Source organism: Ovis canadensis, chromosome 3 (assembly GCF_042477335.2).
Source record: "Ovis canadensis isolate MfBH-ARS-UI-01 breed Bighorn chromosome 3, ARS-UI_OviCan_v2, whole genome shotgun sequence".
NCBI lineage: Eukaryota > Metazoa > Chordata > Mammalia > Artiodactyla > Bovidae > Ovis > Ovis canadensis.
In genome coordinates, this window is record NC_091247.1 from 117,522,204 (window position 1) to 117,594,292 (window position 72,089).

At 43.1% G+C, this 72,089-nt stretch overlaps 1 long non-coding RNA gene across 1 annotated transcript; it reads right to left on the reverse strand.

Annotated features, from left to right (window-relative positions):
* Window positions 1–9,170: 9,170 nt before the first annotated feature.
* On the reverse strand, window positions 9,171–54,309 carry LOC138437201 (uncharacterized). The gene is made up of 4 exons (XR_011255811.1): window positions 53,619–54,309; window positions 45,409–45,516; window positions 25,688–25,829; window positions 9,171–11,419 (listed from the first exon to the last, which is right to left on the reverse strand). It is a non-coding gene; the product is annotated as an uncharacterized lncRNA (long non-coding RNA).
* Between the last annotated feature and the right edge of the window lie 17,780 nt (window positions 54,310–72,089).

The following is a 72,089-nucleotide window of genomic DNA, read 5'->3' on the forward strand; positions in this document are numbered from 1 at the left end:
TGAAGATTTTTGTACAGTTCTTCTGTGTATTCTTGCCACCTCTTCTTAATATCTTCTGCTTCTGTTAGGTCCATACCACTTCTGTCCTTTATCGACCCCATCTTTGCATGAAATGTTCCCTTGGTATCTCTAATTTTCTTGAGGAAATGGCAAGTCTTTCCCATTCTGTTGTTTTCCTCTATTTCTTTGCATTGATCGCTGAAGAAGGCTTTCTTATCTCTCCTTGCTATTCTTTGAAACTCTGCATTCAGATGCTTACATCTTTCCTTTTCTCTTTTGCTTTTCGCTTCTCTTCTTTTCACAGCTATTTGTAAGGCCTCCTCAGACAGCCTTTTTGCTTTTTTTGCATTCTTTTCCATGGGGATGGTCTTGATCCCTGTCTCCTCTAAAATGTCACAAACCTCCGTCCATAGATCATCAGGCACTCTATCAGATATAGTCCTTTAAATCTATTTCTCACTTCTACTGTATAATCATAAGGGATTTGATTTAGGTCATACCTGAATGATCTAGTGGTTTTCTCCACTTTCTTCAATTTAATTCTGAATTTGGCAATAAGGAGTTCATGATCTGAGCTACAGTCAGCTCCTGGTCTTGTTTTTGCTGACTATATAGAGCTTCTCCATCTTTGGCTTCAAAGAATATAATCAATCTGATTTCCATGTTGACCATCTGGTGATGTCCATATGTAGAGTCTTCTTTTGTGTTGTTGGAAGGTGTTTGCTATGACCAGTGCATTCTCTTGGCAAAAGTCTATTAGCCTTTGCCCTGCTTCTTTCCATACTCCAAGGCCAGATTTTCCTGTTACTCCAGGTGTTTCTTGACTTCCTACTTTTGCATTCCAGTTCCCTATAATGAAAAGGACATCTTTTGGGGGTGTTAGTCCTAAAAGGCCTTGTAGGCCTTCACAGAACCATGCGATTTCAGCTTCTTCAGCATTACTGGTTGGAGCATAGGCTTGGATTACCATGATATTGAATGGTTTGCCTTGGAAACGAACAGAGATCATTCTGTCATTTTTGAGATTGCATCCAAGTACTGCATTTTGGACTCTTGTTGACCATGATGGCTACTCCATTTCTTCTAAGGGATTCCTGCCCGCAGTAGTAGATAAAAAGGTCATCTGAGTTAAATTCACCCATTCCAGTCCATTTTAGTTTGCTGATTCCTAGAATGTCGACATTCACTCTTGCCATCTCTTGTTTGACCACTTCCAATTTGCCTTGATTCATGGACCTAACATTCCAGGTTCCTATGCAATATTGCTTTTTACAGCATTGGACCTTGCTTCTATCACCAGTCACATCCACAGCTGGGTACTGTTTTTGCTTTGGCTCCATCCCTTCATTCTTTCTGGAGTGATTTCTCCACTGATCTCCAGTAGCATATTGGGCACCTACTGACCTGGGGAGTTCTTCTTTCAGTGTCCTATCATTTTGCCTTTTCATACTGTTCATGGGGTTCTCAAGGCAAGAATACTGAAGTGGTTTGCCATTCCCTTCTCCAGTGGACCACATTCTGTCAGACCTCTCCGCCATGACCTGTCCATCTTGCGTGGCCCCACAAGGCATGGCTTAATTTCATTGAGTTAGACAAGGCTGTGGTCTGTGTGATCAGATTGGTAGTTTTCTGTGATTATGGTTTCAGTGTATCTGCCTTCTGATGTCCTCTCGCAACACCTACCATCTTACTTGGGTTTCTCTTACCTTGGACATGGGGTATTTCTTCACGGCTGCTCCAGCAAAGCGCAGCCACTGTTCCTTACCTTGGACGAGGGGTATCTCCTCACAGCTGCCCCTCCTGACCTTGAAAGGAGCAACCCCACGTCCAAGGAGCGGTGGCTGCTCAGGCACAGGAGGGCCGAGAGGAGCTACTCCACATTCAAGGTCAGGAGGGGCAGCTGTGAGGAGATACCCCTCATTCATTATTAGAGAAATGCAAATCAAAACTACAATGAGGTATCACCTCACAGCGGTCAGAATGGCCAGCGTCAAAACAATCTACAACAGTAAATGCTGGAGAGGGTGTGGAGAAAAGGGAACCCTCCTATACTGTTGCTAGGAATGTAACATGGTACAGCCACTATGGAAAACACTGTGGCGGTTCCTTAAAAAAAAACTGAAAATAGAGCTAGGATATGACCCAGCAATTCCCTCCTGGGCATGTATCCAGAGAAAACCATAATTCAAAAGGATGCAAGCACCCCAGTGTTCATGGCATCACTATTTACAGTAGCCTGGACATGAAAGCAACCTAAACACCCGTCTACAGAGGAGTGGATAAAGAAGATGTGGTGTGGACACACACACACACACAATGTAATATTCCTCTGCCATAAAAAGGAGTGAAATAGTGCCATTCGCACAGATATGAATGGACCTAGAGATTGTCACACAGAGTGAAATAAGTGAGAAAGAGAAAAGCAGATATTGTATAATATCGCTACATGTGGAATCTAGACAGATGGTACAGATGAACTTATCCGCAAAGCAGAAATAGAATCACAGATATGGAGAACAACTTTCTGATTTGTAAAATGTGAGATTGATCCCTGGGAGCCAAGTGGTGGGGTGGTCGCCAGGTGCACCTCCCCCAGCCCTAAGTGGGCTAGTGCTCAGGGCAGGGATAGATGTCTACTTGGGGAGGAAAGAAAGGCAGCATCTACTAACTGGCTTTAGCAAAACAATTTCAAAAAATTTTTTTGCTCTATATAGGAAATAGGAAATGAATCTCATCTTATGCTACATTTTATGTCTTAGTTGTGTTTGAACATATTTTTATTTTTGGAGATACATCGAAATAAATGTAAAAACAAGGAGGGGATGGGAGACGGAAGTGGGATGAATTGGGAGATTGGGATCGACATATATACACAGCTGATACTGTGTATAGAACAGATAGGGCTTCCCAGGTAGCACAGCAGTAAAGAATCTGCCTGCTAATGCAGGAAGCACAAGAGACATGGGTTCAATTCCTGGATTGGGGTCTGATTACCTGAAGTAGGAAATGTCAACCCTACTCAATGATCTGAAGTGGCCTAAATGGGAAGGAAATCTAAAACAGAGTGGATATACGTATATGTATAACTGATTCACTTTGCTATACAGCAGAAACTAACACATATTATAAAGTAACTATACTCCAATAAAAATTTATTTGGAGGTATCTCCAAAAATCAAAATGTTTTCAAACACAACTAATATATAAAATACAGCATAAAATGAGATTCATACCTCTTTCCTACATAAAGCAAAAATTTTTTTTGAAATTGTTTTGCTAAAATCAATTAATAGATGCTATTTTTCTCTCCTCCCCAAGTAGGCACCTACCCCTGCCCTGAGCACTAGCTCACTCAGGTACAATCAAAAGGTGGGCCAAAGAACTAAATAGACATTTCTCCAAAGAAGGCATACAGGTGGCTAATAAACACATGAAAAGATGCTCAACATTGCTCATTATTAGAGGAAGGCAAATCAAAACCACAATGAAGTATCACCTCACACTGGTCAGAAAGACCACCATCAAAAAGTCTACAAACAATAAATGCTGGAGAGGGTGTGGAGAAAAGGGAACCTTCTTATACTGCTGATGGGAATGCAACCTGGTACAGCCGCTATGGAGATCAGTGTGGAGATTCCTTAAACACTGGAAATAGAACTGCCATATGACCCAGCAATCCCACTGCTGGGCATACACACCGAGGAAACCAGAATAGAAAGAGACACGTGTACCCCAATGTTCATTGCAACACCTTTACAATAGTTATGACACGGAAGCCACCTAGATTCCATCAGCAGATGAGTGGATAAGAAACCTGTGGTACACATACACAATGGAGTATTACTCAACTATTAAAAAAGAACACATTTGAGGTATTTCTAATGAGGTGGATGAAACTGGAGCCTATTACATAGAATGAAGTTAAGTCAAAAAGAGAAACACCAATACAGTATATTAACACTATATATATGGAATTTAGAAAGACAGTAACTACGATCCTATATGCAAGGCAGCAAAAGAGACACAGGTGTAAACAACAGACTTTTGGACTGTGTGGGAGAAGGCGAGAGTGGGATGATACGGCAGAATTTACATATTACCATATGTAAAATAGATGACCAGTGCAAGTTTGATGCATGAAGCAGGGTACTCAAAGCCAGTGCTCTGGGACATCCCAGAGGGATGGGGTGGGGAGGGAGGTGGGAAGGGGGTTCAGGATTGGTGGACACACGTGCACCCATGCTGATTCATGTCAGTGTATGGCAAAAACCACCACAATATGGTCAAGTAATTATCCTCCAATTAAAATAAATGAATTTTTAAAGTGTCTCTTATTTTAAATATGATACTGTAGAATTCAAAGGCAGATTTGTAAAATCCATTCTTTATTTAGCACACCCCACATACCCGACATTCTGCAAAGCACAGGCCTTTATTTAATTATCCAGCCATCCCACCAGGCAGATATTAAGACACTTTGCAAACAAGGTATGCCTGTGCTCAACTGTGTCTGACTCTCTGCAACCCCATGGACTGTAGCCCACCAGGCTCCTCTTCCATAGGATTTCCCAGGCAAGAATACTGAAGTGGGTTGCCATTCCCTTTTCCACAGGGTCTTCCTGACCCAGGGGGATCCAGCTCGAGTCTCCTGCATTGCAGGAAAATTCTTTACCACTTGTGCCACCTGGAAGCCTTTACAGACAAAGCAATGATTCATGTTGATGTTTGGCAGAAACCAACACAATTCTGTAAAGCAAGTATCCTTCAGTTAAAAATAAAAGAATTTAAAAGAAAAAAAAGTTAAAGTTCTTCTCTCCACATCAAAAAAAGAAACAAAAACATTTCTCTACCTCCAAAGTCTGCCCCCCTGCATAACACTGGTTTGCCTCATCAAGATAAAGCCTCCAGTTTCAATCCTTCTATTCTCTGGCCATGTAGGGTCAGAAAAGTCATTAAACCTGAGCCTCTCGCTTATTCATTCACACTGTAAAGGGAACTCCATGATCTCCAAGATCTCCTTTAAAACTTCAGTTCAGGGCCATGGTTCTACAAGGTGATATGAGAAACACAGCAATACTTCAGGCTTGCGATGGGAAGATCGTTAACCTCTGAAGAGCTACAGATTATTAATAATCACCCACAGGTAATATGGAGTTTGTCACGTATGATGATTCAGTGAATGGAGGGAGTCTGCGTGCCCAGCAAATCCCTACCTGGTCTGCAATAAAATGTACACCCCACAGGCAAAGCGAAATCGCCTGATCTATGAACTGCCAGAAATGGCATTCCTCTCATGTTTTTATAGAGGGCCCTGGTGTTATAATTAAGGAACCCAGTGGGTAGCCTGTGTTCACTGCTCACTAAATGAATTCTGATGTGCTTCAATCAGGAAAAACGTGACTCTGTGATATTTCTGACTTTTACTGTTCCTACTCCTCCCTTGATATTTCAAATCAACTATGGCTTCCCTCAGCTCAGCTTTGATTATCTAATTTGACACTAATTGCTGAGCTCTCTGTAAGAAACCATACAACTGCTCTGCGTACAATTCTCCGTGTCTAGGAAATCAGCTTTCATATGCATCTCTCTCTTTGTACTTCTGAAAACTGAGTAAGATGCTTACTCAGTTTGTAAGTAAGTTTACAAGTAAAGAATCTGCCTGCAGTGCAGAAGACCTGGGCTTGATCCCTGGGTCAGGAAGATCCCCTGGAGAAGGGAATGGCAACCCACTTCAGTATTCTTGCCAAGAGAATTCCATGGACAGATCACGGGGTCGCAAAGAGTCAGACACGACTGAGCAGCTAACACATTACACTCCTTATAGTTCATACATAAGGGGTTTGAGACTGACCCAAGAAAAATACCTGATAGTAGGGATTACAATTAGTCATGGCAACAGTTAGAACTTTTGAAACTTTCTTCTTTAAACTCTGAATAATTTCCCAGGGTGGTCTAAGTGTATTGGGAAGAACATTGGGTTTAGAGTCAAAGAGATCTGAAACCACATTTGAGCTCCACAATTTATTAGGTTTTCACCTTGGACATCACACTGAATTTCATTTCCTTACCTGTCAAGTGTCATCATTAATAGTCATTTCACAGAACTGTTGTGAAGATGCAGTGAGCTTACGTGTGTTAAACCTCTGAATGATTCTGGTATGTTGTTCTGAATTAACATAACATCCACCATTTATTAAATTCCTGCTATATGCCAGGCTCTGGACCAAGACCTTCATGCAAATCAACTACAGAGGTCACAACAACCCAGGTGAGTCCTGTGTTATTAACTGTGTCCAACTGAAGGCATATACAGGCAAAGCAATCGATCCAAGGTCCTCTTGCCGGGTAAGCAGCAACTTGGGATGACCACGCATCTTTTTATTTTCACATGCATCAGAATAGACAGGAATCAAAAATGCGTAATTTGAGGGGCTTCCCTGGTGGTCCAGTGGTTAAGAATCCACACTACAAATTGGGGGATTCAGTCACTGGTCGGAGAACTAAAGATCCCACGTGCCGCTGAGGAACTGAGTCTGTGCACTACAGCTACTGAGCCCACGTGCCGCAGCTAACAGCTGCAAGGAAACATCCCGCATGATGCAACTAAACTCCCTGCAACCAAATAAATACATTTTTTTTTTAATGTGTAATTTGAAATCTTCACTCCTCTGGAAAATGGAGAACTCAATTCAGAGAAGTCTCATCAATGAAGAAAACGTTTCTATTGATACACTTGAGGGAAGGAAGGTGTAGAGCTCCTCCTCATACACTCAATATTGTGACCCGTCCAAACGGGTCCAAGGGTTACTTTGGCAGATGGCTTGATAGGGAGCTGGTTAAAGGGATGGAAAGATGTACAATCATGTGACACAGGGATTCCACAGGGAATTCAGATGAATTCAGCTAAACAGGGTTTCAGCTGGAGTTCTGTGGCTGCCCACATATCCCTGAACCAATGCTTTCTACATGGGCCTTATCACAGACCAAGTGGACTGTCCTTGCTTTTTGGGAGCTACAACACACAGGACAATCTCTAAAGACAGCTTAATCATCAGGAAGGAAGAATACTTAATAGCACACTAATATTTGAAATGGAATGCTGTTACACTCCCCTGAGTTGAAAGAGGTGTTAAGCAGGCAGGTTCAACATTAGTTTCAACACTAAAGCAACCTCACATCACAATTCCCTTTAGAAATTTGAGGTCAACCATGCCTTACTCCCCCTACACTTTCAATCACTGTTTCAAAGATACATCCCTCCAGTCAACTATCCTGCCTTTAACCCTTAACATTAGACTAATTTTTGGATCAGGGAAAACCAAATGCCCTGATCCAAATGTTAAAACCTAATAAATTGTGGAGCTCAAATGTGGTTTCAGATCTCTTTGACTCTAAACCCAATGTTCTTCCCAATACACTTAGATCACCCTGGAAAATTATTCAGAATTTAAAGAAGAAAGTTTCAGAAAGTTCTAATTGTTGCCATGACTAATCATCTCCTATTCACTCCCAGATCTTCCTGCTTTCCCTATAGAATCTCATTTCCCGATCATCAAATCCAGTGTATTTTTCATCCTCCAAAAGAGAATCTTCCACTAGGCCTTTGCTGAACTCGAGCCTGGTCTTCTCCCAGGTACTCTTCCGTCTGCAGCTGTCTCTAAGGATGCCTTTTAGTCTCGCAAGCCTCACTTGACACGAGGCTTGGAGGTGGGCCAGCACCCTCTGCAGGCTTGTGTCTTCTAGTTATTCAATCCTAAACGCCTTTTCCTTCATGATCGTCAACCAACCCCCTCACATTCGTCCCCAAGCATGAACAGCGGCTGATTCACACTCTCCTCTCCACCCTAGCCTTACAGTCACTGGCGTGGTTTCATAATCTCTGTGCAAGCCCATAAAATGCCTTTGCCCGCAGTTCCTAGCCTTTCCCAATCTCATAACCTTCGATTCTACTCTAATTCTGTCACCGGCATATATAACCACACCCAGAAACTTGTCCCAGAGAATTGCCTCACTGATGAAAACTTAATCACCAATATCCCACAACCTGACCACACAACCTACTTAAACTTCCTGTTCTGTCAACTCTTTTAAACTTGTTTTTCAACTTCATAAAAAAAAAGAATACTAGTCTTTTGACCCATTTCCCCAGGAACCCATTTTCCCTGATCAATCAGTTCCCTTCTGCCCTCATTTCCCTTCCTCTTCTAGCCTTAATTAAGCTCTTCAAATATTCTCTTATCAGTAACTTTGACTTTCTCATTCCATTGTGCTTCCTCTAAAATCCTGAGCTTGAACCTGTACTCAGGCATCCAGGCAAAGAAGAAAAAAGTACCGTACAACATACTTCTGTGACTCCACGTCTTCTTCCTTAGCTATGCCTCGATATTTTTCTGTGCAGTTCTCTCTCATTGTCATTTCCCACAAAGATTGCTTCAGCTCTTTACCACACTCAGTTACCTATGTTCTTACACCCAGGAGACGCCCTTACCTCTGTCTTCACCAAAGACACAAAGTGATCAGGTAGGAATTACCTCACCTTCTAATTCCTCTCCTCTCTCCACTCACACAACCATCTTATCAGCCGCTTCCCTTACCTCCTTTTTGCCCATTCCAGAGACAGTATCTCAAAGTCTTATCTCAAATTAATCCTCTAGATCACACCCTCTTATCCTTTAACAATCCATGCATTAAAGAAACTGAAAAAGGAACTATAAAATATATTGAACTAAAGAAAAAGTAAACAGAACGTATCAACATTTGTGGAGTTATACTAAAGTATTAGTTGGGGGAAATGTACAGCATTAATCTTGTGCATTATAAAAGAAGATCTCAAATCGATGACCTAACTTTAACCTTAAGAAACTAGATACGTTAAGTGAAAAATATACCCAAATTAAGCAGAAGAAAGGAAATAATAAAGACCAGAAATGAAATCAATGAAATGGAAAACAGAAAATCGGTGAAAAAAAAAATCAGTTCCTGAGAACGATGAAATTGAAAAACCTCTACACAGACTGAAGGAGAAGAAGAAGACCAACAATACCAGCAACATCAACAACAAAGAGGGAGAAGATATCAGTTACCAAACTCAGGAATAAGAGATATAATATCATTACAGATTCTGATATTTTAAAGGAGTTAATATGTATCAAGAACTTTATAAAAATAAGTTTGACAACTTAAATGAAAAAATTTATTGAAGATAATACCTACCAAAGCTCATTTAAAGAAATAGATAACCTGTATAGCCATATATCTACTAAAGAAATTCAACCTGTTTTTCAAAATCTTCCTGCAAAGAAAGCCCCACGCCCAGACGGCTTCACTGGTGACGTCTTCCAATCATGTAAGAAAGAAATATCAATTCATACGAACTCTTCCAGAAAATGAAAAGAAAAGAATACTTCCCAATTTGTTCTTTGAAGCCAGAATTACCACAATGCCAAAGATGTTACAAGAAAGGAACGCTGCAGAGCAATGTTTTCCATGAACACAGTTTTTGTTTCGAAAGCAAAATTTTTTTTGTTTGTTTTAGCTACCAATGTTTAACTTGCTGCCATTCGTACTCTCAGGTCAACTGGACTAATACCACACATTTTCTACACATAGATACAATATTTTATGATTTCTGTAGTTCTGACAATTTTACAAGTTACCCAACTCAACCTGGCTGTATATGATTTTTGCTAAGTACCAAACTTAAAAGGAAAAGGGAAAACCAGAGAAATAGAATTAACTTCCCTAAATCCTCACACCTTAATTCTTATTCTCCTAAATAAAAATACAAAAAAGTTTATAAAAGTTCATCCTGTGTTATGAAATGATAACTATGGATTGTATGCAGATTCTTTGATTATGCTCCTGGCTTTAGCAAATACCATAACTATTATATGCAGAGCAAAATGTTCCTTTATTGATAGTTAGGAAGTTTGGGATGGGCATGCACACACTGCTATATTTAAAAGAGATAACCAACAACTACCTACTGTCTAGCACGGGAAACTCTGCTCAGTGCTATGTGGCACTCTGGATGGGAGGAGGGTTTGGAAGAGAAGGGATACATATACAAATATGACTGAGTCCCTTTACTGTTCACCTGAAACTATTACAACATTGCTTGTTAACCGTCTATTCCCCAACACAAAAAAATTTTTTTAAATGCTCCTTTATTAAAAAAAAAACAAAAAAAAACAAAGACATGATCTTTCTTTAGAACATTTAAGTAATCTTTGAATTGATTCATGAGATTTTGCTATTCCTTGGTACACTTAAATCTCTTCATTCAAAATATCAGTAAAAGCTGTCATTAATTTCAACGATTATTAAGTAATTTAAGCATTTTAGTTGTTCTTATAACAACCATATGAGAAGTTTTTATTTTCATTTTTATAGAAGAGGAAACTGAAGTTTAAAGAAATCAAATAACTTTCCAATGTCACAGTTAGTAAGTGGTAGTACTGAACCTGAACTGAAGTCTATGCAGTTTCAGAGCTGAAATTTGAGTTTTTAATAACAATGGATATTTTGCCTCCTCAAACGGACCTCTTACACACAAGTGAGTTTTTATACACATACCATCTTGCTGCTGCTAAATGGAGGGGTGTAAAATAGTCTTTCTGCTATCACAAGGCAATGAACTTAAGATACTTTTCCAATGTGCAAAAAATAAGCTAAATTCTAAAATAAATCTCAAATCACAAAGTTCAAGTATTTTAACTCAATAAGAGAGATATCTCTTTCCCAATTTGTAAACTATTTTCCATTATCTCTGTTTCTATTCCCTTTAGTCACTTGTATAACTTAATTTCAGCATGTGGAGCACACAAATATCTTTGAATAAGCAAAAACAATGATTATTCATTGGAAATTGAGAGAATTTCATGTCATGACAGTAATCCAAATCAAAATAGAATTTCATTAAGCTTCACACCTAAAAGTATCATACATTCTATAAGTTCACTGCTAACTTGTGATATGGCATACAGTACAATGAGAGGCATTTTTCTGCTATTCTAGAAGCTAACAAATTGCACACTAATTGCCAAAATACCTAATTCCTTTGCAAACCAACCTGTATTGCCTCTGCTGCAGATTTAGTTTGATTAACAGTATTGAAAATTATGTAAGTAAAAATAACAACAAATGATATTTGGAGAAGGAAATGGCAACCCACTCCAGTATTTTTGCCTTGAAAAATCCCATGGACAGAGGAGACTGGTGAGCTACAGTCCATAAGGTTGCAAAAGAGTCAGACATCACTTAGCAACTAAATAGCAACAATATTAAAATTTAAAATACCAGCAAAGTATGTATTGATTAAAAATGTAGTTGCTTTGTAGGACAAACATATTTCTTAACCATGTTCATGTATGCATATCCAATTTTTCATATTTCAGGTCAAAGGTATCTTCAGATAAGTCTAGGAAATGAAAAAGAAGAACAATTCAATTAGGGGCCTGAGAGAGGGTTAAACATGCCTTTCTATCAATGTACAGTTCAGTCATAGAGTTTGCGGCTGTTCCTCAGGTGCTCTCTCTTTTGGCCCCACTGATGCTAAACACCACTGCTATTGCCAGCCCAGCATTTACTCTCTCAGGAGGAGAACTGTGATAGAGCTGGCACGCCAACTTAGCCTGCGGATTTTCTAAATTCCAGCTGAGCCATGCTCTGTAGACTGGGCTTTAGAGATGTGAACTGTTATCAAGTAGGAAGTAAGATAAAACACTGGGCTAAGTTCACTTTGGGCCACTGACTTATCTGAACCGCTATTCCCAGAAAAGGCAGCACAAGGCAATTCCACTCTTCATTTTTCTCAGGATTCTTACTTGACTTTGTCATTTTATCCCTCTTTGGCTACTAAGCAACATGAAATCAGTAAAATTCCCTGAAGTTTCTTCTACAGCACATACAGACATCTTCAGTGCCTAGATATCTGCTTTACTGAGGCAATTTGAGAAAAAAAAGAAAGAAATGAGATGATAAATATGTCAATATGATTGACAAGAAACTTCATTTTGTAAAGGTCTGCTGCTGCTAAGTCGCTTAAGTCGTGTCCGACTCTGTGCGACCCCAGAGACGGCAGCCCACCAGGCTCCCCTGTCCCTGGGATTCTCCAGGCAAGAACACTGGAGTGGGTTGCCATTTCCTTCTCCAATGCATGAAAGTGAAAAGTGAAAGGGAAGTCGTTCAGTCGTGTCTGACTCTTAGGGACCCCATGGACTGCAGCCTACCAGGCTCTTCCATCCATGGGATTTTCCAGGCAAGAGTACTGGAGTGGGGTGCCATTGCCTTCTCCGTTGTAAAGGTCTAGGGACCTTCAAAAGAGAACTGCCTGGAGAAAGCATTCAGCCTGTGGATCAACGTTACTCCTAAGGATGAAGCCATCTTTAAAGAAACCTAAACCTGAGTTAGGGTTCTCCATGACTCCCAAGTCTTTTCATGTTGCAATTAAACATGTCATTGTCCACGGTGGATGAACAGAATTTAGCAGGGGTTAACCAGATGCCAAAGGTTAGGGGGGAAAACTACGCTGAGATTAACCCTCGCAGATACATCAGAAACTGCTGATGGGCAGAACAGCAGTTTCTGGACAGGAAATTAGAAAACTTACCTTTCAGTATCGCCTGATGTGAGCAACAGAAGGAAGAGCAAGGGTGGTGGTAGGAAGAGGTCAGTAACGTGTTTCTTTCAAGCTTTTATAGATAAAATTTCAAGATTATTCTCCCTAGCATTATCTAGAATTGGCGCTCAAATGTGTGCCCTGATAGGCACATCTCTAGAACCAACATCTAAAGAATACGAGAGTATCTGTTTTAGTTTCCTGTCCTGTGTGAAGTCAACATAAAATGAAAAGGCTTTTTCCTGAATGCAAAGGTAAGTAATAACAGTCACCATTGTTTACCACTTGCTAGACACAGATCGAAGCACTTTATCTACATTAACAACCAGATGCGGTAGTTACTTGTGTCACCGCCAGTTCACAGATGAGAGGCTGGGGCTCAGAGGGAGTAGCCAACTTGTCCTCACTATCAGTGACTGATTCGAGAATCTTCTCTTAGAAACCTTCTGTCCATGGCCTTGCCCCCTCCAGGCTTCCTGGATCACTCCCTCCTGAAGCCCCGGCACATTCCCCCTCTACAGTACCCATCACACACCGTCCTATGATTATCTGTCTGCACATCTGTATCCCCAGCAAGACTGTGCCCCTAGAGGGTGGCAACACTGTCGTGGGCTTTTGTATTCCCAGTATCTGTTATGCTGGTTGATATACATCATAGGGACCCAAAAAATGCTTATGAGCAAATGATTAAATGAATAGATGGAGCAAATCATTTTAAAATTAAACATCATTGGAAAAGGACCTATCAATGAAGGAATACCAGAAAAATGAAACAGAGCAGGACCCTATGGGGTTCCTGGGCATGGACCTTTCAGACAGTTGCTAATCAGGGAAGGGAGGGGACATAGAGACAAGGGAGGGTCACCCAAGGGACAACAGTGCAGCCTGGGGATAGGGCCCTGGTTCCACCTCAAGGGATACACGTAACCATGTCTGTGAGATCTTTATAGAACTAAACCCCCCAACAGATGGAAGATATTAGCATTCTTCATTACAGAGAAGACATCTGAGGGCAGATTACAGGAACCACAGAAGCTCATCAGAGTACCTGAGGTCAGACGAAAGGAGTGGAGGGCCTACACCTCTACTTCCAACACCAGAGAAGACTCTACACATGGACATCACCTGATGGTCAACACCGAAATCAGATTGATTATATTCTTTGCAGCCAAAGATGGAAAAGCGCTATACAGTCAGCAAAAAACAAGACCAGGAGCTCACTATGGCTCAGATCATGAACTCCTTGCTGCCAAATTCAGACTTAAATTGAAGAAAGTAGGGGAAACCACTAGACCATTCAAGTATGACCTAAATCCAATCCCTTATGATTATACAGTGGAAGTGAGAAATAGATTCAAGGGGTTAGATCTGATAGACAGAGTGCCTGAAGAACTATGGACAGAGGTCCGTGACATTGTATAGGAGACAATGATCAAGACCATGCCCAAGAAAAAGAGATGGGAAAAGGCCATATGTTTGCTTGAGGAGGACTTACAAATAGCTGAGAAAAGAAGAGAAGGGAAAGGCAAAGGAGAAAGGAAAGATATACCCATCTGAATGCAGAGTTTCAAAGGATAGTAAGGAGAAGTAAGAAAGCCTTCCTCAGTGATCAATGCAAAGAAATAGAGGAAAACAACAGAATGGGAAAGACTAGAGATCTCTTCAAGAAAATCAGAGATACCAAGGGAACATTTCATGCAAAGATGGGCACAATAAAGGACAGAAATGGTATGGACCTAACAGAAGCAAAAGATATTAAGAAGTGGCAAGAATACACAGAAGAACTATGCAAAAAAGATCTTCATGACCCAGATAATCACGATGATATGATCACTCACCTAGAACCAGACATCCTGGAATGTGAAGTCAAGTGGGCCTTAGGAAGCATCACTATAAACAAAGCTAGTGGAGGTGATGGAATTCCAGTTGAGCTATTTCAAATCCTAAAAGATGATGCTGCGAAAGTGCTGCACTCAACTTGCCAACAAATTTGGAAAACTCAGCAGTGGCTACAGGATTGGGAAAGGTCAGTTTTAATTTCAATCCCAAAGGAAGGCAATGCCAAAGAATGTTCAAACTACCACATGATTGCACTGATCCCATACACCAGTAAAGTAACGCTCAAAATTCTCCAAGCCAGGCTTGAACAGTATATGAACCGTGAACTTCCAGATGTTCAAGCTGGATTTAGAAAAGGCAGAGGAACCAAAGATCAAATTACCAACATATTTTGGATGATTGAGAAAGCAAGAGAGTTCCAGAAAAACATCTACTTCTGCTTTACTGATTATGCCAAAGCCTTTGACTGTGTAGATAACAACAAACTGTGGAAAAGTCTTCAAGAGATAGGAATACCAGACCACCTGACCTGCCTCCTGAGAAATCTGTATGCAGGTCAAGAAGCAACAGTTAGAACTGGACATGGAACAACAGACTGGTTCCAAATAGGAAAAGGAGTAGGTCGAGGCTGTATATTGTCACCCTGCTTATTTAACTTATAAGGAGAATACATCATGAGAAATGCCAGGCTGGATGAAGCACAAGCTGGAATCAAGATTGCCGGGAGAAATATCAATAACCTCAGATATGCAGATGACACCACCTTTATGGCAGAAAGTGAAAAACTAAAGAGCCTCTTGATGAAAGTGAAAGAGGAGAGTGAAAAAGTTGGCTTAAAGGTCAACATTCAGAAAACAAAGATCGTGGCATCCGGTCCCATCACTTCATGGCAAATAAATAGGGAAACAATGGAAACAGTGGCTGACTCTATTTTCTGGACTCCAAAATCACTGCAGATGGTGACTGCAGCCATGAAATGAAAAGACGCTTACTCCTTGAAAGGAAAGCTATGACCAACCTAGACAGCATATTGAAAAGCAGAGACATTACTTTGCTGACAAAGTCTGGCTAGTCAAAGCTATGGTTTTTCCAGTAGCTATGTAATGTTGTGACAGTTGAACTGTGAAGAAAGCTGAGCGCTGAAGAATTGATACTTTTGAACTGTGGTGTTGGAGAAGACTCTTGAGAGTCCCTTGGACTGTAAGGATATCCAACCAGTCCATCCTAAAGGAAATGAGTCCTGAATGTTCATTGGAAGGACTGATGCTGAAGCTAAAACTCCAGTACTTTGGCCACCTGATGCGAAGAACTGACTCCTTGGAAAAGACCCTGATGCTGGGAAAGATTGAGGACAGGAGGAGAAGGGACGACAGAGGATGAGATGGTTGGATGGCATCACTGACTCGATGGACATGGGTTTGTGTGAACTCCGGGAGTTGGTGATGGACAGGGAGGCCTGGCCTGCTGCAGTTCATGGGGTCGCAGAGTCAGACACGACTGAGCACCTGAACTGAACTGAATGTGAGGAAACACATCCAAGAGTTATTCCAACACTTCAGAGCTGATATTCTCATAGTGCCCTCTCCTCATTCTCCTATCTGTTGAAAGAGTCAGTGAGTAACATGCTTCTCAAACAGAATGGCACAGGCTGAAAGGCAAGGTGGGAAGAGTGCCAGATTTAGAGACCAACTTGCGTTTGAGACCTGACTCTACTGAGCTTGGTCAAATCAACCATCTAAGTTGCCTTTTTTCATCTGTGAGATAGGATCACCCCCACCCATGCACCTATCTCACAGTCCATGTAGTGGTTCAGAGAGATCATACTATATATGCGAATGAATTCAGTAGGTGAAAAGAATAGCACAAAAGTTAATGACAATAATAGACAGACATTATGGTCTGGCTAACTTCTACTCCTGCAGCATGGGAACACAGATGGGAACTAGTTTCTAAAGAGCAACCACTCAAGCTAGGCACTGTGAAAGCGGTTTAGGCACATAATCTCACTTAAGCCCCCACCAGCCCTGGGGAGTATAGATGCCAACATGTGAACTTCACAAATGAGAAAAATCATGAGTGTTAGGTGGCTGAGTGAATTATCCAAAGCTATCTGTACAGGGCCAAGCTGGGAACTGGTGTCATATCTCATTGATTTTGAAGCATATTGTTTCATCAACATTCTGCTGCCTTCATGGAGTATCAGTTGTCACTATACAAAATTACCTGAAAATTTGAGCTTATAGTTAAAAGTCCTATTTGTCAGGATGCAGAAAAACTTTGAATATTTGTTCAAACCTATTGGCACCTTTCAAGCTGGAGTCTTTTGAGACTGAAGCAGCCCTTTTATCTAGAGTTTAAGAGGGGTGATCAATGACAGCACTCTGCCCTGCACAAGCTCGAACGCACAGAGCGACGGACATAGGCCTGAGATGGACAGGGATCGGGATACACTTACTGACACCTGGGCCAGAAGGATGCGTCTGGCTCCTTACGTCCGACCCCATTAAGCAGCCTTCTCCTCCCCGGCCACTGGCATCATTCAACATCCACAAGCCAGGCCAAGCAGACAGCTCACCTTGTGGCAGAGAGCAGGTGAGACCACACCTTTTAGTGGACAGACAGACGAAATAAGAGAGACACGGAGGAGCTAACTGAGCTCTGTTTGTTCTTCCTTTCAAATCGGCTAAGCGCTGCTGCGATGAGGGGGAGTGAAGAGAGAGAGCCTGGAAGAAACCCACCCACGGTCTGCCTTCCAAAACCTCGAGTGAATTTCCTGTCTCTCCATGGAAATATGATGAGTAGGGAATGGAATCACTTTGGGATTTGGGGGTTTTCTATTTTGAAAATCGGAGGGGTCTCCTCTGGAAATGTAGGCCAGTAAGGACTAATTTTCCGGAGAAGGCAATGGCGACCCACTCCAGTACCCTTGCCTGGAGAATCCCATGGGTGGAGGAGCCTGGTAGGCTGCAGTCCATGGGGTAGCTAAGAGTCGGACACGACTGAGTGACTTCACTTTCACGCTTTGCAGAAGGACATGACAACCCACTCCAGTGTTCTTGCCTGGAGAATCCCAGGGACGGAGGAGCCTGGTGGGCTGCCGTCTATGGGGTCGCACAGAGCTGGACACGACTGAAGCGACGACTTAGCATCTGTACCAGTAGCAAGGACTAATTTACTCTTTTAGCTATACCAATTGGAAATAATGAAAAGACAGCTCTTAGGGCATAATATACAGAAGCTTCAAGACTCTGCTCAATGTGACAGTCCTATTTAGGAGCTGACTCTTGCCCTCAAACATCAAAGGCAAATTTTCTTAAAGGATAACTAAGGTTCAGACAAATTGTTTCCCTGTCTACACCCACAAATGAATAAACTTTTTCTGAACATTCCTTGTGCTACTCCCCTTTAGCCAGCCAGGCCTGTAGTCAGAATGTGGCTGTATCTCACTGTGTTATAGAATGTTGGCTAGGCAATGCATATGTATTTATTAAACACCTACTATTTGCCGAGCAGTGAGAAAACAGACAGGGGCTATCCAGGAGCCTCCATTCTTGTAAGGGAGAGATGGACTATAAGCGTGTAAACAAATAAGATATTTTATGATACCTATAAGCACCGTGAGGAAGAAAAATAGGATAGTATGATAAAGAGGAGCCTTATTTGTGATATGCACCATGAGAAGTTGGCAGCAGTATGAGGATCTGGGGAAGAGCAGTCAGGAAGAAATAGTAGGCCTTGAAATGCGCATGAGCTTAATGTCTTTTCAAGGGGTGAGGGGAAAAAGGCCAAAATCGCCAAAAAGGCAGGAATGAGAGAGAAAACAGGATGATAAGGCCAGACAGGGAAGTCACACACTGGACTCTGTAGACCTGTGGACAGTGTGAAAGAGTTTCAGTTTTATTCCTGGAATAACGGAGAAGCTACTGGAGGGTCTGACCAGGGAATGGCTGGGTCTGACGTGCACACGATCACTCGATGCCGTGAAAGGACCGACTGCAGGCGGGCAGGGTGGACAGGATCGACTGAGACCCACGGGCAGGTTGAGCCAGAGCTTGGAGCTGATGGAAAGTGATGTGACCCAGGATACATTAATATTTAAGAGGTGGCATTGATGGGAGATGCTGACACAGATTTAATGTGAGTGCGAGAAAAAGAGGGGAAGGACAGATGAATCCTTAGTGTGGGAATTAACAGTAAACAGTAACAAACAATGGGATTATGGACCACCATGGCGAAGACCTAAGGGATGTGGGCTGGGGGGGTGCGGGGAGGAAATCACTCAGTTTGGGGCCACATGAAATTTGAGATGACCGTCAAACACCTAAGAAGAGATGTCAGGAGAAAAAGGAACATATGAGCCAGACTTAAGGAAAAATTCTGGGCTGGAAGCGTATCTGAGAGAGTCACTGGGATCTGGTAAAAGTCAGTTCAAGAGAGAAGATAGCAGAGAATCAGCTCTGGGAAACTGCAGTGTTTACAGACTTGTGAAGAAGAGCCTGCGAGACAAACAAATGGAAAAGTATCTCTGAGTTTGGTGATAAGGAGCCCTAGGTCAGATTGTGTTCCGAGGACAACGCAGTCAACGGTGTCAAGCACTTCAGTACCGAGGAGGGCAGATGACCGGATGCACAGATCTGCTAACCCTGATGGGGACTGTTGCAGTAGTCTTTCGGGACACAGGCCATTGGGCTTCTAAAGTCTTTTCCCATCTTCAGGGTCTGTGATTTTGATGACGTGCCCCAGCCTATCAATATTTCCTCCTTCATTTCTCCCTGAAGTTTTCTTTGGCGGCTCTTTCAGTTGTCCTCACTTTCCCAGCTAACTCAAAATGGCCAGTAATTTTACCTGAAAGAAAGTTAAGTAAAATGAAACAGTGCAATCCACGAAACTTATGCCTAGGTTTTCCAAAAAGTCAGCAACAATTCTCCTTGGCGCCATAGGAGTGCCTCGCTGGAACCAAGCATTTGTGTTGCTTTCTCAGATTGTACTCCATGAATTACTTCACTCCACAGAAGGCCTTGCAGGTCTGGTCTAACAACTTATCTTCAGCTCCAATTATAATCTGCCAGATCACTCCTGGTTTCACATTGCTCTTGGAGATGAATCAGCTTTTTAAGTGGAAGGGAGGGAGCATCATTTTATTAAGAGTTATTGTTAACATTCCGCTTATGCAAAGTTTGCTATGTGTCAGGGATTATTAGTATCATGCCTGGGAAAAAGGAAGAAGGGTATGTGTATGTGTGTGCCTGTGTGCACATAGGTGCATATAAACTCTCACACACCTGTAACTCTATATGGATCAGTGTGACTCTGATGTAGCGGTTCTCAGTGAGAGAGGAGGGCAATTCTGTACCCCAGGGGAATTTGGCAACAACAGGAGCCATCTTTGGTCGTCATATTGGAGGATGCAACTGGCATCTAGTAAGTGGAGGCCGAGGATGTTGTTAAACGCTCTATAATGCATAGGGCAGTCTCCTCAACAATAGAGAATTGATTGACCCCAAATGTCAGGACTGCTGGGACTGACATCATGCTGGAAGGGCAGAGAGCCCTAATCTGAATGGAATATTCCATAGTCAGTGCGCATGGTACAGCAACTTCATTGACCTGGCCAGACACATCAATATAACTGATCTATAATGCAACCACTGGTCTGCTACGAACTGTGGGTCTGAGACACCGGCAATGATATACTTCACTAATTTACACAGTTACCTGTGTTAGCTAATGTCTACAGAAAATCATTTTCTAAATTTAAAATGTCAATTTAATACATCTCATTCTAGCCTCAGTTCAATTCAGTTCAGTTGCTCAGTCGTGTCCAACTCTTTGCGACCCCATGAATCGCAGCACGTCAGGCCTCTCTGTCCATCACCAACTCCTGGAGTTCACTCAGACTCACGTCCATCAAGTCCATGATGCCATCCAGCCATCTCATCCTCAGTCGTCCCCTTCTCCTCCTGCCCCCAATCCCTCCCAGCATCAGTCTTTTCCAAGGAGTCAGTTATTCGCATGAGGTGGCCAAAGTACTGGAGTTTCAGCTTCAGCATCATTCCCTCCAAAGAAATCTCAGGGCTGATCTCCTTCAGAATGGACTGGTTGGATCTCCTTGCAGTCCAAGGGACTCTCAAGAGTCGTCTCCAACACCACAGTTCAAAAGCATCAATTCTTCGGCGCTCAGCCTTCTTCCCAGTCCAACTCTCACATCCATACATGACTACTGGAAAAACCATAGCCTTGACTAGACGGACCTTAGTCAGCAAAGTAATGTCTCTGCTTTTCAATACGCTATCTAGGTTGGTCATAACTTTTCTTCCAAGGAGTAAGCGTCTTTTAATTTCATGGTTGCAGTCACCATCTCCAGTGATTTTGGAGCCCCAAAAAATAAAGTCTGACACTGTTTCCACTGTTTCCCCATCTACTTCCCATGAAGTGATGGGACCAGATGCCATGATCTTCGTTTTCTGAATGTTGAGCTTTAAGCCAACTTTTTCACTCTCCTCTTTCACTTTCATCAAGAGGCCTTTTAGTTCCTCTTCACTTTCTGCCATAAGGGTGGTGTCATCTGCATATCTGAGGTTACTGATATTTCTCCTGGCAATCTTGATTCCAGCTTGTGCTTCTTCCAGCCCAGCGTTTCTCATGATGTATTCTAGCTTGCCTCAAACCTCAGGAAATGGAGCGACCAGCCCTGCTCTGGACTCGGTTTGCTCTTCTCTAATTCAGACGATTTTCTGTTATTACCTGCATGCTCTGGGGCTGGGTTTTTTCTGGACTGCTGAATCACCAGCAAAACACCACCCCCTCCACCCCTCTCTGCAGGCCTCTAAGGAGTCTTCTGTCCTCCCCATGCCCGACAGAGGAGAGACTAAACATAACAGTGCCAGATGAGAGCAAGTGACCAGAGTAAACAGGTAATCAATCTAACACACAGAAGGCCTAGCATGAGATTACCTTCTTTCCAGAACCTATCAGTGACAGTATTTGGCAACATCCACAAACGTTTTCTTTATTTTAATGCCTCTTGAGACTCAAATCCCAGTCAAAAATCAAACTGACCTAAATTTAGTAGAGTCAATTCTCTAATCTTAAGGTCACCTGAATATCCAGCCTTCCTTCTACAGTATGACCAAGCCTTTTATCCTCTACTTGGTGGGGAAGAACTTATTTAAACAATATTTATATTATATTCTTAAAATAGACCTGAGCCTAGAGGAGAGAAATATAACTCAACCTCCATAGCAAGACACTGCAGAGCTGCTGGCTGGAGGAGCTTACCACAATCAGAGAAACGTCTTGGGTTTCCATTTAATTCTTATTTGCTCAAATGCCAAAGTAATTTTTCCATGAGGAGAATGAAGTCATTCTTCACAGAAAGGGATCACTGTCTCAAAATTCATATGACCAGGAAGCATAAGGCTAATATAATGAGAGGTTTCAGAAATGTGAACTAAAATAAAATGGGCTTAAGAGATGAGAAATCCCTACACGCAACTTAAGCACACAGAGATATATTGGCAGTACTGTGGACTCTTTGCTTTTCTTCCAGGAAAAGGCATTTTCTCATATTTAAGCGCCACGCCATACCACACTGCCCCAGTGCAGCTCACACAACATGGGAACCCAGCAGCCTGGTTCTTCAGGACTTGCTCAGGGCCACGGGGGAGGCAAGTGCCTGCATGGTGGGGTCCTGAAATGGATTAGGGCATATACACCAAGGCATCACAGACCCAGCGAAACAGATGAAAACACACACAGATACCATGAAAACAATCTGTTGATTTGTTTCCATCTTGGTTCTTTCGTGCCTCTTCTTTCTCAGCTCACACCAGTGTGCAGTATAGCGTGGAGATAAAGCACATGGACCAGATCAAACTCCAGCTGCACTTGGCCCAGCCACTTGACTGCAGGCAATTCATTTGTCTGTTACTTGGGTTCTCCATCTTCATAATGATGACGAATAATGATAATGGCCACCTAGGGCCACTGTGGTTGTTTAAAAAAAGGTAATACTCGTTTGGGCTTAGCAGAGAGCCTAACATTTGGCAAGCTGATGAATGTGAATCATTATGGCCCACAATTTGGATTCTAAGATTCAAAAGAGCAAATTTTTAGAAGATCTCAAAGATGATCTAACTCAGATTCATTTTAGGAAATAGAAGCTTAGAGAATTTATGTGATGTATCCATGGTTACACAGCTAGTTAGCCATGGAATGAAATTAAAATCCAAGTGCCTTGACCCCTAGACCAGTGCTTTTTGGGGGAGGGGGGAGGTGGGAAGAAGGATGGTGTACCTTTGTTTGAAAAAATATACTAATAGGTTCTCCTGCCAGAAAAATTACAAATACTTCCATGCAGTAGAAATATGTCTTTTAGTCTGTTGTCTGCATTCATTCACCCAGACCACACTTTAGTTGCAGGCAAAACAGCTGGTCCAGCCCAGACTTGTCACACAGTCACCCTGAGCCTCTCAACAAGCCATTATCTGGCAATAGCAGATTGGGACCATCTGTCACTGCAGGGCACATATGGCCCCATTAAATTGTAAGAATAAGGTTGTCACAAAAGGTCATTAACTATGTACCACTTTTCTGTGATGAGCTACAAGCAGGCACAATGATCTTCCCACTTTACCCCAATGTCTCTAACTCCAGCATTTGGAGAAACTGAGGGCAGATAAATCAGGAGTCTTTGTGTGGTGATCCCTGGCCAGTCCCAGAAAGGACTCCATTCATTTACGTTCCCTTTGGTGAGTCTGTTCTTTTTAAGACTTGTTTCACATGCTCTTCATAAAGAATCCCAGAAGGAGTGAAAGTTTGTAAATTATGTCTAATACAACATAAACATTGGGTTTGTATTAAATACACATGAGAAAAGTATAAGAACAAGGGTGAACTAGACCAACAACTTGCAGTGGATTACCCTGAACAACAGAAAACATGGTCAATAAAGAATCATACCCTTCTTATTTACAAGGACAATTACTAAGCACTAAAAACAAAAAAGCTCAGATACATGGATAGTGCTTTTAAAATATGACAGGAGATCTTTTGACACTTCCTTGATTGCAAGGTAAGGTCTGGGCTTCCTTGGTGGCTCAGTAGGTAAAGAATCCACCTGCAATGCAGGAGATCCGATTTCAATCCTGGGTCGATAAGATCTCCTTGGAGAAGGAAAAAGCAACTCACTCCAATATTCTTGCCCGGAAATCCCATGGATCTTGCTCCCGCAGCTTCACTCAGCAAACACGTCTTCGGAGGCCTCACTGTTTCTCTGTGTGCTGTGCCTTATACCAAGAAGGATCTTCCAACATGGACCTGTCTGGTGAAAGCCTCTCCTCTTCCAGGAGCTAGCCCTAACTCTCCTCATCACAAACATCTTCAGCGCCCTTTTCCGAGTCCCTGTTGCTCTCTGTATCCACCTCCTATCACTTAACTCATGTCTAAGGGATGTGCTAAAGCCAGGGACTCAGACTTATTCATTTTAGAGTCTCCACTGTTAGCACAGTGCCCCATTTATCAAAGATATTCAACAAATGTTTGCTGAATGGATAACTCAGTGTGTTTCCTTTCGGTTTTAGCTGCCAAGAAACAAAGCCAAATCTAGTTACCAAGTATAGCAAATAACTCATCCCAGGTGTCTGGTAACATCTGCTTCCTAACTGTTTCAGATGGCCTCTGCTCTCTTTTTAGACATAATTGTCCTATTTTACATTAGGTTTAATATGCATGCTGTTTCAAATGCTTTTAAAAAGAAGGTGGGATATACATTTTGAATAAATCAATAGATACATGAGTTTCTCAAAAGATGCCTGTGTTACACCCATAGCACAGGAGTAAGGGGGAAAAAAATCACTGAAAAATATGCCACACTTCTCAGATCTAATGACTGATGCTTCTTCCTGTTTTCTTGAATGAATGAAAATAGAGAACTATAAGGAAATATCCACTCAGATGAATGTTTATTCATTCAGCAAATAGTTATCGAGCATCTATTTTGTACAAGGCACCCTGGGTGACATGGGCAACAAAGACATGTTTCAGATGCCAGAAATCAACGAGCTTCCTGTATTGTGGGTTAGATGAGACTGGTATATAAACGCGTGCTAGTGCTGAGTTGCTTCAGTCATGTCCAACTCTTTGCAACCCTCTGGACTGTAGCCCACCAGGTTCCTCTGTCCATGAGACTTTCCAGGCAAGAACACTGGAGTGGGTTGCCATCCCTTCTCCAGGGGATCTTCCCGACCCAGGGATTGAACTCACGTCTCTTACGTCTCCTGCATTGGCAGGCAGGTTCTTTACCCCTAGCTACCTGGGAAGCCCTGATATATAAATACAGTGCTGCAAAGTAAAAGTGTTACTGTCTCTACTAAGGATGCAAGAGAATATTTCTACCTGTAGGATCAGAAACAGTTTTGTGGGAGGCTCTACCAGCTCTGACCTGGGCTTAAAGATGATCAGGATTTAGACACACAGAGGGAGTTAGACAGAGGCAAGCAATCCAGGATGAAAAAGTAACATGAGAATGTATAACAAACCATGATTTGGCTGCATAGTAGCATCAAACATTTCTTGTGCTCTTACTGTGCACCAGGTATCGTATTACAAGGCTTATTTTTTCTTTTTAATCTTCAAATAAATCCATGGGTTAAGCAAATAAAGAAACTGAGGTTTAGAAATTAAGTGACTCAATTAAGGTCACACAGTCAGCAAGTAGCAGAACTGAAATTCAATCAAGGCAGACTCTAGGGTTTTATGCTTATAAGCTCCGAGACACTAACTCAAGGAGTAAAGATTTATACCTGGGAGTAGCAGGGGATGACTAGAAAGAGAGGCTAGGGGCAGATAGCATAGGGCTCCCAAACCATGATAAGTAACATGATCTTGATTCTGTTAGCAGTACAGAGAAACAGATGACATTCTAAGAGGAAAAAAATGATACATTTTACAGGATTTATGTAGTTATTGTATGAATAAATGAAACAATGAATGACTTTTTTAGGTTAAATTAGTCAAGCAGAAGTATATATAATAAATTGGAGGAGAGAGAGACTAAAATAATGAAACAAATAATTTTTAAAAAGAGGTATCAGGGACTTGAATAGACAGTGATCATGGGAGAGAAAGAAAGAAGAAACACTCAGACTGATCAGACACGGATTAATGTCTTGTACCTGAGAAACCGGAAGGACAATCATGTCATTCAGAGAAAGAAGCAATGAAACTAACCTGGTAGGTGTGTGGGCAGGAGATTCAGGGGCTGGTAGGGACCCACACACCAATGGAGCTGTCTGCAGGATGAGGACTCAGGAGCAACGTCAGAGGACAGGATGGAACTGGAAGTCATCCACGCAGAAGAAATCATCAGAACCTTGACACAAAGGAAACTGCTCAGACCAAGTATATGAAAGTGAAAGGATCTTAGATGTAACGTTATAAAACACAGTGTTCAAATGGTCAAAAGGCACATGAAAACATGCTCAGCATCGCTAATTATTAGAGAAATGTAACTCAAAACTATACTGAGGTATCACCTCACACCAGTCAGAATGGTCATCATCAAAAAGTCTACAAATAACAAATGCTAGAGAGGATGTAGAGAAAAGGGAACCCTCCTACACTGTTGGTGGAAATGTAAATTGGTGCAACCACTATGGAGAACAGTGTGGAGATCCCTTAAGAAACTAAAAACAGAGCTACCATACAATCTTGCAGTCCCACTGCTGGGCACATATCCAGAGAAAACCGTAGTCTGAAGAGTGAACATACTCCCCAGCGTTCACTGAAGCACTGTTTACAACAGCCAAAACATGGAAGCAGTCTAAATGTCCATCAACAGATGAAAGGATAAAGAAGCGAATACATATTTATACATACACACATATACACACACACTCAGCCATAACCAAAGAATGAAGTAATGCCATTTGCCACAACATGGACGGGCCTAGAGATTACAGGCCCATACTAAGTGAAGTAAGCTAGACAAAGACCATGTGATATAATTTATAGGTAGTATCTAAAAAATAAATGATACAAATGAACTTATATACAGAACAGAAATAGCCCCATAAACATAGGAAAAATCTGATGGTTACCAAAGAGGAAAAAGGTGGGTGGGATAAATTAGGAGTTTGAAATTAACATATACACATTAGTATATATGAAATAGATAACCAACAAGGACCTACTGTGCAACACAGAGAACTATACTCAATATTTTATAGTAACCTATAAGAGTCTGAAAGAGAACAAATATATGGATGTGCACCTGAATCACTTTGCTATACACCTGAAACTAACACAGCCATGTAAATCAACTATCAGTTCAGTTCAGGTCAGTTGCTCAGTCGTGTCCGACTCTCTGCCACCCCATGAATTGCAGCACGCCAGGCCTCCCTGTCCATCACCAACTCCCGGAGTTCACTCAGACTCACGTCCATCGAGTCAGTGATGCCATCCAGCCATCTCATCCTCGGTCGTCCCCTTCTCCTCCTGCCCCCAATCCCTCCCAGCATCAGAGTCTTTTCCAGTGAGTCAACTCTTCGCATGAGGTGGCCAAGGTACTGGAGTTTCAGCTTTAGCATCATTCCTTCCAAAGAAATCCCAGGGCTGATCTCCTTCAGAATGGACTGGTTGGATCTCCTTGCAGTCCAAGGGACTCTCAAGAGTCTTCTCCAACACCACAGTTCAAAAGCATCAACTCTTCAGTGCTCAGCCTTCTTCACAGTCCAACTCTCACATCCATACATGACTACTGGAAAAACCATAGCCTTGACTAGACTATACTTCAATTAAATAAATAAATGGAGGGATAAAAGAGACAGTGTTGGAGGTAAGAAGAGGACTCGGGGGATTCCAGGTGATGTTAGTTAAGTCATTGACAAAGGCAGTTTAGGATGGAACAAAAGTGAGGGGAAAGGGCAGGTAGACAGGCTTTGAGAAAGACAACCAGCAAAAGGCCATCTGTTCTATCAAGTGAGAAATGACTGTTAGGACGAGTGACAGTGGATGAAAAAGACCGATTTAACAATGAGCTGAAGAATCATAGAGGCTGACAAAGTGTGGTACAATTCAGGGGTTGCACATCCACATGGCAAAGGAGCCAAGCAGATAACACACAAAAGTAAAACAGCTGAGTACAAGATCTGCACCCTCTGGATCAAATTCTGCTTCTCATACTAGACAGAAGCATTGGTACAGATAGAGATTTCTGTGTACAAGGAAAATAAGATCACAAGGCAGTGATACACGGTAACTGACACTTCATCTAAGAGGTGCAGACAACAGGGAGCGGTGGGAGTGGATTACAGGGTCTGCAGAGAGCCCACACCCTATCCAAAGACAGAAAAAGAAATTCAGTTCTAAGAGACGGCTGTCATGTGCAAATGTGGCCCCAGTGTTGCCAGTTCCCCAGTATGTTAAGAGAAACAGAAATACAAATTCTTATGCAAACCTCCCAATTTTTAAATATTCGGGCAGGGAGGAAACACGGTATGGGTCAACAAAAAGGTTTGCAGTCCGAAGCCAGCTCACTAATAGTCTAAGACCTCCTGAATCCACTAGGCTTTATTAAGTCTGACAGTGAAAGAATGAGAAAAGTACAATGGTAATATGACAGCTCAGCAGAACTGAGGGGAGAGTTTGCTTATTTGCTGGTTTGTTTCAGGATTCTGAAGAATTAAGCATTTTTATTGGCTGACAGGAAGGTAGCCTAGCGATCAAGAGCAAGAGATATGAAGCTGCATGTAAGGGAGTACAAGCTAAAACAAGAATTTTATTTTGTTGGATTTTAGTATATTTTGATAAATAATCACCAGGGAAAGAAAGATCTTTGTTAAGTACAATTCGGAATTAACTGATGAACCAGAAGTGACAGCTGTATGATACACGTTGCTATCATCTTATTTTGTAAAGAGACAATGTCTGTAAGAGATGGACAGCCGTACAGGTAAGAGAGGCCCCACTAGCAGCCAGGATAATTTCATTATGCAAACAAGCGTGCCCGTGTCTGTGATAGGGCAATGGGGCCTGTCACCATGGAAACAGAAGGTGTCGCTGAATGGAAGCCCCCTTCTGGGAAGAGGAACTTGGGTTTGGCCTTCAAAGTTCCTAAGTTTCTTATCATTTGGAAGCTGGTTAATTCCTTCAGTGCATCACCAAGAAGAAAAAAGCCAGCGTTTGGCCAGCTATCCTGATCAAACTGCCAGCATTTTTCATCCAGCTCAGGGACGGAGAGGGAAGCAGCAGAGCGCCACAGACAGCCTGTATATTTCAGAAACCACAACATGTGGGTCACGATCCTCAGGCAGGGGGCTGGTACTGGGTTCTGAAAAGTCCATCGATATCTCCCCTTTACAGGTGAAACTAATGCAATTCAGACAGAGTGGTGAGATTGTCAAGTTATTAATAATTTTACGTATTTTTCACGCCGGTGTCACAGGAAGACCGGAGATCTGGGGAGACTTTTCTGTTCATTTTTTTTTTTAAGAGGAAAGAAAACTGCTAGGAACAAGGGCTTCTCAAACACCTTTTCAAACGTTTGAAAAGAATAATTTAATACCTTTAGTATGACGGTAACTCCGATACTTTTGACTTTCTTCCCCCTGGCTTCCGATGCCCTTTGGGAATGACCCCACCCTACAAACTCAAATTAACTCCCCATTTCCCAAAGTATGTCCTTACAGGCCAGCTGCCCCAGAATGGTGACATCCCACAAAACATCACCTGTTTATTTAGCAAACATTTAGAGAGCACCTTTTATGTGTAGGCACTGTGACAGGTGGTGGGGATCTGTGGTGACCGGCATGAACATGCCCCTGGTCTCACAGTGCTTACCAGGTGCGGTTCCTCCTCTGCCTCACGCATCCTCTTCTCTACAGGAATGCCCCTCTTCCTGCTCCCTGCCTGCAAACTCTCCCCATCACCCCTCTTTCAGAGAAACTTCTCTATATTACTGATTGATTCATCAGCCTCTCCTTTGAACTGCATCAGTTCTTTTGAGCCTATAAAGCATTTAATGACCCCCGGGTGGCATGAGTGATAAAGAACTCGTCTGCCAGTGGAGGAGACGTAAGACACTCAGGTACAATCCCTGAGTTGGGAAGGCCCCTTGGAGGTGAGCATGGCAACCCACCCCAGTATTCTTGCCTAGAGAATCCCACGGACAGAGGAGCCTGGTGGGCTACAGTCAGTGGGGTTGCAAAGAGCGGACACAGCTGAACAACTAACTTAGCACACAGCACTCACTCATACCCTGCACCCCCTGCTCATGCCTTGTGAATGCCATCTTGCCTCCCCAGCTATGACACAAAGCTCTTGAAGGGAAGAACAACATTTTTTTTTTCTCCTCTGCCTTCCATGTGGTCTAACACAAAACTCAGTACATTGTGAGAATCTGTCGCAGATGACTGCATCTCTCCAAACCAAATTAAAGAGCAGCTTATTTACCCTTCGTATTAGTTTCCTATGGCCTCTGTAACAAATTACCACAAGTTTGGTGATAAACTGGAATGTCTTCCTTCTCAGTTGTGAAGGCCAGAAGTCTGAAATCAACATCACTGGGATAAATCCAAGGGGTTGGCCAACAGGGCCAAGCTCCCTCTGGAGACTCCAAGGCAGAATGTGTTCCTTGCCTCTTCCAGTTTCTGGGGGCTTCTGACAATCCTTGACTTCTAGCCACATCATCCAATCTCCGTTGTTATGGTCACCTTACTTTCTCCTCTTCTATCTGTATCAAATCTCCCTCTGACTCTCTCTTGTAAAGACACACATCATTGCATTTAAAGTCCTCCCAGATAATCCAAGGTAACCTCCCCATCTCAAGACCCTTAACTTATTCACATCTAATAAGGCCCTTTTTCCACATAAAGTAAAAATTACAGGTTCCAAGGATTAGGACTCGATATATTTTGGGGCCATTATTCAGCCTACCATACCCTTAGATTAAGGCCCTTTGATTTAATAAAGTTGTAACAATCAATCAACTAAAATCATGAAGAATGTTCTGTCTCTTATCTAGGGCTTTCAACAAATAGACAAGAATCAGAAAACAATGAAAAATAGAGATCAGAGCCACCAGTAGAAAAAATACTGTACAATTCAGTTCAGTCGCTCAGTTGTGTCCAACTCTTTGCGACCCCATGAATCGCAGCACGCCAGGCCTCCCTGTCCATCACCAACTCCCGCAGTTCACTCAGACTCACTTCCATTGAGTCGGTGATGCCATCCAGCCATCTCATCCTCTGTCGTCCCCTTCTCCTCCTGCCCCCAATCCCTCCAAAATTGTCAAAAGTATTAACTACTGGAAAAGCAATAGTTCGAAATAAGTGAAAAGTATTGATTGTATCCCATAGGATCAAAAGCAGATTATTTCAAAGTAGAATTGCTGGAAAGATGACAAATTCAGGTTAATTTTTTTCCTAGGGAAGAGAGTTTTTGTAGTGGCAGTCAGCCACAAAACCAATCTTTTCCCACCAAAAACTGCAGATGGAAATAAATCTCCATTCTCTTTATTATTAAAGAGTTAAGACAAGTAAGGTCAGGTGGCCCACAGGCTGCATGTTTTCAGGGCAGACTGAATCCCAGCATCAGCAGAGTAACTCAACTCCGGGGGTTACTGACTACGTGTTTGGGAAGCTAGGGAGGTGGAAGGTTCACCCTTCATAAGGCAGAACCCTGAAGGAGACAGCAATAGTTTGAAGACAGTTTAAAAGAGACAAATGATTGTTCAGTGAGTATGGTGAAAAGCAGCAAATTTCTGTTACAGTTTTTAGGGTCTGTGTTGTCCTGGACTGAGTTGTATTGTAATAACTAAACATTATGCAGACACAGCAGTGGTGTTTAAGGCCCTTGCTACATATATATGAAGAGACAAACAGTGAAAAGTGCCAGGGGACAGGAGTCTTTGAGGTCTCGAATCAACTCTCTAGTGAGAAGCTGCGTGCGTGCGTGCTGTTGCTTCAGGCCTGTCCGACTCTTTGCGACCCCATGGACCGCAGCCCTCCAGGCTCCTCTGCCCGTGGGATTCTCCAGGCAAGGATAGTGAAGTGAGTTGCCATTTCCTTCTCTAGGGGATCTTCCCAACCCAGGGATCGAACTCACGTCTCTTGCATCTCCTGCAATTGGCAGGAAGGTTCTTTACCACTAGGGCCACCTAGGAAACCAATGCGAAGGTAATACTGGTCAAACCAATCTCACTGACCTATTGAAATGCTAACTTAGTTGACTTGGTAAATGATTATCATTCCCCCATAGCAGGATTTGGGTATTCTCAGATACTGCCTTTAAGATTCTAATGAAAATTCCACTCAAGGTCTAGAATAAAAATACAAATCTCCAGGGACACCCAACCATCACACAGCCAACCTGCAGCTTCCCCCCAGTGAACTTGTTCAGTGACGGGCAACTCAGGGGCCCTGAGAGGTCATTACGGTAAAGCCAGGGGAGGCAGTGAGTACCCTCGGTCACCAAGAGGAGGGTCTATTACGGTCTACACTCTTTGTTGACAAGGCAAGGGAGTGTACAATACATTGTCAACTGAATTTATTTTAAAGCATTTCTGTGGAAATTCCTTATCTGGAAAGTTTTCCTGGGAAAAGCATCTCTCCCAAAGAAGCTAGATCAGAGGCAGCTCTTCACTCTCATCAGAGTGGCTCGGAGCCATTTCCTCCAACTCCTCTAGACCCCAGTGGGTTCCCCCCCAGGACCTCCGCTTAATTCTCAGCTCTGCGTGGACTTTGAATCACTCTCACATCGTGCCATGCCAATTGCTGTCTCCTCTCTTCAAGCTCGGTCTTGGAGTGAGAACCATAAACATCCTTCACGGAGGCAGCTTTGCTTGTCCAAACCCTGTCCCCTGGAGAAGTTATGATCGGCAGGAAATGAAAACAGCCAGCATCGCTTTTGTTCGCATTCATTTCAGTGACATTTTGAAAGTGGAGCACCTAAGCCAAACCAAATCCCAGGCCTTGTTCAGACCAAAATCCGAAATGAGGAACTTCACGCGGAACATTAAAAACTCAATTGTCTCCGGCCACAGCTGAATGAAAAGCTCAGATTAAAACTGGCAACGGTTTGCTTCCTACAAATGTGCTTTGTTCTTGGCTAACTTGTCAGCTCATAAAAAACGCCTCTGTACAAGCAGCTGTCTCATTCAAGACGCTGAATCTTTTCATGACCGTCAATAAGGATGTGTTACAGGGAGCCCAGTCTAGGACCCTTGCTCTGGGTCCGCAGTGTGGGCCTCCCCGCTTCCCTGGTATGCCTTTCTTCTAACTTGATGACTTGCATTTTTAATAAAGGGTTTTAGAAAATGCCATGCTCTTCGTGGAATCCCCTCATCATTCAGTTTCCCAGAAGCCTGATTGTGGAAAAACCCAGCCCCAGAGGCAACAACAGAGGAGGCCTCTGAAGTTTCCAATTCTTAATCCTAGCTCTTGCTCTTAGCCACCCTGGGCACATTTATTTAATACCTTTATATCTTTAAATGTTTCCTTGGTGAGCTGAGTAACTTGCGGTGACCGCCCTGAACTAGTTTACTAGAGAGAAATCAAATCAAAATTAGGGCAAGCCATTTTGCAAATATAAACTGGCTGGTGAATAATCATTATGGCTGTCCCAATGAGCCAGTAAATAAATTGATGACACATCCAAGACACCTTATTTTTTTCCTGGATTATCTAGAGAGGCACCTTCAGCCCAACCTCAACATGAGGACTCGTGGTGAGGCCCCTAGATGGACGATCATATGCAGCGTCCTACAGATTAGAGAGCCGGCGAACCGCGGGTAACGGTAAGGAGCCCCTTCACCCTTCCTGAGTCTACCTTCACTCACGATGCTCCACGTACTTGGAATGATCTCTTCGCTCTTCTTGGCCATTCTGCTAATCTCTGAGAATGTTTCATACCCTCTCTTCCATTTAAAGCCCAAATGCTATTAGTGCAGATTAGCTCCAACCTAAGCAGCAGCAATGGAAAGACATGGAGAGGGAGATGGCACCCCACTCCAGTGGTCCTGCCCGGAGAATCCCAGGGAGGGGGAGCCTGGTGGGCTGCCGTCTATGGGGTTGCACAGAGTCGGACACGACTGAATCGACTTAGCAGCAGCAATGGAAAGACAATTCCAGGTTCTCAGAATTCATAGACGCAAATTGGCAGTGTAACCTAGGATAAGCCATTTAACATGTCTAAATTCTAGTCCTTAGCTATTAAAATGGAACTCGGAGAGGACTTCTCTGGTAGTACAGTGGATAGGAACCTGCCTGCCACTGCAAGGAACATGGGTGCCATCCCTGATACCAGAAGAACCCACATGCTGTGGGGCAACTAAGCCTGTGCCCTGCAACTCCTGAGCCCATGGGCCTACAGCCTGTGCCCGGCAACGAGAAAGCCCAAAAGCAGCAGCAAAGGCCCCGCGCAACCCAAAACAGAAAACTGAACTAGTAGGGACCTCCCTCTGAGCTCCCAATGCAGGGGCCCAGGTTCTAGCCCCAGTCAGGGAACTAGATCCCACATGCCAAAACAAAGATCAAAGATCCCACATATAACAACTAAGACCTGGTCCAGCCAATAAATAATTCATTTAATGGGACTAGGTGTACCCTCCTCACAATTTCTTTAAAGTTCTGTGCCACCCGGGATCATTTGGAGCGGGATAAAAAGACGGACAAAGCACTGCAGTTGCTCCGGGGTAGAGGCTGCTGAGGGTGCCTGGGAGAGTGAGATAAATAGGACATGTTTGGCTGAGGCAAAATAGTCAAGTCATTATTTGAACCGCTTTCTGAGGATACATTATGTGGCAGGATTATTCCATAGTTGTTATGGGCTGAACTGTGTCCCCGAAAATTCGTACATTGAAGTCCTAACCCCTAGTACCGCAGAATGTACCTGGAGATGGGTCTTCAAAGAAGTCCTGAAGACTAAATGAGATCATTAGGATGGGCCCAAATCTGATATAACTGGTATCCTTATGAAAAATAAGAAACAAAGGACATTAGGACACAGACACATACAGACAGAAGACACTGTGAAGATGGTCATCTATAGGAGAGAGGCCTCAGAGGAAACCAACCCACTGACACCTTGATCCTGGACCTCTAGCCTCCAGGACTCTAAGACAAGTTTCTGTTGGTTAAGCTATCCTGCCTATGGTACTTCGCTATAGCAGCCCAAGCAAACTAAGCTAGTATCTTCAATTATCCACCACCTAAAATGTGTACACAAGTTAAAACATGTTCACCGGTTAAAAATACAAACAAAACAGATGAGTTGCTTCGTTTCTACATTCTTTCTTACTCCAGTCAGGCCTTTCTCCAGTCTTTCTCTTCCCTAAGAACACACCTTTTGAAATCGTGAATGATAGGAAAATTATTTCCTGCTTGTATCAGTCAGAACAGGTTAGGCTATGCTGAAGTAACAAGCTAGCATCTAGGGGGGGTTAATAATTAAACTGAATGATTTCTTACACTAAGTGAATCGAGGTTCCACTCTATCTTTCCTTCCTAGTTTCAGATACTTTACCAGCGGGAGGGTTAACAGTGGCCATTAGAAGAAAACGTGAATTTCTCATGGGCTTTTATATACTTCTACTTAAAGGGGACACCAGCCACTCACTCATGCTATGTTGCTCAAAAGAAGTCACCTGGCCATGGCTATCTTCCAGGAGTGGGGCAATCCAAACTTATGTGGCAGGAGAAATATCAGAATATCAATGAGCACGGTCATTTGCTGCCACAGTGCCTTTGGGTGAGGAAAAATTCTCACAACTGAAGCAGCAGAGGTGGTGAATTTAAAGGACATACCTTAGCTTGATTTTCTATACATGAAACTAAAGAAAAAGCAGACTTCAGAATCAAACCTAGGTTTATTCATCTGAAAGTTTTCTCGTAATATTTCTATGTGGAGTAAATAAAATTACATTTGTAAAGTACCCTCAATGGTGTCTTAAAATGTCCTAGAGGCGTTTCCCTGTATCCTCTGCATGTTTGATATCCAGAGTGACTTTTTATTTTTACCCAATTTCTAGTATGAATCCATGACACTCAGCTGTTTCACCTGGCCCCAAACAAGGCTTGGCCTTGCCAAAAACACCAAGTACCTACCTTCCAGAGAGTCTTCCTACTTTTAAGACACTTAGCCCACCCGGACAGGTACCTTCTTAGCATACTACATTCTCCCATATACATTCTTTGTCTTTTCTCCTCTCTGTCGAGTTCTGTGCTGACCTTCAGCCTCCAAACTATCAGCTGGAAAGTGAGGTCGAATAAACATGGCGCGAGAGATGAGGATGACGTTGATCCAGTGGTTCTCTCCAGAGTTCAGGACGTTGGAAGTGTCTCCTCTATGCTCAGGGAAAGAAAGCCTTGCAGAGAGCAAGTGTCTCTTACTGGTGACTCACACCACCTTCCATCGTGTCCCCGCAGCTTACCTGGAACTGGAGGAGGAGGAGCCGCAGCAGACCTCCCACCTGCTCACTCCTCCTCCCACTGCAAAGCCATCAGAGACCAAGGGCAAGCAGCTGGGTAATTTGAGCGACTGGCCCCTTTTAGATTGAGGCAACAGGGAAAGACTGGCGGGGCCAAGCACTTAACCAGCTTCTCTCCTCTGGTTACACTGGTGCCCTGTGTCCCCTTGGGCTTTTCACCCTCAGCACGTGGCCCCAGGACACTAATGGAGTGACCTGGCGTGCATGCTCACCTGCTGTGCCTGCCACACCCACTTCACCCCAGCGGAAGTCTGAAAGCATGCAGTGCATTTGCTGGATATGATAGACTGCAGTGTGCATTTGCTTTGATTATAAAGCAAGGTCAAGAGCTCTCTTTATTAACGTTTAGGTGAGTGTCCCCAGGCCACTGAGCAAAGCTGAATTAAAGCAAAAACAAAAATCATTAAACAATTTCTATTATCATTTTCAACTGAAAGTGGCTGCAATTGTCACCACCATCTATGTACTATTATACAACTGTATCACTCTTTACAGTTTAGAATGAATTTTTCATATATTTTCATTTGATCTCCCTAACGATGTAGAACAGTTTTCCTCACGTGACTGATGAAAAACTGCAGTTTGGGGACGTCCGTGACATAACCTGCTTGAGGTGTCACAGCTACTAAGTGGCAGAGCTCAGACTCCACCACAAGTCTTCTGAGATGCAATTCTATGTCTGTGACGCACAGCAAGACCCAGAATACAGGTACGAGGAACCGAGAAACCCCTGCGCTCTGCTAGACATGGTAATGAGCGTTTCCACATACGCAACCTGACGTAAACGTCACCGCAAACCTGATCTCAGCATTTCCATTTATCCAGCAATGTCTGTATGGTGTGGAGGAGACTGCAGAGGGCAGGTGGCAGTAAGAAATGAGTCCAGACAAAGATGACTAGACAAATGGTGATTATTCCCATTTAACACAAAAGAAAAATGGAGGGTGAAGGAGGAGGTGAGGAAAGCCAAGAGGAGAGTTTCAGGTAAAACAGAAGCCAGATTTAATATCTCACAGCATCCCAGCAGACAGGTGGACCAAAGGACGGGCAGACTGGAGTTCACTACCTACCAGGGAGTTTTCTCCACCGAAAGGAATGGTTCAGCTTCTCCAAGGCCCGAATAAGCTCTTTTGAATCCTGCCATCTGTGCTTTAAGGAAAAGGAGGTGACAAAAAGATAAGAAAGACCTGAAGATGACTGACGCACAGACCCAAAAGTACCATAGGCACAACTTCACACGTGAGCAACGACAGCAAAACATCCCGAGTCTGGTAGAACGGACCTCGCGCCAGCCAAGGGAGCAACTTAATAACTCCTCTGGTCAGAGATTTTTCCAGATGCAAGAACTAAACACAGGCCCAAGTCAGAACAGTGAGACAGGTGAAAACATGTATTGAACAAAGAGACCCATTCCTGGGATGGGCAAGCCGTTGGCAACGGTTCAGTCACACAGAGATGGTCCTCTCCTCTCTGCGACTCACATGATTCTCTCCCGGGAAGACTGACAGGCAGGATAGGAGCAGCGAGCTCAGATAATTGCAGGGCGCTGTCTGCCACCCGGGCTCTTGTTTCCGTAGAGCTCACACCTGCCCCTAATCCAAGGAGGGTCTTCACAGTACACAGCCCCACAGCCCTGGCTTTGACATCTCAGGGAGATTAAGGGGGAGATTTTGAGAAGCAAGTACAGGAAATTAAGATTCTGGTAGAGCTGGTTGAATTTTCTGAGAGGGGACTAGAAATATAACAACAGCTAACTTAGCACCATCACAGCACTAAGTCTTTGCCTGCCTCATCTCACTTAATCCCCATAGCAGCCCCACGAGGTAAGTACGATTATCATTCTCACCTCAAAAGTGAGGAAACACACTCAGAGAGGTTAAGTAACTTGTCCAAGACCACACAGCTAGTAATGGCAGAACCAGAGTTCAGACCCAGGTGTATCTGGCACCAGATCTTTCACTTACCTTGTTCACTACTTTATAATGTCTGTCCTTAGGGGAACAACTGGGAAGACATGGGCATGAAGATGCTTTTTATAAACATAGTATTAGGTTGGCCAAAAAGTTCATTTGGGTTTTCCCATAAGGCATTATGGAAAACCCAAGGGAACTTTTTGGCCAACCCAACATTTTTATTTCATAATGTCAACTTGCCTAATTATAAGTGATCTTATATTCTAATGTCCCTGTTTCTCACAAAATCATGGAGGTTCTTCATCCATCAAATCCTCTTAAAATACTTCCATCCCATCAGAAGGAAATGGAGTTTCATTTTCAGAGTCGTTTGCTTACATCTAGGTGCTAGCAAGGGCAGCTCAGTCACCTCAACAAATACTGAATCTCTTCACCGAACTCACGTAGGGCAAAGTGAATGAAAACATTTGCTTGAACCATGAGTGATTGAATCGCTGAATGACTGTATCTATGAGAAACAAATAATATGACAGTTTACAAGCAATTCAGTTTTCAGTAATACAAAATGTCACAAAACACTTCAAGAATCAAGTTTAGCTCTAGGCTTAATTTCTCCCAGTCTGGCACACTCGTCCACCAGCGAATGGGACTCCAGCTACACCAACAATTCATCCTGGACCAGAGCTGGGAAAACTTTTTCTATGAAGGGTCAGATAGTAAATGCTTTCAGCTTTTTGGGTCAGATGATCTGTGTCACAACTACTCAGTTTTGCCATTGTTCACAATGCAGAAAAGCCATAGACAATATGGAAGCAAATGGACATGGCTGGGTTCCAATAAAACTTTATCCATAACAGGTGGCAGGCTGGATTTGGCCCACAGACTGTAGTTTGCCTCCCTCCCAACTCCTGTCCCTGACAAAACAACGATGCCCTCACTCATCCCAGTCTCTGTTCTGATGCCCCACCTAAGCATCATGAAGGCTTTTAAAAGTCACCGAAAATCCGTGAACAGTGGAGCATTATGAGACAGCTGCAGACCACATCCGAAATTAACAACTAAAGAAAGCTGTCAGAGACAAATTTGACCAACACAGGGACCACAAATAAAAAACCCTACAGAAAACCTTCCTCCTTTCTTCTGTCCCTTCTTATCATAATAGGGGAAAAGACGCATGTGTTTGATTATTTAGGGTTTTAAAGTTTCCTGCATAAATCCTGTCTTTTAAAATCACAGTCATTTTATTTTTCATAAAAAAAAAACAATTCTTAGTGAAGATGCTTTGTTTATATTCATTTTTAGTCATAGGTTGCTAGGCAAGAAAGCAGACCCTATTTATCACATCATCACAGACCATCACCCTAGAGCTGTCTCTGATGAAGGACAGGGAAGATGGACATGGCACCTTGCCTTCCCCTAGGACCTCTTTCATTGTGAGCCTTTTGGAAATGTAAAACAGAAAGAAAAGCAATCAGAAATGGACTACATCATGATATGACAATTTTAACTCTATAAATTCATTTTTTCCCCTCTCTCCCTGTTTGTCCATATTTCCAGAAGACAGAGAGAGGCTAGAAATTTCTTCTAGGAATCTGTAGTTGTGAGCAAGAGGGAAGTAGAAACTGTATGTTGAATGAGGTGACCTCCATGTCTTCACGGGCTACCTCCCCTATCCTGAGGACTCCTGTTTCTTAGACTTCCGGCTTAAGTCAGCTCATGCAGAGATGGCTGCTCTCAGGCTATCTCTATAGATTTCCTACCTGGTTTGCATTTATTGTGCCTACTTGTCTCTTTCAGTAAACACTTTAATTATATATCTTAAAGTGCTTGATGTGCCACGTAGTGAAAGGGTACGATTTTTTAAAATCAATGAGGGGAGAAAAATCACTTATAGGGCTCATCAGCGGAACTTCTGGTGTTTCGCATAGAAAAAGAGGGGATGGGAAAACAATTCTACAAATCAGGAATTCTACAACTTCGCCTAGAAAGGGTTCCACCTGGCAACGAGATTTGTTGTGAAAGCCCCGAATGTGTAAGAATGAGTCTAGGTCAAGCGTGGAGACCTCAGGATAGGAGGAGAAAGTGACTGATCGCCCAAGAGCCGCAGAGCTGAGGATGTCAATCAAATGTCAGCTCATCACAGGAAGAAAAGGGGCGGGGCCACTGAGCTCTTAAAAAAAAAAAGGGGGGGGGGGGAAACGTGCCAGGGTCACAGCCGACTTGATCAGTCCTGGTTCCCTACACACAGACAGGTCTGGGTACCTGCCAGGCTTTGAGGTTTATGCTCTGAAGCAAAGAGAAGAGGAAATGTGACCATTCCAGCTCTATATAAAAGAAGTTCATGGAAGGAGAAGGGGAACTACCCCAGCACCCTGCACATGGGCTTCTTGCCTGGTGACTGCACAGCAGCTCTGGAGGAAATGACAACAGCGGCAGGTGGCACACAGGATAACAACAACAATAGCAACAGACGCCATTTATTGCATACCTACTCTGGTGACAGGTCTTCTGCTGGGCATTTTTACACCTGTTATATTGATTCCTTATCATTTATGAAAAAAATAGTGTTACCCTTATTCTACAGTTGAAAAAACATAAATCAAGAATTTTTAAAAAAAATTCTAACCCAGGGTTACATAGTTTCTAAAAATGAAGAGTCAGGATTGGAGTCTAGGTCTTGGTGAATCTAAGGTTTAAGGGAAAACATCACTAGTTCTCGGGTTTGCCTTTGCTTTCAGAGAAAGAAGAAGTTGCCTGAATCCCGAGGTACCTATAACCAGTGATGACAGCTACCAGCAACATCTCAACAATGGTGCCCAGGGTGTCACCTAGAGGTTGCTGCAAAATCTCATATCCAGTAAAGCCCCCACAGCTGGAGGGACAAAGTGTGTCACTTCTACCTCCAGAAAGTGCCGCCCAGTGACAGAATCTAACTGGGACCCTGCGGCAAGGGATTCTGGAAACGTTCCCTGGTTTCTAGCCCTGTGATAGGAGGCGGTCGTAAGAGGGGGCAGGAATGATTCTGCATTGCCCAAAGGAAATTCTGGCACTGTCATGGGTGGGCCCTGGAATAATCTGGAATTCAGGAAAATATGTGGGATAGTTATAACCCACTACAGATAACTCCGTGATGCAGGTGGGAAGGGTATAAGTGGCCACAGTTTAATGGTGGGATGAAATCCACAGAGTAAATATTTTGACCACTATTTTGTCCTCTGACTATATTCTCCAGCTTCTGAGATCTGGAGAGATGTTTTTCTGCGGATTTAAATCTTGAACACCCTCCAGAAGAAATAACATGCTGCAGAAGTCACTTCCCAGTCCTTACTCTTCCCAGAATCCATTTTTAGTTGACTGTGCTCCAACAGCTTTAATGAATGGTCTAGTAACTCTGGACTCTGTTTTCCACCCTCAAGGAAGATTCTTACTTGGTAGCTGCCCTGTTTCTCTGCTTACCTTGATTTCATCAGGAAAGGCTTTAGTTTTAAAAGCTGAATTAGCTGAAATGACTAGAGACAAATTGGGGGTAATTTTAAACTTAATTTCAATGATCAAAGTTATACTCTCATCCCTATTTCCTGAGAGCAACTACTTTCAATTCTTGCAGCTCTTTCTCACTCCGTATCTCTAAATGTTTATACTGCTAGTTCTTGATTTTTCAGTTTAGATACTGACGCCCTACTATTGAAAATGAGAAGCTAGCTTGCATGTAATTCAACACTCAGGTGCATGCGTACATGCATCTGTGTGCACACACACACACACACACACGCACGCTTCTGCACTCACCTTCCCACTCTCATTTTTTGGGTTAGATCAGTATTCAGTATTATATTATCATGATGATGTCATATTTATTCATGGCTGCATCACGAAGTTTCCTGTATTTGTTTTCTTGAAAACTTTTTGCTTTTTGTAGAATTCGTCATCACTTTATCCCCTTGCTTACTTTTTAAGTAATCTCTAATTCATCCACAAACTCTCTACCAAAAGAAAATCATCTCCTTTTCATAGACTCAACACATCTCTCCATTTTATATTTTCTCGGAGACATCCTGGCCTAGGGTTTCCTCTCTTCTGCTCCAGTACAGAATGCCTCCTCCCTGGGCTTGCTGCCCACCACTGATCTGAGTCTGCCTGCCACCACCAGCCAGGGCGACACTGGGCCCTGTATCCTGTGGGGGACCCCAGGCAACTCCCTTGCATCTCCCCCTCTCCCCGTAACACCAGGTGACGGGAGGGGTGGCAGTGCTGGTGGTGAGGGCCACATTTTCCCCCCGTTGAGCCAAATGCTATATTTAGCTTCCCCTCCATATCATGACCCCCTCCTTCCCCTTCCAGATGATCCCACGTGTGTCCCTGGCATGTGAAAGTGGGAGGCGGGCGCATTCCAGAGCCAGAGAGTCTCCCAGTGGTCAGTCTGCCTGAGTGGGAAATAATGGAGAGATACCAAAATACAAATGCGTGGGAAGGGTTTCCAAGAAGAAGTTATCCAAACCATTTCTGGAAATAGATGATAACATTATTTCCCTAAACACAGGATGCCACAAAGAGAGCAAAGAGATTCTAATAAATGGTGCAATGTAAAAATGAGTTGCAAAACACCAGTGTTTGTCTCATTTTTAAGCCAATTGCTTTGTGCTAAATGTTGTCATTGAGGGTCTATGAGTGAACTCTGCAAGGGCCAGGGTCTAAAGGCTTTTTCCAAAATCATTTATCAGGCCAGTGATCCACAGACTACAGAATTTCACCAGCTTCCTCCAATCCAAATATTAGATAAAAACTAAACTACCACAAAACCTTGGTTTCCTGAGGCTCCCAGGGAAGCCAAAAATCAAGATGCAAAAAAGCAATATTTTACCAAACATTCCATGGAAAATACAAAATGTAACTGATTTACACCTTGAATATACATTTCTCCCCATTGCACATAGAATACAGCAGTGTCCATTACTCTGTAAATATTAAATATATATTTGTTGTCAGTCACTAAGTCATGTCTGACTCTATGTGACCTCGTGGACTGCAGGACACCAGGCTTCCCGGTCCTTCACCATCTCCGGGAGCTTGCTCAAACTCGTGTCCATTGAGTCAGTGTGTGTCTATATATGCATACAGACACATATAGTATTAGTATGAATTGTAATAGGCTGAGTATTTTAATTACTAAACACTCTAATAAATGGTTTTGCTCGGGACTTCCCTGGTGGTCCAGTGGCTAAGACTCGACTTTCCCATAGCAAGGGGCCCAGGTTTCATCCTTGGCCAGGGAACTAAACACTGCATGCCACAGCTAAAGATTCCACAGGCCACAGCTAAGACCCAGTCCAGCCAAATAAATATACAAATTTTTAAATGGTATTTCTTCCCTAAGAGTAAAGTAGCAATAGATTCTACAATAATGACTCCTCTCCTGCTTTAAAAGAATCATATAAATAAATATAAGCAACTTTTATGCTTGTAATACTTTGTAAAGTGGAAGATTAACTTACACGCAGTAAAATATGTAAGTCTTAAGTATACAGCTTGGAGAACCGCTATGTTGCCATTAGGCCCTCATGGCTCAAGGGTAGTGTATCTGACTCCAGAAGGCCGCATGCGCAAATCAGGTCAGGGTCGTGGGTTTGACTTCCCTGGTGGCTCAGATGGTAAAGAATATGCCTATTGTAGGAAATGCAGGTTCGATTCCTGGGTTGGGAAGATCCCCTGGAGAAGGAAATGGCAACCCACTCCAGTACTCTTGCCTGGAGAATTTCAAGGACAGGCTACAGTCCACAGGGTCTCAAAGAGTCAGACACGAATGAGCAACTAACAAACAGTATCCAGACCAAAATATAGAATGTTTCCATCCCCAAAAGTTTCCTCTGCCTGTATGCTGTTTGATACATTTTTAACAGAAAACATACTTTATTCTTTAGTAGAAGGTTATCAATTGGTAATGAGAATATTTGATTAAGTGAAACCTGAACACAGCAAGTGGAAAAGAGATGAATATTTATCAAGCAAATGCAGTTTGCCAGGTACTTTGACATATCATGCTAATCCTGTCAGGCAGGTATAATTATCTCCACTGAGGCAGAGCAGCAGCTTGGACTCTCAAAGTTTTAAGGACCTTTCCAATATCTTACAGTCCATAAGCAACTTGGAAGCCTTTTTTCCATTTAATCACACTGCCAGATTATACAGCTCTACTACACTTTGCGATTATTAAAAAGTTGTGGGGGTGTGGTTTGTTGGTTGGTTGGTTTTTGCCAACTTTCATGCCCAATAACGAAACATGTAAAGGATAACTGAAATCCAAAGAAATGAAAAATGTTAAAAACACTTCTCTATTAGGTAACCTTAAAATAGGTTCAGGGACTTCCCTGGTACCCCAGTGGTTAAGACTGCCTGACGGTGCAGGGACACAGGTTTTGTCTCTGCCCTGGGGAAGTCCACGTGCCACAGCGCGCCCGTGGGCCTCACTGCTGAGCCAGTGCCCTCGAGCCCTGCTCCTCAACAAGAAAGGCCGTGACCGGCGAGGAGGACCAAAGCCCGCTCGCCGCAACCGAAGGGCACCCGAGCGACCGCAGAGACCCGGGGCAGCCAAAAATAAAATACACAAATAGGAAATTTTTTTAAAAAATAGCTTCAGAATAGAAGAAAAAGGTAGTGCCCATTCTAACCACACTTTAAAAGCAAACAGTGTTGCTTTTTAATCTCCTTGAAATGGCCACCTTTGCCATTGATTTTCAGGTCAAGTTCAAGGCCAGGGATAAAGGAACAGTGCTAACTGGATTCCCTAAACTCTCTGCAATGCACCTGATCCCAGGGACCAGGGACCAACCGGCCAGGTCATAGGAGCCGTGGTCTGGGGTACCCTGGAGAGTGGTCCTCGGTGCCAAGTCCTGTGACATCATGCCCGCACGGCTGACTGTCCCAGTTTCCCTGGAATGCTGCAGTTTTAGCACTAAAAGTCTAGGGCCCCAGGAAATCCCTCAGTCCCAGGCAAACTGGATTGCTGGTCTTCCTACTGCCCAGCCACCACTTGTCAAGGCACCTTGATGACACGTTGCTTTGGCCTTGGAGAGTCTAAGGATGACCGGGAAAGTGAGTAAGATCATAAAGGCAAATTGTTTCAATCTGTTCACCAAGAAGAACAAAAAAGAACAGATATGCACTTGCTTACACACCGATAAGGAAGGACCAGAAGGTGAACAGGGAAGCATAGTCTCATTGCTTCGGGAGAGGAAACTCGGCACTGGCTGAAGGGGAAAGAATGGCTGTCTCCCACTGCCTGCCCTTTCAGGGTCATCTGAGTTAAACGGATGCAGATATATGATTACACTCATCCAGCGTTGCTGGGCTGTACTCCTCAGCTGGCTTTGAAGGGCTGCAGGGGCGGAAGGCAGGGGAATAATGGAGACGGCCGCAGAACCCCTCCACCTGCCTAGACCAGCTTTGTACTTTAGCCATTGAGCTCCCCCATAAGATTTCACTTAAATAAATAGATTTTGTGATTTTATTTGAAAGTCTAAAGATCATAGCAATGATGCATTGATCTTTTTACTTACAGTGTGTAGACAGCAACAGTCCTTTACAGAAGAGGAACACTTTGGTCTGATGGCAAGGAGATGCTGAGTCAAAGGCATCAGGTTCAAATCCATGGTCCACACTTGTCTCTGTAACCAGGAGGACATTACTTTATACCTTCTGATCTTTATGTCTTTATCTGTTTAAAAATAATGTATGTGTATAATATAGCTCAAAGGACTGTTGTAAGGATTAAATATTATGGTATTTTTAAAAGTAGCACTGGAGCAGTACAGAACAAACATTCAGTTACTGGCTAATCTGAAACTGAGGCAAAGTGCTATAAAGCATGAATGCAAGAACATAATTTAGACCTCGCGGATGTTTCAACAATGACCTCCCCACTCCACCCAAGCTCAGTGCTCAGTTAGGGACCACGCAGAAGAGTATGTAGCTGAAGGTCAGACCTTCCAGATGCCAGAGTCTGGAGCCAACTCTAGGCTTAATCCATTCTGAGGAATGAGCTGTCCTCCAGGCACAGAGACCAGCATAGAGAACCAGGAGGCAAAAAGGTACGTGCATATGGAAGGAGGGAAGAAAGCAGAGGCGGAGGTGGTGGGCAGGGTTTCCCCTGAATCGTGTCCTGGGTGAGCGGGTTGGCTCTGTACAGGACAGAACACACTGGTGATAAGCACCCTCTCCAGGATCCTGACGAGGAGGAGGTGCTGGGAGCAAACGGAGAGAAGAAGGGACTGAGGAAGGAAGAATGCCAAAAGGCGACCACGGAGGTAGAGAAAATGCATACGGTTGGAGAGGCCCAGTGCCAGAAACACCGCCAGAAAGTAAAAAGATTCAATATTATTTCCAGTTAGTCAGATTTACCAATGCTTACCCCCCACACACACAGAGAGAAAATTGGTGCACTTTCGATTCCCACGTCAATGAAAGTCACCTTTGGTGCTCACGACCCACGCTCGTTTCTAATCCCTGCCTATCTGAATGAGGGGCTCCACCGACAGCAGCTAGGGAGACCCACTGCGGCGGCATTTACCTGGTGAGCCCTCCACACCGCTTCTCAGCAGCCATCTGAGCTACCCCATTTCCCAGCCTCTATCGTCTCTACCAGATGATCCTGCAGTCCCACTCAGAGAACACCGTAATTCCAAAAGACACACGCACCCAGTATCCACTGCAGCACTATTTCCTGTAGCCGAGACATGGAAGCAACCTCTGTCCACTGACAGAGCAATGAATAAATATATACTATAATGTATATAGCATATTGAATAATATATACTTTGGCTAATTCATGTTGATATTTGGCGGAAAACAACAAAATTTTGTAAAGCAATTATCCTCCAATTAAAATTAAAAAAACAATATGGTATATATATATACCTGATGGTATATATATACACGATGGTGTGTATATACACGATGGAATATTACTCAGCCATAAAAAATGAAATAATGCCATTTGCAGCAATATGGATGGACCTAGGGATTGTCATACTGAGTGAAGTCAGAAAATGAAATATCTTATGATATTGCTTATCTAAAAAAAATGATACTGCAGAATCTGAAAAAAAATGATACAAATAAACTTACACGCAAAACAAAAATAGATCCACGAACAAAGAAAATAAATTTATGGTTACAAAGCAGGAAGGGAGGTGTGGGATAAATTAGGAGGTTAGGCTTAACATAAACACCGTGGTGGTTTAGTCGCTCAGTCGTGTCCGACTCTTGCAACCCCATGGGCTGTAGCCTGCCTGGCTCCTCTGTCCATGGGACTCTCCAGGCAAGAATACTGGAGTGGGTTGCCATTTCCTTCTCCAGGGGATCTTCCCAACCTAAGAATTGAACCCAGGTCTTCTGCACTGCAGGCAGATTCTTTACCAACTAAGATCTGAGGGAAGCCCGCGGCTGTGGGATTCGAACCCACAACTCCGAAGACTGGAACCTCAATCCAGCGCCTTAGACCACTCAGCCACACTACCTGTGTAACATAAACACACTGCTATACATAAAATAGATAACCAATAAGGATCACTGATTAACATAGGAAACTATGCTCAACATTTTATAACTTATAAGGAAAAAGAATCTTTATATATATATAAAACTTAATCATTTTGCTGTACACCTGGAACTAACACAACATTGTAAATCAACTATACTTCAATTTAAAAAGAAAAAAAAGGAGCTCTACCTTCTCAAAAATTCTACCAGCCAGTTGGCAAGGATTTACACGCATTGTCAAGTCAGCTACAACGAAACTTTAATCAAAGTCAGTAGAAGCTCTCTTAATCAACTTTTTCCTCCATTTAACCAGAATAACTGGATTAACCAACACTCACAGAGACCATGTAATTCATTACCCAGGACTGTGGAAGCATGAAAACAGTGCTTTTAACAGTTCAGTTCAGTCGCTCAGTGGTATCCAACTATTTCCAACCCCATGGACTGCAGCACGCCAGGCCTCCCTGTCAATCATCAACCCCCAGAGCTTCCTCAAACTCATGTCCATCAAGACTGATTGCCATCCAACCATCTCATCCTCTGACAACTCCTTCTCCTGCCCCCAATCCCTCCCAGCATCAGGGTCTTTTCCAAGGAGTCAGTTCTTCGCATGAGGTGGCCAAAGTATTGGAGCTTCAGCTTCAGCATCAGTCCTTCCAATGAATATTCAGGACTGATCTCCTTCAGAATGGACTGGTTGGATCTCCTTGCAGTCCAAGGGACTCTCAAGAGTCTTCTCCAGCACAACAGTTCAAAAGCATCAATTCTTTGGTGCTCAGCTTTCTTTATAGTCCAACTCTCATGTCCATAGCTGACTACTGGAAAAACCATGGTCTTGACTAGATGGACCTTTGTCAGCAAAGTAATGTCTCTGCTTTTTATATGCTGTCCAGGTTGGTCATAGCTTTTCTTCCAAGCAGCAAGTGTCTTTTAATTTCATGGCTGCAGTCACCATCTGCAGTGATTTCTGAGCCCAAAAAAAATTAAGTCTCTCCTTGTTTCCACTGTTTCCCCATCTATTTGCCATGAAGTGATCGGACTGGATGCCGTGATCTTAGTTTTTTGAATGTTGAGTTTTAAGCCAACTTTCTCACTCTCCTCTTTCACTTTCACCAAGGGGTTCTTCAGTTCTTCTTTGCTTTCTGCCAGAAGGGTGGTGTCATCTGCATATCTAGGTTATTGATATTTCTCCCAGCAATCTTGATTCCAGCTTGTGATTCATCCAGCCCAGCATTTCACATGATGTACTCTGCATAGAAGTTAAATAAGCAGGGTGACAATATACAGCCTTGATGTACTCCTTTCCCAGGTTGGAACCAGTCTGCTGTTCCATGTCCAGTTCTGTTTCTTCCTGACCTGCATACAAATTTCTCAGGAGGCAGGTCAGGTGGTCTGGTATTCCCATCTCTTGAAGAATTTTCCACAGTTTGTTGTGATCCACACAGTCAAGGGCTTTGTTGTAGTCAGTAAAGCACAATTTCCTGGTGGCTCAGTGGTAAAGACCCCACCTACCAATGCAGAAAACGTGGGTTTGATCCCTGGGTCAGGAAGATCCCCTGAATACTGGAAACCCACTCCAGTAATCTTGCCTAGGAAATCCCATGGACAGTGGAGCCTGGTAAGCTGCTAGTCCATGGGCTTGCAAAGAATTGGACATGACTTAGCAACTAAGGGCTTCCCTGATAGCTCAGTTGGTAAAGAATCCACCTGCAATGCAGGAGACCCTCATTCGATTCCTGGGTCAGGGAAGATCCCCTGGAGAAAGGAAAGGCTACCCACTCCAGTATTCTGGTCTAGAGAATTCCATGGACAGTGCATGGGGTCACAAAGAGTTGGACATAGCTGAGCCACTTTCACTTATTTTACTGGGGCTTCCCTGGTGGCTCAGAGGGTAAAGCATCTGCTTACATTGCAGGAGACCTGGGTTCAATCCCTGGGTCGGGAAGATCCCCTGGAGAAGGAAATGGCACCCCGCTCCAGTACTCTTGCCTAGAAGATTCCATGGACGGAGGAGCGTGGCAGGCTACAGTCCATGGGGTCGCAAAGAATCGGACACAACTGAGTGACTTCACTTCACTTAGCAACTAAACAACAACAGTTAAGCCAGGACAAAACACACAAACCAGGAGACATGTTTACACCAAGCCAGCTCTGCTCTTCTTTAACCCACCAACCAATAGTAAAGCACAGACTGTTTCCCCGCAGCCCCTGCCCTACGGTGCCCATCAGCTGAGCTCCGAAGAATCACCTGTCATCAATCTCAGACATGTCTATGCCCATTGTATTTGTTATCAGAATTATGTAATTAGAGTAAATACTATGTAAACCAATAAAATATAAATGTAAAAAGAAAAGGTTTCTGTAAAAATTTAGTTAAATGTCTCAAAAAACTCAAAAAATGAGTTGCTTTAAAAACTGCTGCTTTTTTGGGTATGGGTAAGGCAACTGTAAAATGTAGGAAGAAAAATACATGAAAACTCGAGTCTAGACAGAGACGACAGTCAGTTTATTTTACAACTGTTTTTAAGATCTTGCCCCACTTTAAAGAAATTGAAACTGGATGTGGTTAATGAGGCATGACCAAAGTGGTTTATATAAGAATGAGAACATGGAACCTCAAACAATGAACTCATAGCAAGGAAAAGCTGGACCTTACAGTAAGAGGTAATCTGTACCTTTAAAACTTAAACTAAAATGTTTAAGACATTTAGATACCTAAAACCTCTATCTATATATTTATCTATCTTTAATTCTCAGCTTGAGCAACTTCTTCAACTGACCAACCAACCTCTGGTCCCTACCTTGATTCTTGCCAAAATTACAGCAGGTCCTCTGTCTTCCTATGTAGATCATGTCTTAACAGTAAGAGGTCTTTTGTCAATGTAAGATGTTTCGTGTCACACCTCAGAAATTATTTCAAGGGAAGGGACTTCCCTGGTGGTCCAGGGGCTAAGACTCCACACTCCCTGTGCAGGGGGCCCAGGTTCGAGCCCTGGTCGGGGATCCCACAAATGCAGCCAAGATCGCACATGCTGTAACAAGGATCAAAGACCTCTGGTGCTGCAACTAAGACCCAGCACAGCCAAACAAATAAATAAAACCAGCTTTTTAAGTTATTTCAAGGAAAGCTCATTGATCACATTTTATTTATGTTATGATTGTCAGGGAGGAAGATTTACCTCAAACTGGAAAAAGACCTAGGGGTAATGAAACTTAAAAAATGTCTGCTGTTTTACAAACAATGCTCCTGGGCAATGTAAATGCGTATAAGAGTTTATACGACCATAACTTCCTATCCTAAACAAATTATGGCACAATAAGCAATTTTTCCGGAAAATGAAAATGGAAACCTCGTGTGTATGCCCCTTATCCCAAATTACTGCCAAAACATACATAATTTAACAAGAAGAAAAAGTTCTCAGCAGTGACAAAGAAAAGAGAAAAATAAAACTGGGAGGTCGTTTTCCTTGAAAACAAATTCAAAGTTAGTGATTTAGCTGAAGGGTATGAGGTTGAGGGTTGAGAGACACGGAGGAGGAAAGCAGAAGTCACTGTATAAAGAGGTAAAAGGAACGTGACAGTAATTGTACCCCTGGCCTCCTTACTCTGCTCCTTGTTTGAAAAATCACTAATTAGAGAAAGAAGCCTACCTCTGTTCACAATACTATTAGAAGGATGTAGAGAAAATAAAAATAGAACACCTGCATATGTTTATGTCAGGCTCTGTTCAGATGCCTTATACTTATCAATTCAGGTAAGAAACAAGTGTGAGAGCTTTGAGATGAGCAAGAGATGATTAAAGCAATGGCAATCCGATACTGGTCCTCAGAAGACCAGATAAGGAGATAAGGATTTTGTTATGACAAGAGAGACCTCAGTTGAACATAAGGGAAAAATTATTTGGTTATGAAGCTGATCAAACATTGGAAAAGTTCTGGGGCGACTGGGTCTACAACAGGCCACTTGCCTAAGGAAGGAGCCTAGATACAAGGAAACTGGGAGAGGGCCAAAGGGACTGACTAAATCCAGGTTGGCAGGAGCCCCAGCCCCGGAAGGAAGGCCATCCCCAAACTCCCACCCCAGGGGCCACAGTGAGAAGCCTGCCAGGTCATCGAAGCTGAGTCATGAGTCATGAGATGTGGCGGAACCCACTGAAACAGCTTGCCAGAGGCAAGAAGGCAGGTCTGAAAAAGCCAGCTGCACAGTGTGTCGATTTCAGCCGATTCTCCGCTGCTCTGTCTCACGTCTTTTTCAAACACGTTGTGTTTATTGGAAAGTAGCTCCACTTGTGAACTGTTACCTGACTCTGAGACTCTGCCAGGAAAATGTATGGGGCTAAATAAGCAAGAGATTTCCCTAATAGTTTATTCATCTTCTCCTATCTCAAAGCAGTGTTTAAACAAGGGGATCATGCTATGTCTACAAATTTTAGGATTCAATGGAAAATGTAGAAGAGATGAAAGAAAAGAGGATGGGACAAAGGAAGGAGGGAAGAATTTTAAATTGCCATTAATGTATATCTAGGTTTAAGGCTTAATATGAGTGATCCATCTGAAACTGGAAATAAATGAGACATCTACATTTAACCTGGTACAGTGGTTTGGAAACAGCAACCCATTGGCAGACTAGGCACATCAGAATCACCTGAGTAGCCTTTTTAAAAATATATCCCCAGTTGTCACCCCCAAACCTATGAACTCAGAATCTGCTGCGATAAGACAGATTATCTCTATTTTTCAAAGCTCCTCAGGTATGTCTGATTCACAGGAGACTTGTGAACTTCTGAGTTTGCAGACCCTCTTAGCGTCTAGGGCCTTGTACCAAAAACAAGTGAGGACCTCTTATTAGTGTCATGCTTGGGGTGCTAGACCATCAGTGTTGGTCATTTCCATTGGATTCTGGTACTTTCCAACAAGGAAAAAAAAAAACTTTTTATAACTCAGGACCTGATGAGCAAAATGAGACAATGTTTAAGAAAACACAACTCCCTATGAAGGAAGGAACTCAGTATATATAATTTACTTATAGTTATCTTAAGCAGAAGTATGCACAGTAAAATATAAATAATTGCAAGTATAAATGCCCTCCTCCCTAGAACACTGGTGAAGCCTTCAGCCAGGGCCGCCTAGAAGAAAAATCCTGTCCTCACCCAAGTCCAAACCTACATCTTCTGTTGCCATGGGCTTTACACCCAGGCAGGTCCTTTTCGGCTGTTCCTTGCTGTCAGCGCTAATACGCTCATCAGAAAGAACTCTCAGCTTTTCCTGTCGGCAATTACCCAAAGTTCATTGCTAATATACATGCCACCTTCTACTTAAGACATCAACTATGTTACTACCGCTCTTTCTATCTGTACTCTTGTTTTTCTACCAAAGAAACTTCTAAAGGGACAGTTCTCCCATATAACTTCTTTTGAATGGAACTGTATTATGCTCACGATTTCTGATCTTTCCAGTCTCAAAAGAAAAGGAAAAGAAAGAATAAACAACAACAACCAAAAAAAAGGGAAAATAGAAGAAATACCAGCTCTGAACTGAGTATTTTAACTTTTCTTATTTCGATTTCATTACTCTAGCCCCTTTCCTTAATTTGATTTCATGTTACAGGGACTATAAATTATTCCTTTATTGTGCCTTTATCACAATGTACTATAAATGCGCTTAGTGTTTTATCTCTACCATGAGTTTTAACAAGTCCAGGAGGGCAGAAAGCATCTGCATTACCACTGTTGAATCATCTATATCTAGCTTAGCACCTGGCTTCTATAAATGCTTCATTAATACTTATTGAATTGCTGAATAAATGGTTGTTTCCTGCTGTAACCACCATATTTTTCTGACAAACGTACTCTCTGCCACTGACCCCCCAGAGGGCAGAGATGGTGTCACATTCGCTTGTATGTCTGAAGTACACATTTGAAGAACGACTGAATAACCTAAGGCAGAACCAACCAAGCCACATGATTCACCGTTTCATTGTTCAATACCTTTAAAAGAGTTGCATAAGCTCGTACACTATCTGAACCAAATCAGAGGATTTGGTAGGCATTCTCTGCACATGAATAGTCTGGCTTGTGAAATACTGAATATCTAAACATTCCCAAGTTTCTAAATTGTATACAGACTAAATAATTTGCAATCAGGAATTGTCCTTATTAGGGAGACTAGTGCTCAGAGAATCCCAATCCATACACTATTAAGTTCGAGAAGCAAATTATATATTCCTTTACCGAAGCCATGGTTTCCTTACGGCATCATCTGAGATGAGTCAGGAGCAAAAAGGTCATCAGCGTCAGAAGTGTAGTCGCTGGCTTCCTGCACAGTTGAAAGCTAGAAATGAGGCAGCAATCTAGACTTGGCGTGTGTTCAGCCTCTCAGTCCTGTCAGTCTCTTTGCAACCCCGTGGACTGTGGCCCGCCAGGCTCCTCCGTCCATGGAATTTTCCCGGCAAGACTACTGGAGTGGGTGGCCGTTTCCCACTCCAGATGACCTTCTTGACCCAGGGATTGAACCCGGGTCTCTTGCATCTCCTGCGTTGGCAGGTGGATTCTTTACCACTGTGCCACCTGGGAAGCTAAGAATCAAGATTTACTACCCAAATATTCCTTCCTTCACCTCACTTCCCTCAAATGCACCCAACCAAGCAAAATTTGGTTATTTGGACACACTATGAAAAGCAAGATTTTCTTGTTTCCACTTTCAAATATAAAATAGCCACCCACAGTAAATAAAGCCTGAGTCACAGTTAGGTAAACATCCTATTGTTAGTGAATCAATAAACACAGATCAGCTATATACCTATAAAGAGTACTGGAAGGAATCTGAGGTGCACAATGACAAATAAAAATTGGAGCTACTGTCTATTGAGCATTTGCTGTTTGCAAAACACTGTGGTAACTACAGCTAACCCTTGAACGAACTGCGGCAAAAAGTTTCTGTTTGGTTAGAAATTACCCTTATTCTATCCAAACTGTTTCAGGTTCCTGCCCTTGGGTAAATCATTTATCAAATTTTGTCTTTGAGGAAGAGGCAGATTTCAACTGTGGTAGTCAGTTCCCCTAACTCCAACATTGTTCAAGGGTCAACCATATTTAGAATATCTTATTGAATCTCCATGATAACCCAGGAAGTGAAAGTGAAAGTGTTAGTCGCTCAGTCGTGTCCAACTCTTTGTGACCCCCATGGACTGGAGCCCATCAGGCTCCTCTGTCCATGGGGTTCTCCAGACAAGAATACTGGAGTGGGTTGCCGTTCCCTTCTCCAGGGGGATCTTCCTGACCCAGGGATCAAACCCAGGTCTCCGGCATTGCAGGCAGATTCTTTACCATCTGAGCCACAGGGGAACCCAGGAAGTAGAGTCTATTATTATCACAATTTTATAGATAAGGAAGCTGACACCCATGGAAGTTAAATAGCTTTCCAGAAATTGCACATTCTGTAAAAGATGGGGCCTAGATTCAATTCCAAATAGAGGAAAGGGTAAAAACCCAAGCCAATCATTTAACAGTTGAGCTAAGAAACAGAAGTAAAGGACTTCGCTGGTGGTCCTGTGGCTAAGACAATGCACTCCATCCCTGGTCAGGGAACAGACCCCACATGCCACAGCTAACGACCCTACGTGCCACAACCATGCTCAAAGGTCCTGCCTGCTGCAACTAAGACTCAGCACAGCCACGTAATTAAAAAAAAAAGGATAAGCTCTCCCTACTGGAGAAATATTAAAAAAGGAAGGATGGAAGGAAGGAAGCAACAATGAAAGGAAAGAAATAGTCAACACCTTTGAAAGTTATTTTTGAACCAGATTCTTTTGGAATTAATTGAGTATGGAAATCATGTAAGACTTTCAGTTCCATGAAGTTCAAGCAGAACAAGAGACTATCCATGTGAAGGGGGATGAATGGGAATACAACCAGTCCCAAAGAGGAAAAAAATGAGAGTACCGATTAATAATATTATCTGTTTCTGCCAAGGCCTATTCCAGAGAAACTGCCCAGTTTTTCAGACTTTTGGTCAAGGGTTACTTTAAAACACTGGTCCTTGGAGGTTTGGAAGAGTAGATTTTTAATATCATATAAGCACTTCCCAGGTGGTGCTAGTGGTAAAGAACTCGCTTGTCAATGCAGGAGACATGGGCTCAGTCCCTCAAGTCAGGAAGATCCCCTGGAGGAGGGCATGGCAACCTACACCAGTACTCTTGCCTGGAGAATTCCATGAACAAAGGAGCCTGGCATGCTACAGTCCGTAGGGTCAAAAAGAGCTGGACATGGCTGAAGTGCCTCAGCACATACACAGCACACACGAGCGTCTTAGAAGAGATGGCTTGTTCACTAATCCTGCTTGGTGGGTAACAAAAATTACTCAGCAAAGGCAGGTTTTTCTTTATGCATCTACTGCCCAGAAGCCACCAACTTATTATGATATCCTTGATTTCCATTAACACTGCCCCGCTCAGGAAACAAGGTGCCTAATCATAATCTCTTCTCTGACTGCCCTGGCAGGTAAAACTGTGTTCCGACAATCCTCATCGTGTAGTGAAGGCGATTCTGTGTGTAGCTGGATGGAGCCAGCATCTGTTACCTGTTCCATCAAGCTCACCTAAGCAGGGGCACACAGTAATACACCTGCAGTCTTTTCTTTGTTCCCCAAATGCTCTGAGGACCCAATTTAGCCTTGAATTTCCCTCTGGGAATTGGCTACTGGGCACAGATTAGATACATCTTGGATAGCTTTCTTCATAGCAGGCCTCTCCCAGCAAACCATCCTTATGCACAGCCAAATCAGAACTCAGTCTCAGCTCCCAGGTGTCAACTCCAGTCTACATGGAAGCTTCCCATCACAGTTCTAACTAGCAGACTCGGCTTTGCGGGGAGCAGGGGGTGAGGGGCACGGTGTGTCCATGGCCAAGGTGATAGTTAGTCACTCAGTCATACCCAACTCTTTGCAATCACATGGACTGTAGCCCCCAGGCTCCTTTTTCCATGGAATTCTCCAGGCAAAAATACTAGAGTGTGTAGCCATTCCCTTCTTCAGGGGATTTTACCAATCCAGGGATCGAACTCAGGTCTCCTGCATTGTAGGCAGATTCTGAACCAGGGAAGCACCGACAAAAGCAGGAGCTAAAGTGGGAACTTAGAGCCAGAAGGTCAAGGCCAGAAGAACAACCTGGGCCAGCAGAGAGAATCTGGAATAAATGGACAGTTTCTAGAGGAGCCTGGTGGGCTAGGGTCCATGGGGTCGTGAAAGAGCCAGACACGACTTAGCAACTAAACAGTTCTATGATGGTTAATTTCATGTGGCAACTTGACTGGACCACAGAGTGCCCAGTGCCCAGTCAAGCATTACTCTGAGTGTTCTGGGGTGAGAGTAACACTTAAATCAGTAGACTGAACAAAGCAGATTGCCTTCCCTAATGTGAATGGGCCTCATCCAACAGTTGAAGGACTAAATAGAGCAAAAATGCTGACCCTCCCCCACTTCAGAGGGGGAATTCACATAAGAGAATCCTCCGCCTTCAGACTTGAACAGAGGTTTTAGCTCTTCTTGGGTCGCAAGCTTGCCAGTCTTAAGACTGGAGCGATTCCATGGGCTCTCCTGGTTTTCAGGCCTGTGGACTGGGATGGAACTAAGCCATCAGCATTCCTGAGTCTCCAATCTGCTGACTCATTTTGCAGACCTTGGCACTTCCTTACTTCCATAATCACATGAGCCAATTCCTTAGAACAAACCTCTTTACCTAGGTGCATAGACAGACAGACAGACATAGGCATAGAGACATGGAGGATAGAAGAAACGGAATACCAACACCCTAAGACGCATGTACTCTATCGGTTCTGTCTGTCAGAAGAACCCTAACTGGTATACCCCTTTGCAGCTCTGCCTCTCACACCCACCACCGCTCCCTTAGACCTTATAACTTGACCTGAAATTCGGCATCCCATTCTGACCACAACTTCCTATCCCTTCAGCTCCCCAAGTTCTTTCAGCCACCACTCCCTCTCTCGGACTCAGCAAGACCTCCCATCCTTGGCCGACTCGCTCCGGCCCTAACTGCTGAGGCTTCAGGTCCCTCCCGCAGCCTCCCGTGTACTAGCTTCAGCTTCCTTGCTCTAGCCAGCCACGTTTACCCGGTAAATGCCACACACTGGCTCCACCCCTGCCTTGCCTACCTTTCCCATATTGAGAGCCAGGCTGCTCAATGCTATTGAAGAAAATCAGAAAACCGCACCTACTGAAGCCCCTACAAATGTTGATTTCACTGAAAGAAACCAGTCTTTGGTTTCTCCCCCTCTGTGCCTAGCCACTCATTCTCATTCTCTGATCCAAACTATTCTCTCACCTGCCTTGCAAGGCCACCTTCCAGTGTCTCCATATACTTTTCCTGGACAGTCTCATCCCCTGCCTCCTTAACCTCCACCTGCCCCCTCATTACTTACTGCTAAGTGGTTTTCCTTTTTCCCACCTTTGTACCTTTATATACCCCTGTCCCTGGACCTCGGGAACCTGCCCTATGTCTGCAAACACACACACACATCAACACCTGGAGAATGCCTACTCTTTCCTCAGTGCTTGGCTCACATGTTTTAAATGACTCACGTCAGGCAATACCTGCTGCAGGAAACCATCCCTGACATCTGACCCCTCTTCGGTGTCCTGTCTACGGTCACCTGTTAGCTAACATCTATTGCTGTGGCCCTTTAGCCACCCTTCCCTTAGCAGTATCTTCAACGCTTTCGTTTGGGAATGACTTCTCTCCTACTACCCATTCTGTGTGAGCCGACAGTGTGTGCAATCACAGCTCGCTGCCCTCCAGCCACATTACCTGATCCAGAATATTATGATAACCCATGGCCCTAGTGACTGTGGTTGGTCTAAGGAGTAGACAGGTAGCACAGGCTAACCAGTAGGGATCTTTGCCTTGGATTGTTCTAAATGAGGCTAGAAGGGAAGGTGTCTGGGGTCATGGAATTAGAAGGCTATGGCACGAGGCTCATTTATGATCACATTCTCCACTAAATTCCTACTAAGGAATTCTAATATATTCTTAGAATACACTGGGCTTCCTCCACCAAAGCCTACTGTCTCACTGATTAGAGTTATCTATTTAGCAAATGGTCAACAAATGCTTGCTGAAAGACTCTCACTTTGGGTGTGGCTCATCTCTTAAGGGAATACGGAAATTGACTACAGACAAACCCCACCTCTGGCCATACTTGGTTTTATGATGCATCTTGCTTTGACAGCAGAGATGGGTTCACTTTGTTTATTTCAACTTTTGGAGGAAGAATGATCCTTCACACACTTTTTTTTTTTTTTTTAATTTTTGGCTGCACCCATGACATGTGGGACGTTAATTCTCCGCCCAGGGCTCAAACCCCCTCCCCCTGCATTGGAAAGTGGAGTCTTAAACCACTGGACCACCAAGGATGTCCTCACATACATCTTGAGGGGAGAATCTGTCCATATCTTGAAACCTAGAGACAGAAAGCTAGGCTATACTTGGCCACAGCTCAAGTCTTTCCTTTAAAATAAAAAACTTTTTTGCACAAGAAACCTTAGAGTTAAAACGGTAGAAGCCATTGAGGAAAGTAAAACAAGGGTTTGTTTGTTTATATAGAAGAGAAAAGACAGGAAACAATTTAGTAAAGTTGGAAAATAACTTATGTGAGATGAAAAAAAATGCAGGCCCCAGGCCTTGTTTAGACACTGAGTAACCCAGAATACAGTGACCTGACTATGTTGCCTCTCTTCCTCCATAGCCAGATCTATAAATTTGAAATAACATTGTGTGTCCTGGCTGGTCTCACTAGAGCGTAATGAGGTTATTTCTAGGAAATGCTTTGACTTCAAAAAAGTCAGATGAAAATTCAAAGAACTTTTATTATAAAAGGTTTCAATTTGATTAAAAAACCTTTGATGTCTCCCTTGTGAGTCATGCATATTTCCCACTGACTTCCTATGTATCCCTATTATCAGCATTAAATATTTATTGTAAGTCTATTGAAATACAAACTTATTCTCCCAGCTCTCAGCCCAAGGTGATTTCTAATGACTACTTAGTTTTTATGATGATGTTTTAAATTCACATTAATAATGGAAGAATCTAATGTTAAATTGAAGGCTATTATAATTGGTCTCCTTTCAAGGTAACTGAATGTTGAAAAGATCTTTTTTTCTCTCTTTTATCATCCTTTCCTTAATTACATGAGAACTTCACATTAATTATTGTTTAGACTTTCTAGAGCGCATTTGTACAGGCAAATACAACGTTGTTGCATATGGAAGTCACCGTGATTTACTGCCTTCTCAACATCCACTTGTATGTCTAATATACAACTCAAATTTCACATATCCCCCCAGCATGACTAACAGTCACTCCTCCACACCGCTGCTCCTCCTGTAGTCTTTCCCAATTCAGTTACTGGCAGCTCCATGTTTTTAATTGCCTGGATCAAAACCTTGGGGTCATCCTTGGCTTCTTTCTTCTCACACTTCACATTCAATCAAATCTTGTCCGCACCACTCTCAAAATATACCCCAAATCTGCCCCTAGCCTGGTCCCACTGGCTCTCATCCTCCCCCAGAATCACTGCAGCAGCCTCCTAACTGGTTTCTCTTCCCGCACCTTTGCCCCTTGGGTCTCCGTCCAGCACAGCAGCCAGAGTGACTCCGCTGGGCAAGTGAGAAGAGGCCTTCCTGCACTTCACCACTGCCCTCTCCCACCACCCTGCCCGATACGCAGAGCAGAAGCCCAAAGCAGTCAATTAGCACGAGGACCTTTCTGAACTTTCTGGTCCTCCAGTTCCCAGACCTGCTCTGCACCTTCGTCAGGACTTTGTTTTCTGAATCCTGTTTGCATCCTCCTCCCCCAGATATCCGCCTGGCACCTCCCTCACCGTCTTCCGGACTTACCCAAACGTTACTTTCTGAGTGTGGCCTTTTCCGATAACTTTATCTAAAATTGCAACTCCCCACCTCCTATCCATGCTTTCCCACTTCCTGCCTTACTCTCCTACCCTCTTTTTTATTTTTTTTCTTTTGGCTACACCACATGGCATGTGGGATCTTAGTTCCCCAGAAGTATTAGAAGCTCAGTTGTGCCTGACTCTTTGCAGCCCCACGGACTGCAGCCCACCAGGCTCCCCGGACCACGGGATTTTCCAGGCAAGGATACTAGAGTGGGTTGCCATTCCCTTCTCCGGAGGATCTTCCCGACCCAGGGATCAAAGCCGGGTCTCCTGCACTGCAGGCAAATTCTTTACCAACTGAGCTACCAGGAAGATTCCCTAGTAGTTCCCTGGACCAGGGACCAAAACCAAGCCTCCTACATTGTTAGCCAGGAGCCTTAACCATTGAACCACCAGGGAAGTCCCCCTCCTACCCTCTTCAACGCTGTATACAACCGCTTGCTATAATTTGTAATCTAACATAATGTTATTTAGCATCTACCTACCTCCCTAGGATGTAAAACACAGCAGGCTCGAGGGGGCAGATGTCTTTATCCCTTTTTATTCACTGTCTTCTGTGTCTGACACAGAGTGGGGGCCCAATAAATATCAGTTGTCTTAAAAATATATAAGAAAACCTTTAGCTCTCTTTGCTATAATACCAGGAATGACTCCTCTGCTCTTAAACTCCTGTCTTGTCAAGCATAATATTCTTTTTCTAGTGGACATTTCAGACCTTGAAAACCAAAGAGCAGCTGTGGCCGAGGGCAGCTGTGTGGGAATTCAGATGGCGCTTCGGCTTACGTGTGGTCCCTCCTGATGGCTCTGAGTCTCTGTTAGGCTAGAACAAACCCCAGCAACTTTATGGAGAAATAGGAACACCCAAGCAGGCCATACATGTCAGTGAAAACTTCCCAGAGGAGATGGTTCCAGGACCAACTAAGATTCTGTATTGATTATTGACTAGAAGGGAACCCACCTCCAACTCACAAAGGATGAATCCAAAAGCCTTCAGATTATCTTGAAGAGAATGCTCATCTCAGGGCCCTGGTGGTAAAATGAAAATGAACTGTCCTTCCATCAGGCAGCGGCTACCATCTGACTTTAAACATGCTGGATTACCAGATCTGATTTTCAAGAAAAGTCAGACTTCAGATTTCATGAGGAATCCCTCAAATGTAAAAAGCTGGTCCCTAAATTCAAATTAAAAACCACCACCACCACATGCTGGGAGCCAAACAAAACAGCTTCTAACCGCACTCAACTGGATTCCAACCTCTGCCTTACAGGCTGGGGAAAACTAAACCCAACTCTGAAAAGAGAAAACTAGAAAATCTGAGTTTCTGCTTTCCTCAATCTTCTATTAAATTCCTTTCCCACAGGAAACTGTCTTTGCAATCTTCATGCGCAGGCCAGAAGGCTCAGCCCTAATGACTTGACACTCTCATCTTAAAACTCAAACACCTATGTGAAACTGTTCCTTCTATCTTTTGACTTGCTGGGAATCCAGCGCCCACCCATCCCTCCCCCCCGACCCAGGCCAGGTTCACCATTGCTTGGCAAGGTCCTGAGCATCTGCAATGGGTGGAGTGGAGAAGACCAAGAGTGGTAGCGAAATTCTCACCAGCAACAAGGGAGGAAAAGAGAATTCTGTAGCTACCAGAGTAGGAGGGAGTGGGGTAGCCTGTTTGTGTGTAAGGAACACAGACTCAACTAAGAAGTGAAAGGTTAACTATTACCATAATCACTCAGTAGACTGAGTCTCTCAAAAAAAAAAAAAAGAAGCTGGGGCTATATTTGATCCATCTTTGTGTTCTTAGGACTATATACCTGGCACGCAGTAGGATCTCTACTGGTGGTCGGACAAAGGTAGAGAAATCACTTTTTTTAATCATACGAAAGGGAAAGGTTCTGAGTCCAATCATAAATTAGTGGCCGCAAAACAGCCCCAGGAAACTATGAGATGAAGTTTAACACTTTGAGGCAGCAGCCGAACTTGCAATGTCAGAAGCATCGATTTTATTGTTCTTCTTTAAATCATAAGGGGAAGGGAAACAATGACAATTTTAAAACTAGGGCTCATATTTTATTACTTTTAAGAAGAAAAAAAGAAAAAAAAATCCAGTCCCAACGAGGAAGGAGCAGGTAGAACAGCTGAAAACCCACAGAAATGTGAAAAAAAACTGTTTTACAGCATTGTTTCCCCCAGACGCATTCTTTTAATGCAATGATTTTAGCCGGGATCAGAGAACTGTTATTTGTTAGATGAAGAATATGTAATTAAAACCACCATTCTGAAAGAAAGGCTTTCTGAGTCCTTTTTTTTTTAACCTTCTGTGACCGGGCTGGCAATTTTTTCCTGTCTCACACCTACTCAAAACCCAGGGCATTTGTCCTTGACGCTGCCATGAATATAATTACAGTGCAGTTCTCTAGTGTGTCGTTCAATCACAGCAGACAACTATTGATTTCGCTTTAAACTGGAATACACATAATTTTCTCTGGTCTAGGAATTGTTAACATGCACTAAGAGACTAGGGTTTCATGTTTCAACTATGGCAACGCTGGGGGTGGAGTTTGCTTTCCTTTGTGCTTTTTAATTGTCCTTTCTCCCTTTCCCTCTAAGAACTGCGATAAGCCCTTTCTGAGCTGGAAAACTCCATTGACTTGTTCCGACAAATTCTCATTCAATTTCACACTGGGTCACACACAATCGGAAGAAAGACATCCCCGTGACGGCAGGGAGAGCAAGGAGGTTCAGGCTGCTGCACAGAAACCTCTCTCTCTGCTTTTACACAGGCTTGGCTGAACCTGGCTTTTATTTCTTTGGAGGTAACTTCTGGGTACAAAATCTTTACTCAGTGATCACAAAAGCTGTTTTTTCCACACATTTTTGTTTGAGTAGCAACAGTAATAACACCAGTGCTTGCTTCCTTCTTGTTTATACAAAAACACCCTCTGACTGCTGCTGCTACTGCTGCTGCTGCTGCTGCTGCTGCTGCTGTGAGGCCACATTTTAATGGAAAAGGACAAAAGTAGGCAAATGAGAAGACGTGGCTGTGGTCTGGCTGTGTCACAGTCCTGGGGAAGTCACACACCTTCCCTGGGTGGGCTCAGGTTTTCTGTCTACAGAAAGGGGACTAAGCGTCAGTGGTTATCAAACTGTGCTCCATGAAAGTTTGGGGTGTAGCGAATGGAAAATACATTAGTCCCTAGGACGCCTGTTCCTACCACCACATTTTAGCCTCAAGTCAGTTCTTAGTTTATATATTGGATTTCCACCTCAGATTTTCCTTAGAGAAAGGGTTTTATAGCTTTATAAGTTTGAAAAAAAAGAAAATCTGTCTTTGCCTATTCTCTCCTTCCGTAATTCTGTGACTTTTCCCTCTGATTGATACACAGCCACAAGCTCCCACAATACACCTGTTCATGAGAGTGGACCACTGTACAAAACGGGAGCCTGGCACATGCGTGACACTTTTCATCAGTGTAATCACCTCCACTATCAAAACGTGAATTTACTAAGCCTCATTCATGCACAAAGCCACATGAGTTACTTATTAGCACAAAGTTGGCAAGTTCCATTTTCAATTTGAGAGACAGTGATTTTGCAGATTTTGAAAAGGAGAAATCTTGATAATTAATTCTTTCAGTGTTATAGCTATGAGGCATCGGAGGCACAAATGAAAATGGACAATGAATTTGATAACACTATTATAAGACAAACAATACAAAGCAATTAAACAATATCTGAAACCACTGTCTCCAGAGGCTATTTACGCCTTCTCTGTAAAACTAAACAGGAAATTATCATCACTTTATGAAAATAAGTAACCAGATTTTAGCATCCATTCCGGGTGGGAAGTGCTTCTTCACAGGAAAAATACCTACCACCCATTACCACAGGCATAGGAAAGAACACTTATCCCTGAGAACATTTAGAACAGGAATTCCAAAGAGCAAGCAGCAACTGGGGTAAAAAAGGAAATAGAGCTTAGAGTGAAAAAACAGCATTGCATATCCCTGGTAGAATTTTCAATTCACACTGGAAGAGAGCAAAGGAAGCTAACTGATGGAAACCTAGTATTCAAATGCACTTTGAGAAATATCCAGCAAAGACTTAGCAACAAAAATCATAAAGCAAGAACAATCTCTCTTAGACCAGACTACAAAGAAGTAAAAAGGGCCCTGTTACCTTAGACATACCAGTTGGTATTATCACTAGGTCCTCTTTGAGAAGGAGCCAGAGGTCAAGATTGGAATTAGCACAAGTCTTTTTTTATGCCATTATTCATCTGCCTTGTTTACCAAACATTGTTACCAAGGCCAGAATGCAGTTTTTAAGAAGCTACAAAGGCTGTGAATCTACCCTTCCTTTTCCTCTCATCTGGTTCCGCCTTAATTTATCTATTTTGTGAGCTGGTATGATGGCTAACAAATTTAGAATTCAATTCTCCTCCGAGTTTTCAGATACAGTACAATTCTTAATCTGTTCACACATCCCAAAACAAAAAGCCCAAAATGCTTCAAAACTAAGACAGAATGTGAGAAGATGCCTCCTGCCAAAAAGAAATAGCTCAAGTACTCAAGTTTACATAATTTTGAACACTTTGATGCAAAGATTTAGAACTCTGCTAATCACATTCAACCACAAATAACACAATTTGATTTCTTTTCAAATGTCTAAGAAACTCTTAAGAAGTGATCGTATAGTTATTTAAAACTTATCATCCTCAGGAGAATGAAAAAAAGAAAAAAAGATGTGCCCCAGGTAACATTAACTACCATAGTGTGGCCGTCCTCCTAGGAGCGTATGTGGCAAAAGAAACAGCGCCTGCAAAGAAGGCAGCACGTGGGCTGCGGTCTGGCTACGGGTGGCAGTTCTGTGGCACCTGGCACCAAACAGAAAACATCCTATGCGGTCCATCTGTATCTAAAGTCACTTGGAATACCGCCTGCCAACTGTTTCTGGTTCACCCTTTTACCCAGACACAGGCTAGGATAGCCTTTTCTGGTTCCCTGATGGTGTATGGAGCCATATGACTAGTTATGGGGAATGAGCTGTTAATAGAGGAATGTAAGTTACTTCCAAAAAGGAGCATTTAATTGATAATACAAGACCTGTAAAACTCCTCTTTCCCCTCTGACGCAGTGGCCAGAAACATCAGTAATGGAGACTGCTTCAAGAGTGACTCTGATGAACAAGGCCCCCGTCTCAGACGTGACACGCAATGAACACAGAGCACAGCAGAGAAGTAAACCACTGTTGTGTGAGGATGCTGAGATTTGGGGATTGTGTGTTCCTGCAGCATAACTTTCACTGTCCTAACAATGTTCCACAGAGTTGGAGCTCCTTGGTTCAGCAGGAGCATGCACGGGAAAGGACTGCAGGAGAATCCGGGAACTGACCCAGTCATCACTGCAAATCTTCCAAGGATTATACTAGATCTCACAGAGGGTTGGGGAGGTGACTCTTCAATCCCACATCCCTATAGAAAGCTCTTTTTTCCTGTGGCTTTTTTCTTTTTTAATTGAAGTATAGTTGATGCATAATAGTATGTAAGTTGGAGAAGGCAATGGCACCCCACTCCAGTACTCTTGCCTGGAAAATCTCATGGATGGAGGAGCCTGGTGGGCTGCAGTCCATGGGGTCGCTAAGAGTCGGACACGACTGAGCAACTTCACTTTCACTTTTCACTTTCATGCATTGGAGAAGGAAATGGCAACCCACTCCAGTGGTCTTGCCTGGAGAATCCCAGGGATGGAGGAGCCTGGTGGGCTGCCATCTATGGGGTCGCACAGAGTCGGACACGACTGAAGCGACTTAGCAGCAGCAGCAGCAGTATGTAAGTTACAAGTGTACAATACAGTGATTCACACTTTTCAAAGATTATACTGTAACCGAGCAGGACCCTATGGGGCCTTCCCAGGACAGACACCTCGCCCAATCCTCTGCTGTAGCTCCTCTCTGAAGCACCAGATAATAGTATTCCTGCACATCTCCTGAGTTTTTCAGGTGCTAAAGTGAAAGTCACTCAGTCAGGTCCAACTCTTTGCAACCCCAGGGACTACACAGTCCATGGAATTCTCCAAACCAGAATACTAGAGTGGGTAGCCATTCCCTTCTCCAGGGGATCTTCCCCACCCAGGGATCAAACCCAGGTCTCCCACATTGCAGGTGGATTCTTTACCAGCTGAGCCACCAGGGAAGCCCAAGAATACTGGAGAGGGTAAAACACACCATCAAAAGAAAGAAATTAACTACTTGATGATCCTGAGTACACAGCCTCCAGAACTTTCTGATGCCTAAGGATTGGTAGCATTAACTGCCTGTTACCTCAGCATCAACCAAACAGAGAACTGTGCACTAGCTTATCACATACCCAGAGATGCGACTCCCTCACGTGGCCTTTAAAAATACTCTACTTCGACCCTGTGGGGTTAAGGGGTGAGGGACAGTGTGTTAGTGTTAGTTCTTCAGTCATGTCCAACTCTGCGACCCCATGGACTACAGCCTGCCAGGCTCCTCTGTCCATGGAATTCTCGAGGCAAGAATACTGGAGTGGGTTGTCATTTTGATTCACCCATTCTCCTTGCATGGTCCTGCAATAAACCTTTCTCTGCTCCAAACTCCAACGTTTCAGTTTATTTGGCCCCGTTGTGTGTCTGGCACACAAACTCTTGTTCAGTAACAGCACTCCATTTATAGTTATTATAAAATATTCGCTATATTCCCCACATTGTTCAATATATCTGTGTAGTTTATTTTATATCTAATAGCTTGTACCTCTTAATACCTTATTCCTATACTGCCCCTCCCTCTTTCCAAGGGTTACCACTAGTTTGTTCCCTATTTCTGTGAGTCCTCTAAGGCAACGGGACATTCAGGCATCTCTAGGCCTTAAACCCATTGTCCTATTAATTAAACTGCTTTATTGGGATGCGTTTACTCCCTGTCTCCTTTTCCCAGAACACTCTGGACAATAATTTCAACTACCAGAATAAAAAACAAATCCTGCAAAGTGCCTAGAGAAAGTCTGCAGTAAAAGTTCTTTGTAGCTTTCACAGAGTAGAGAGTTTGACAGCTTAATTCCATTTACAGGACTCAAGATTGGCATCACATGAGAACATCTTAGCGTAGGATATTTGTCCTCACAAAACATTTATTCCAGGCTGCTTACAGTAGACTATTCAAGAATTGTTTTGAAAAAAAAATTTTTTTTTCTTAAAGCTGATGCTCATATTTTGATGAGGAGGGGAATTCCCTTCATTTTCTGTTTATAGTCCCTGTCCATTTATCATAGCACTGGGTTGTCATGATAACCACCTCAAACAGCAAGTCTCCTTGACAATTCACCACAACCTTGGAGGATGTGAGATTTTTACACTTTCCCCCCAAAATCTGGGATTTCAAGTTATTTCAATGTGTATTTTAGAAAAAAAAAAAAAAAAGCTCTTCCAGCAAACTAGAAACCATCAAAGTAGAAACAGTTTCACAGAGAGCATTAACAGAAAGCTGCAAGAAAACAAAATGAGAAATGCTGAAATACTGTTTTCATTTCTTTTCCTTTTTTTAAGCTGACAGTGTAAACGGAAATAACTTAAGCAAGACAATCAAGTAAACCTCTTACCTCGAGCAACCATGAGCCTCAAAAACTGTTCTTTACATACAGCCAGTGAAATAGGGTTTTATATTTAGCTTCTGCTTCCCTCTGGGTCTCCTCTTCTGTTACTGATATGTTTTTTAAATGCCTAAAACCTTTCTTATTACCTAAGAATTCCCCCAGATTTCATGAATTAAGGCAAATGGTAATCACAAGTGCAAATGAGTAATTGGTAACACAAGCACCCATCTGTGCATGCAATTAACTGCCTTGAGCAAGTAATTGCCTGTTTTTACAAGAGCCTACTTAGAAATTTCAACTTAAGCATATATTTCAGTGAGTAATTCTGCCTGTAACACTAAAACTTTTACTTGGGACAAATACTTTTAAACAGCAGCCAAGCAATCAATCATTTTAGTCTTAGAAAGGTCATAACCCAGGAAGCCACCCCATGGTAACTGATTTGGTGAGTTTCACATGCACAAAAGCAAGGGCATTTTCCAACAGAGCAGGCCATGTGTTCAGGAGAGCCCAGCACAGCTAATCCTCATGATGAGTGCTCTCTGCAACTTTGAATTTCCAAAACTTTCGGTAATTTACTAATTAATTCATTGAACAAATATTTGCTGAACACTGTACCATATACAAAGACCTCTGATCTAAGCTTATGTCTATTCAGATTAGAATGAAAACGTGGTATATTTTTCTCATAAGGAACTCACATTTAGGAAATAGAAGGCTTGAAGCTAATTATCCAAAGCACAAGCAGGTTTGTAAATCAAAGGCCACACCTGCCTGACAAAACAATTGCAACAGAAAGGATCTTTGGGTCTGAGCCTTCACCAAGCTGTGTCCTTGGCCTCCTACTCCATGAAATCAACCAGTTTGCCTCCTCCTTGCAAGGTGACCCGGTTTCCTTGACAGTCATAACATTTTTCTTCATCAGCTACTGACTGTGTTCCCCCGCCACCACCTGCTGCCAAAAGCCTTAATCCATAGCAGTTTTTGGTCCTGTGCCAAGCTGCTACTTCCTGGCTATTGCCAAAGGCTCTGTTGTTCCTCTCATCACTCCCCCTTTGCCTTTAAATATCACCTATATACTAGCAACTTTCAAATTGAGATTTTCAGCACTAACTTCTCCCCCAGAATCCCATGCTGAGGTATCTAACTGCCTTGTCAGCACTGCCACTTAGGAATCTAATAGTCCTGTCATACTACATTTCCTAAAACCAACACAATCCTGTTCTTCAAACCATTTTCCTGTCTTAATGACGGGAAGTCCCAAACTTTACAGCACCCCACCCATCAGCTAATCTTTTTACTCTACCATCAAAAGCATCCAAATTCCCCCCACTTCTCACACATCATTTCCACCCTGGTCCAAGCTGCCATCACCTCTTGTTGGATTATTCCAGTTGCCTCCTGTCTGAGTGTCCTGTAGCCAAGCCTCTAAAATTATCCTCTCACTCTGTCATTGGAATTGTCCTTTTATTTTTAAATAATTTTATTTATTCACCTATTTATTATTATTAGCTCTGCTGGGTCTTCATTGCTGTGTGCAGACTTTCTTTAGTTGCAGAGGGCGGAGGATACTCTGCACTGTGGTACGCAGGCATCTCATTGCAGAGGCTTATCTTATTGCAGGGCATGGGTTCTAGGTGCGCAGGCTCAGTAGTTGTGCGAAACAGGCTTAGCTGCTCCACTGTATGTGGGATTTTCCTGGACCAAAGATCACACTGCATTGCAAGGCGGACTCTCAACCACTGGACCACTAGAGAAGCCCCAGAATGACCCTTTTAAAAGTCATTTTATGTCATTTTATGTCACTCTCCTGATCAAAACCCTCAAATAGCTTCACACCTCATAGTCAAAGCAGAATGCTTGTCAAGAATCTACAAGAGCCTTCATAATCTGCCCCACAACTTCATCTTTCTTTTATCATCTCCTCCACCACCACCACTCCTAGTCATTATGATTCAGCAGAGCCAGCTTCCTTATCACTGCTTGCCTACACCAAGTTCACACCTGTTCTCACTCCCTGAGATGCCCTTCCCCATATGTCTCGCCCACTCCCACACTTCTTTCAGGCCTTCTTACAAAGAGATCTTCCCTGAGTTCCAAGGCAACATAATCCCTGCCCACTGCCCACTAGCATGCTGCCTAGCCCCTTATCCTGCTTTGGTTTGGTCTATAACCCTTCTTTTATATGATGCACAGTGACTTTCTACCTCCATATTAGAACTGCAGCCCTCTATGAGGGCTGAAGTTTTGTTCTGCTAAGCTTTCTAGCATCTCAGTACTGCCACGTCACTTCACGTGTGAATGAATGAGTGAGCAAATGAACATTCCTAGGGTGGAAGAGGCTCCTCTCCCCATCAAGAGCATGACTCTTATAAGACTTTCAAAAGGGTGACCTTGCTGTCTCAGTTTTCCCTCTCTCCTGCAAAAAAAAAAAACAAACAAATGGTCCAATGTCTCCCAGATTGCCACAGCTTGGAAAGTTACTCTCAAAGATTGTAAGCCGGCATCCTAGGATGTAGTCTGGGTTCCTCAGACCTCTTCCCTCCAGCTGATGTCCTTGCCTCTAAAGGAAGCTCCCCAACAAGCTGAGAGAGCTCATTCTTTGAGTCTTAACCTCAACATTCTGGTGCTCAAATTTCAGTCATCATTCTCGTCTTTTTCCCTCCCAGGCCAACCATCAGGTTTTCATGTGGTAAGACTCCCAATGAGCCCAAATCTCCTGCAAACCTGATTACACAAATGAGAAGACAGAATTTTGTACAAAGTAAAGTCTTTCAACCAACCTCTCACACTTACGTATCACCAGATTCAGGAAGCAGCACCTCAGTGAACCCTGAGTTCAGAAGCTCAGATACTCGGTTTCTTCCCTCGAAAAATGAAGCACCATCTTCTTCATTAAGTGGAAATGCTGAGAAGCTGTGACTAACTGCTTGGAAGAAATAAAAAAGAGTAAAATCTTCAGAATCCAACCCCTTTTTAAAAAGTGGTTTCCTTTGAAAAGGAAACTCTCCCAGATGCTAAAAGGAATATTTTTAATACATGAATGTGTGTGTTAAATAGACTATGCTTTGCCAAAATCAGGGTACCATTCTTAAAGACTTGACTTAATTTACTCTCATTTAAGGGAAAGTTTCAACCATTATCAAACTTCAGCAAATGCTGACTAAATTCAGTATATGCCTTTCAAAAATGCCTCTTACATCTAAGTTAAAAGTTTACTGTTTAAAATTATGATTCAAAAGTTTAATTGGATAAGCATGTTACATATATCTTTAATACTAATAAAATAGTCTGATACATTTTAAACATAGATCTAGTAAATCACAGAGCACAATCTTGACATTCAACAAAATTTGAGGAAGAAGACGATAAAGATAGGATAGAATGACCATCATCAAAAAATCAGCAAACAATAAATGCTGGAGAGGATGTGAAGGAAAGGGAACACTCTTGCTCCGTTGATAGGAATGTGAATTGAAATGGCCACTATAGAGAACAGCTTAGAAAGTCTTTTAAAACTAAGACTAAAACTACCATACGACCCAACAATCTCACTACGGAGCGTATACCCTGAGGCCATAATTCAAAGAGACACGTGTGCCCCAGTGTTCACTGCAGCACCATCTACAGCAGCATGGACATGGAGGCAACCTAGCTGGCCATCAACGGATGAGCGGATAGAGACGTTGCGGTACATATACACACTGGACTATTACTCAGACCTGGAAAGTAATGAATGTGAGTTAGCTGAACCGAGGTGGATGAGCCTAAAGCCTGTTATACAGAGTGAAGTAGGTCAGAAAAAGAAAAACAAATATTGTATACTAACACATATATATGGAATCTGGAAAATGGTACTGATAAACTTATTTGCAGGACAGAAGTAAAGACACAGACGAAAAGAATGGACTTGTGGGCGCAGAGGGGGAAGGAGAGACGGGGATGAACCGAGACAGTAGCGCCGACATAGATACACTGCCATGTGTGAAAAGGCTAGCTGGTGGGGAGCTGCTGTATACCACAGGGGGCTTAACTCTGTGCTCTGAGACAGCCTAGAGGGATGGGATGGCAGGTGGATGGGAAGGAGGCGCAACAGGGAGGGGATATACGTACGTGTATATATATATATATT